Here is a 68,219-nt window from a genome sequence, read left to right as displayed (position 1 = left end):
TATATATAAAATAAAAAAAAGAATAAGAAATAAAATACTGCTGCAAAGTTCTCCACTTAATAAAATACTCTCAGTCTCAAACCAATATCACATAATAAATTTAATGAAAAATATAAATAAATAACTATGATTACAGTGCAGCATTACCAATCCCAGCTTGTAGGCCTGCTCATAATTAATATAATAATTAAACTTAGAATCACCTAATTAAATGAAACACCAGGGAAAAAAGGAACAGAAAATAGCCCTATATTAAAATAATATTAAACATATATATCAATGTATTATTCTTTTTCAATAATCAATCAACAATCAATTTAAGATTTTTTTCCCCATTTTTTTACTAATTATCAAAATAAAATATATTCCTACAAAGCTATTATTACCAGAGCATGTGATCAGAGCAGGTAATTTTACCATTGTTGCTAGCGTGACTATATCAGCTCAGCAAACAGAAGAAACTGAGAAACTACTACTAAGAAATTTCACCTTATTTGAGGGGACTTTGCTTTTCCAGTGCGTGATCGGTACATGATTGGAGTGTTTGGGCCGTTAACGACAGAGCAGAACGCGCAGCGCAAACACGGAGTCGAACATTGAGAAGAGAGCGCAGCGCGCAGACACACACACACACACACACACACACACACACACACGGAACGGAGAGTGCGGCGGCGCACACGGAGGCGGAGCGGAAAAGCTTTTTTTCGCCCTGCAGTCGATTTCATTGGTTTAGGTTACAGTGACGACGGGTAAAACTAAAACCAGACGGGCTCTGGTAAAACTTTAGAATCAGCTGCAGGGCGGAATTTGCGCTGAACGCGAAGGCTTCCGCCACTTAATAAGTTCGTGTGGAAACACGAAAATGTACCTATGTTCCGCACACAAAATATTGCATTCAGTCATTCGGTACACACGTGCACCGAACCGAAAGCCCTGTACCGAAACGGTCCGGTACGAATACACGTACCGTTACACCCCTAGTATATACCGTTGAATTTAGTTGATTTGACAGATTATTCATTTTCAGAAGTGTTATTCATATTTGAAAGACAAATTCCAACCATATAAACAGGAAAGATTTTGTTATTGAGACTCGATTGATCTGTGATTGAGTGGCTGTCTGTTTAACTTTTGCTGGTCCATATGAGCCAGATGACTCATTGTGTTTAAGTCTTGAGATTGTGCACTCAGGGTATATGTTAAGAAGGGTGTACATACGTTGATAGTTATTGATTGATTGCTATTACATTTTGTTCAAAATACATAATTCTAATGGTATCATTGATGTTTAAGGCATTTAGTTTCAGCTGATTTCTGCTTTGTTGACATGGAAAGATTGTCCATTTGGTCACCTGAATGTGCTGAAAAAGGCAGTGTATCATTTTCCAGAAGGTGCCATTTTGCATTCCAGTCAGCTTGTAAATGTTCTTGGGTACATGGTGTAACTTTCTCTTTCTTCCAGTTTTGCTCTTCCCTTTTCATACGATTTAAAGCCGATACAAAATCCTCATAGACATAGCAGGGCCACATGAGAGGCTTTAGGAGATATAAATCTGACTCTTTCATGGCTGTCTCTCTCAGGAAATGTGCATACCAGAGTGAAGAAAAGGCTGAAGGAAAAAAAGGTGTGAGAACAAAAGCTTCTAGTGATCCTTCGTTGTTATTTTTTTTTTTTTTGCCTCTTTCGGTGTAAACAATGAGACAAGGATGGCTTTTCAGAGCCACTCACGTCAGGAAGAGATCAAAAATATGTTGCTTTTTAAAAAATGTTCCCTTTTTAATGAAATGCAACATAGGAGGTTTAATTTACTACAATGAAGGTTGTCGTTAATTAAATGATGTAATCAAGATGCAATTATGAAATCATGTTCAAAATGACTACTGTGCATTGCAATTACAATCTATATAATGTAAAGGGCAACTCAAACATATTTTTGTGGATGTTACAATCTTTTCAAAAAGATAATTTGTAGTTCTACCAGTAAATGAAGTATTTTTTCAGCTTTCACCATTTTTTCACGAGACAGTGCCTCTGAAAGTTTGGAAACACTGTTAGCAAAGTCTGGTTTTGGATAATATCAGCTTAAATTCTTACCATTTTGTAATGCTTATTACATTGAGTGGCAACCCAAATAAAACAAATATAAAACAATATAAAACTGATTTCAGAACATGGAAACCCTGCTGAAAATAAAGCTGGTTTGAGACCATCGGTGCGTCCCAATTCGCATACTATCCGTCCTAAATAGTATTCGAAAATAGAATTACTACATCCCAAATCGTAGTATGTTGAAATGAGTGTTCCAAAGGTACCCGGATGGTCTACTATTTCCGGTCAGAATCCGAAGTGCAGATCGATGCGTGCTCTAACGGCTAATATTGCCCACAACCCATCGCGCGTTGGACGAGGATTCGGTTAGAACTACAAACACGAGTGAAAAGTGTTAAAAAAAACTACAGACATGGAGGACGCCCGAGTCCGGTGGTAGAGAGGTTTAGATAAAGGGGTTTGAGTGATTAATTATCAGTATCTAACCTGACAAAAATGTATTTATTCAATGTTGTCTAGCAGCATTGTGATCTTTTGTAAAGATACGTTTAGCCATTAACTTTTAAATGCATCATTATATTCAAATTGCAAACACATGATGAGTCTCCGCATGAAAGACCCACGACTGACAGATGAACGTGCAACTACATTTTTCTCCGAAACGGTAGGAAATTAAATTAGATTGAATGGAGGATTTTAACTGTGACAAGATGATTGACAGGGCAGTTTACGGTGATAGGATGCACGCGACAGATCTGTCCGTTAAGATGACGAAGTATTATGTCCCAAAGCTTGCCTACTCTTTTGCTACACACTCAAAAGTATGTACTTTTTCTTCACAAAAAGAGTACATACTTTTAGGGCGTAGTATAAGTAGGCGAATTGGGACGCAGCACATTTAGACACCAGTTTAGGCAGGCTGGAAGACAATCTCCAATCAACTTAAACCAGCTTAGATTAGTTGATGCATTATTTTCTTAGCTGGGAAGTACTAAAGGTAATTATAAACCGACTCTAACTGTATACTATGTATAGTCATGTTCTGTTGCGTAATAATCTAAGGTGTGCGGACCCAGTAATCTTCAAAAAAGAAACTGTATATATGTATTGAAAAAACATTATCGCTCCTCTTCAATCATAATTGCTAGTAATTTTAATGCATTTATCATTTGAGATTGTCTGAAATCTAGGGGGTGTTTCCAGACTTTTGAAGAGCAGTGCATGTCAACTGAGTGGATCTGTCGCCTCAAGGGAGTTCATGCTGCTCCAGAGGCCGAGTGCCTGGGGGGCCACTCTCATCATTAGAGCACTATGGGAACTCTCTAATGGATTAGGGTTAAAGGACAATCTATGGAAGTACAGCTATCCAGGCAGAGCTGTCAGCAGCAAGCATCTCACTCCCTGAGGATTCACTCACCTACAGTATGTGACTCTGGGTCTCTTCATATTCCCCTAGGTTTGGCATCGTTTTACCTGACCAGTTCATGCTTCATCCATGAAAACAGCACTCTGCGGAGATGGAGATTTCCATACTCCATCTCTGATTATAATTTCATGAGGACTGAATAGCATGTATACAGTACCTCATAACAGAAACACTTCCCGCTTTAAGCGAAAAACCAAACTTGCAGTTATTATCCCACAATAGAAGTTGAAAAACAAATGTTGGTGCAAAGAAAAGAAACAATCCCAATATATGCACATAATCAGTGAAACTGGTGCTTTAGGGAAATATGCACAACAATTTGCATAGTTTCATATTGAGCAGATATGAACTACAGTGTTGCATATTGACCTGAGTGGGAGTGGAAGAGACACTCTTCTGCACCCACACTCCTCATGTTTCAGATTTTCTCATCAACTTCAGCTGCTCTTTGAGATTGCTAGGAGGAGCCCTGAAGGTGTCTCTGAAAATGCTGTGTTGAGAGGCGGATCTGCTTTGAAACCCATCTGCCTTTTACCCCTGCCCAATATTCTCTTGGCACAATTGGTTATTCCTGTCATGCAGCCTCCTGTTGTAGCGAGCTCGAATTGGCAAAATGGGAAAAGGCAAATTGATACTTAGATATGAACATAATTAGACAGATGTTAGACGGCATGCTAATCTCTGCAGAAAAGTAAGAGTCTGGCGGTACAAAGGCAGAAAACTAAATAGTTTCCTGATATCCGAAGGCATCGTGGAATGCACCGTTCATTATTCATAGACCGCCGTGTCTCAGTCTGGAGGCCTCATGACACTGTGGATTATAAAAGTCTATCTTGTTTAAAGTTAAAATGTGAATTTAACTACTGGACCTGGAATATCTGTTTGTCTGACCATTGGCAGATGGGGAATTGTTGGGGAAACCTGAAAACTATCTTTATTTTAGCAATTCTGTTTGGTGACATTTAGAAATGAAACACTTCAGCTTTAACTTGCCCAGTTCATAAATGTATTCTACTATTTTGTTGAAGTATAAATTAAAGTGTGTTAGGACCCATTTACACCTGGTGTTTACATGCATCTCAAGTGCCAATCTCCTGTGACCAGTTGTGAATGTTTTTTGTGGCTGCTTATTTTAATACTTATTTTAATGTCAACACAAACATTTTTTAGAAGAATGCATATTTTAGTCAAGTACTTGTATTAACTGAACTTCAGGTGTGTGTGCTTTTACATGATCTGAGTCATTGGGTCGCCGTGATTTTGCCAAGCAAGTCATGTTCCTGGATCAACATATTTTGTTGATCCTGGAACAACATTCCTTTCTGAAAATGTGGTCCTAACCCTATCCCTACATCTAAACCAAACCCTACCCATAAGTTATCTCTAAAATCAGAGGGAAAATGATAGGTGAATAACACGTATGTAGAAGCACCTAACCCTGGTTCTAAGCCTTAACTTGACAAACTGTAAACTTGTCCCTCAAATCTGATAGGTTGATTAGAATGTTGTTCCAAGATCCACAAAGATGTTGATCTAGGAACGTTGTACTTGGTGAAATCATGTCGTTCACTGTAACACATGCACTCTCTTTAGAGAAATCGGAAATAAGTTGCAGTATATGTTTGCTAGTGAAACTAAAAGCATTGAACAAAAATAAAGCAACTGTTTATTTTTTTTAATGCGGCAGTATAAGTTTCTTTTTCGTAGCTCTACTGAAGCAGCATATAAAAGAATTTAGATAGTCACTGTCTTGATGGAAAAATCACTCATTTTTGTTAGAGATTACTTGTTTGTTTGTTTGTTTGTTTGTTTTATAATAATTTTACAGAAATGACAGGACGGATTTTCATTTTTCATATCACGATATAAGTCATCTCATATCCCGATAATGATATATATCACGAGTACCGTTTCTGTACAGACACACTTATTTGAAATGGCCATTAACCGGTTATTAACGTTATTTTATCGTTCTATTAAATATTTTAATTTGGCAGTCAACCAATCACGAATTCAAATAGTAGCCTACAGACTGTGCAAATGTGATATTGACGCATAGCCAATATGAACTTATTAAATGCCCGCGCTCAGCTGTCAAGTCATCATAGGTAAGTTGAATGGCAATGCGCTGGCATTAGTTTTCCCAAGGATATAGGCTACTGTAGCCTATATGTCACCAAATGTCAAACAATTAGGCCTACATTTCAGTGAAAATGAATAGCAGGTAATATGCAACTTTTTGTTTTTTGAAACCAGCGAAAATTGCAGGATAGTGTAGAACATTGATTCACACAACATCACATCACGCGCAAAGCGCTTCTGTGAACGGAGGAAACAGAATAAAACTAAATATATACAACTAGCCTATACGCAAAATATAGGCTATTTCCCTTAAATAATTACAGATTAACCAAACGAAAGAAAATATTTTGCTGACCTCGGTTCATGTGACGGGGTCCAAAGTTCACGGAAAGGAAACAGACGGCAGAAAACAGCATCGTGCTTGTATTCTGTAATTTACAAAAGCTTTACAGTTTTGAATACATTTTTTGCATCTATCCGTATGACCATAAATTACGGAGTAACAGATCCCTCCGAAGTCCGAAGGACAAAAATTCCTGTGATCGCGCCGACGCCTCACACGCGCACGTGTTCTAGCATTGCTAACTTGACATCGCAGCATGTTCATTATCAAAATAAAATAGTCAACCAAACATATAGAAAGTTAACCAAACCATGTCCATGCTACAGAGGTAGCCCCCTGTTTAGGAACGAGCTCCTCGGTTTGTCTTGGCTGGTTCTCCTGCTCGGAGCCACCTGGTTCTGTCTCCCCTTCACTAGCCATGTTATTCACGTTTCTGCCTGCATCCCCATGGTTTGCGTGTAAGATTGGAGTTATCCAAATGATGAAAAAGTTTTGTCGTAAACAATGTTTTTTTGCGACACCACGATATAAACAATAGAGCATAATATGAAACAATAGACTTTTTATATCGTCGTCATATCGCGCTGCCCTACTTATATACAGTACCTGCTGCTGCTTTCACCTCAAGCTATGAGTATGCTATCCCACCTACCACCTAAAATGTATTATAAATCTATAAATCATTAAAAAAAAAAAAAAAAAAAAAAAAAAATATATATATATATATATATATATATATATATATATATATATATATATATATATATATATATATATATATATATTTATTGCCGCAATGGTTACACATGCCCATACTTAGGCAGATGCGCAGTAGTGATAAAACTCTTCTACAACAAGAATAATGCAATTCATTTCTGGTTCCTCTTCAGAAGATGCATTTGATGTCACAGATAGAGAGTGCATGTGAGCTCAGTTGTGCCAGGCTCTGTTGCAGATAGATATTAATACCAGGTGTAAATGGGATACGAAATACATCTGGTGTAGTGTTGTGAGAGCTGCGGTACCAGGTATGAGAACTAATGATGTAGATCAATGACACTGATTTGGTGAACCATCACTTTCACTTCCATCATTAAAAATGTCAAAAAGACTTTCTTCAAAAAATGTTTTTCTCCAGCACATTTGATCAAGAATGCTATAAAGTAATCCCATTTGTCATAACAGCTCCTGTTTGGCTGATTGCATTTGTAATCAAACAATGAAATGCGTCTCTGCATGTAGTCTGTAGACGATACATCTCTTGAGGCGGACGATTCATTTAATAATCAATTCATCCAACTTTGTAAATGAATGTTGCTGTATTGCCTACAAAACCACAAGTGATTCAGAAAACAAACCTTTTGTATTTGTCAGACTGGCTTCCTGGTCTCTATACAATCGTTACCAATGCATTTAAGCAAATACAGTAATTCATATCAAACCAAATTGCGGTGTGGTGGGAGGGTGAAGCTCCATACTTACACCTCCATACACCCTCCACTGCTATGCTCAAATATGACTCATCCATCTGTTTAGTCTGACTAGTGTTTTGTTCCTGACAAGAAAGATTCACACATGATGACCACAGTGTATCAAAATTTCACAAGAGGCAAAAACACATCCAGCATTTGAATGATAGATACAAGATCATTTTTGTCTCAAATTATTTATTTTATATAGCTTGTTCTTGTCTTTCATTTGCAGTATTTACATCGTCACTGTCTTACAAGCACATTCTAATCATGAATGAGAAAAACTCAAATATCACAATATTAACAAAACACTAACAGCAAAACACTGCGAGCACTGGCATAAAATGAATGTTAGAAAACGACTAGTCACTATGGAAATGCAAATATGGGGGGGGGGGACCAGGCTGATACATAATCAAGGGAGGGCAGACACTGACACTGTTCATTTAGAAATTAATGACGCAAACACATGAGGAACAACGTGAACGGCTTGAGACCTTGACTGAAAGTGAAATCCATTTGCATTACAACCAATTTTAGTTTTTGCTCTTTTTTTTTTCACTTCAAAATAGCAAAGGTTTGCTTGGTCAAGCTTCAGTGGCTGCAAAGTAGCATAGAGTGTTATTTGTAAAAACAATTCTGTTTTGCTATTTCCAGCTATGCTCTGGAGACTAGACACTTCCTCAGAAAAAGCCATTATGGGAAGCTAATTGTGAACCGTAAATGTCAGGTATGACTAATGCATGACCTGCGCTGAGAGACTGCAAGTGTCCCATGTTGGCTTTCAACGCTCTGGGGGTTGCAGTGAAAATGCATTTGCCGAAGACCGCAACAAAACCAGCAGGGTCTTGAGTGTGTGCTGTGCATCATAGGCTCTGAGAAAGCAGCAGACGTTTGTGTTTAGCCATCCAAGCAGCATTCTTCCCTGTTGTGCATTCTGCTACATACTACTTCAAGTATGTGAATGTAGGGTGGTGTGTTTGCATAAAAAACCTAAAAACATAAAGTATGCAAATTCATTTTTATTATCAGGCGCTTAATTGCGGAGTGAAATCTCATTTTGGTGCCATATACTAAACATTAAGGGTAATTAGTTCTTACGGCACAGATATGAACAGTGAATTAACTGTAAAATCTTCATCCATACCCTCGCTTTTCATTTGAGCTCATTCTTGTCTAATAAAAGCTTGGTGATTCAGTGAATTCATTCTCACAAACGTTGTCTTTCCAATTACAGTGCTGGCAATGAGTAAATCTGCTAACCTTGACAAAAGCACCAAACCAATAGAAACTTATCCTCCTGGAAATTAAAAAAAAACTAATTTCTTGACTTTTATTTGAGATCATGTATTTTCAATTATTTGTGCCTGGTAACACTTTTTACACATTCATATAATTCATCAGTATAATAACAATAACACTAATGCGTAACTCCAGGCTTCTTCACAACAGAACTCCAAGTCAAACTTGTTCCTTAATGTAGCTCAGTACTTCCACAATATGTACTCACTCTTTAACATAAAGACATAAAGCATGACCTTTACCATTGTGCTTTTTTCACAATGAACAGTTCTCCACACACCTTTAAGTCCCTGTGAATTAGTTTCTCCAGAATTCAAAAAGCATCTGCAACCTGTAGGTACCATCATGTCAGCTATTATGTTTTGGGACAGGACTCATGGAAATCTACTTAAGAAAAAAGAAGTTTATTAGAATGCTTTAAGAATTTTCTCGAGCATATTAGTAAAATGTTGTCTGATTGTATCATGTTCATGAGGTTGCCTTGTCTAATGGAGGTTGAAGGTTATCCTAACTTAAAGATGCGTATGATGATTTACGATGAAAGAAGTTTTGTCCTATGAACAATCCTAAAGGGATAATTCACCCAAAAATGAAAATTGTCATTATTACTCACCCTATTACAACCCAAGTTGTTCCAAACCTGTATGAATTTCTTTCTTGTGCTGAACACAAAAGAAGATATTTTGAAGAATGTTAGTAACCAAACAGTTGATGGACCCCATTGACTTCCATAGCATAAAAAAAAAAAAAAAAAAAGTCAATAGTGTCCATCAACTGTTTGGTTACCAACATTCTTCAAAATATTTTCTTTTGTGTTCAACAGAAACAAGCAGAGACGGTCTCCAAAATGTATGCAGCACTTCACTCACGATTGAGGCTGGTGGAGATATATAATATATACTGTATGAGGTTTTGCCGACAGTGAGGATCCACTGGAGTTACGAGGTTACTCTAGTATAAAGCTATTTGGTATATAGTTGTATTGTTTTCGGAACTGCAATTTTACAGAAGGTACGCATGAACAGAAATGTTAAAATACTGACTCCGATTTATCCCTACATCAGATTCAGGCTCCATTGTTGTTGAAATGGACCAGTCGACCTTTAACTCAACATCCCCTGTGTTCGTTCTCATGCTTGTGAGCTTACAGACATCCAATACATTATTAATCGATTCAATCTGAGGCTCTTTCACCTGAAAACAAAGCCTGCCTTTTTGTTCAAACATCCGTCTTAGGATTTGAGGAAAGTATATTGTAATTTTTTTACCATCTGCCTTGAGTTTTGCCACCTCTGAATTTTTCCAATCATATGAGACTAGGGCTGTCACTTTACGTTCGAAAATCGATTGCACAGTCGATTGGACCAACCAACGCAAGTTTCGAAAACGAAAATAGGGAATCGATTTTAACAGTCTTTTCTCGGAGCGCGTCCAGCTCGTCACGATACGCCCGCAGCGAACGCGCGTCATACAGCAACTGCAGGCTCTGACAAACACGCATAACAGCAAATTATCCTTCTGCATAATGCGTCTCTTTTTACTACAAAACTGTGAATTCTGCCGGTATGCAGACAGTCTCATGCATTCAGATACAAATTCGGGCTACAATCGCCTACGTAGGCGAAATTTGTTTGACATTTCTAATCGTAAACACAGCCATGTTGAAGACTGAGGTAATGTTTTTCATTTATGCTATAGTTCACTCTGCTTATTGTTTTTCGAGAATGTTGCACTCCTGTTTGTCATTGTGTACGAAACTTCACGCCAATAAATCATCAGAAATATTGCAGACTTGTGCGCGTCTCAAGCGCCCTCTTTACGTTCGTCCTAATGCCTGTTCGTTGTCCGTGGATTTGCCCATATTTTGCGTTTAAAATGGAAACGTCTTTAGACATGGAAAATCGATTTTACAATCGATTCAATGAACACTTATGTCTCAAAAATCGAACAGGATTTTTTCACAAAAGTGACAGCCCTATATGAGACTTTAAGTGATGTATTTGGGGAATACGAGGACAGACCACCATATTATCCACGTGTACAGTTGTTTCATATATATTCAGTCCAGACATGTTGGTGTTAAAGACAATCTGTTAAAGTCAAGCAAATTATTAACAATATAAAATGAACGCTTGCTTGTTTTACTGTATATTCTCCGTCCACATAAACCTTGCATGAAGATTTAGACTTTGGACAAAACAAAAGAGAAAATTTACAACACAAAGCATAGAGCCCTAAAGAAGTGGGAACTACATAGAGGTTGTGTATAAGCTGAATTTCACAGATTAATTTCAATTCTTAGAGGTGAAATGTCTTTGATAGCTATTTATTGTCCTGTAGTTCTGTATCGTGATAAAAAGCATTTAGGTTCATGAACTCCACATTTGCTTATAACATACAAAGCTGTGTTATTTTTCCTTAATAGGGTGGACAACGTTCTATCCTTTTTAACAGAGCTCACAGACTGCAGTTGGTGTATTCAGCAGTGCTGGTTTAATTGGGCCACACACACATACAGGGTTTACCAGACTACGCAAGTAACGAGAGAGAAACGGACAGCAGCTTGACTTCTCTTTCAGGTTCCGAACGAAGCACAGTTATAAAGGGAAAAACAAATCCAAGGGCTCTTGGTCCTTTTGATCCTTACGTGTGTCCTTTGGAATAGCTTCCCTTTGGGTTCGGTTAATTGGATTGCGTATTTGTCTGTAGTTTATATTCTTCACCTGAACTGCTCTCAGACTTAGTTAAGTTTTATCCAGTGTGATGTGACACGAGGTGAAACTTACATTTATATATTATGACTGAGGTGAGAAAGTCCCCAGTTCTTCTGGTTCATCCTTTTCTGGTTCATCCCTTTCTCTGATTTGGGCGGACAGGCGGTCCACGGGGAGGGATGCGAATGAGACATTTAGAAAAAAGACGTTCAGAGGTGGCTTTGTAGTATCGTGGAGTTCTGTAGTCCTCTCCTGACCGTGCTAAATGTGGCCTGGTTTGGACAGATACGCGATGAGGGCCACCACCACGCCCACGTAGACCCCCGTCCCAATGGTGATGGAGAGAGCGGCCAAGAACAAGGCTCGTCTAGATGCAATGCTTGCCAATGGGAAGTCTCCCTTAGTCACAGCTTTGCTGGTCTGGAACAAAGAAAGGGAATGGTGAGAAAGATCAAGATCAAAGGACACACTGACCTGTTTTCCATTCAAGGATCAATTGCTTTGAACTATATAGTGCTTCCTTGATGATGCTGAGGGCTCAATGGAACATTAGATGTGTTCTAACGCACATCGGCAAGACATCTTACGCTTAGTCACATGACATTTTAAAAATCCATTTGACCCACTTTGCAGGGCAGTGTCACAAAGAATGGTACCTTTTTAAATGTATAAAAAATTCAAAAATTCCTTTTAGGTAGAAATGTGGAAGGCCACATTTGATGTGCTGAATGCATCTAGAACAGAAAATAAAATTCTGGACACATTCAGGAGGCAGGGTGTCCGTAGATCCTTAAAAAATAATTTAAATGTCTTCAATTCACATTTGTGAAAAAAATTCACAAAAAACGAAGGACATAAGTTTATCTGACAGGAAACAAAGGACGAATAAAGACATTTAAGGTTATGTTGTTCCATCTTTAGGTTAGTCTTTGTTGACGAAAGAAAGAATTAGCACCTTTTAATCTTTTAGTTGGTTTTGTTTTAATATTTGTCCATGAAAGTCAATTGTCAGCGTTTAAATATGTGATACACTGTGCTGTCCGTGTAAATGCACCACTTCTCGGTACACTGATTCAGATTCTGTATTGCCTTTTTAGCGTAAAGACGTTTATAGTCTAAATTTCAGCCATGCTGAAATGCAAACTGCCACTGAAAAAATAATCACCCTTTTAATTAATCTAAGAATACCACTGAAGGCTAAAAAAGACCTTTATTGTTTAGCCTTAATCGCCATTCATACATTTTTCTCTATTTTTGTTTTGTTGCAAAATCGTGTATCAAATCTTTTAAAAATTAGCATTTAAATAATACTAATTTATAAAAAAAAAATCAAATTTTTTATGCATGAATTGTGAGCAGTCAGTTATAAAGTGTTATCTATATACTGTATATAATTGTAACTTGCTTTGTCCCTATTGGATTTACCTTGTAAACCTTCCTAAAAAACACATTTGAGGTTTCAGTCACGATCAGTGATGCAACAGAGATACGAGGGAAAGCTAGCATTGCACAGGCGTTCTGTTTGTCAGCAATAACTTCTTGCATTGTTTCTTTATTGTTATAATGGCGTGTCAGGAGGGATGAGCCAAATGTGAAGCAGAGATCAGAAGAAAATACATTTTCAGCTGTTGTTCTCTCGACATTCTCTCAAACAAATCACAGCACGGTTGCTTGATGGAGTAAAACACCCAATCTTATACTATTACCCCCTGAGCATTTTAAAGAAATGACATGTGACTTGAAATGGCAATGGATGGCCCTATCTAATGTTTCACTTTCCATACAACCCCATGCTGGAAGTACGCTGTGCTGAGAGCTATTAGACTGAAAAAGGGAACATCACACTGCTTTAATTTCTTTAATAGCAAGCCCTATGGAGCCCCATGTGTAATCAATCCATTTCCTAGTTCAAATGAATAATTAAGTCCTACTATGATGCTCATTTACCAAGAACATGGCTCAAGGGCTGGGTGAATTTAACGGGGGGGGGGGGGGATTTTTGTAGAACGTGCATATAACTAAACCGACACAATTATGCACAACATTCTATTTCCCCACAGCGTGGTGTTCGCTATATGTAAGCAAGCAAACATACTTTGAACAATCGCTTTTTTTGACTCCTCAGAATCTGGTGTCTATTTTAGTATCCTCATGAGAAAGTGGAAAGAGTTGCCAGTCACACATGGCTGTCACTGTGGGAGGTGTCTTGCTCTCTTTGTCACTGCATCCAACCCGGTTGTCCAGGGAAAACACTATTGATTTTCACTCCAGCGCTTTGTGACAGTCGATAATGTGTTCCTTGGACACACCAGTGCTCGTGCACCAGCTGAGTTGCTATGTTAACATGTTTTTTTATTTTTTTTTATTTAAAGGCATCATCTTATACAAACATTTCCTGTAAGGCTGGGAGATATATTAAAGGGGTCATGAATTGAGAAATTACATTTTCCTTGATCTTTTGACATTTAAGAGGTCATTGTATAAAAATATCCTGTAAGTTTCAGAACTCAAAACATCTTCGTTAGTCTAAAAACACCTTTTATTGGAACCAAGCTCAAAAAACAACTCGTTTCGGATTACGTAATAGTGTGATAAAAGACAGCCTCTGCAGAAGAAGATCAACGCCTACTTCTACATTGCCTCTTTAGCCCGCCCACCGATTTGCGCATGTAATGTAGAAGTAAATATGAGACAGACACAAACACAGGATTACTCCAGCAACAAAACGATAGAGATGCCTCTAAGTATTTCAAGACATTTTGGAAAACACAGGCTACGTTCATACTGTCGATATTTGGGATTGACAACCGCATTTACTTCCAGGTGTGAGTCTTGAAATGTCCCGTTCAAACAGCAACTTACAGCAGCGTCTCGAATACTGTCTGTATAAACGTGCAACGGGAGTCAAGCCGGTATATTAAAATGATCATATTCTTTTAAGTTACCAGTAACCAAAGCGACAGTGACCAAAGTAATATCGAAGATGGAGACGTCCATAAAAGAGAAGTCTTTTCACTTTTGACACGGCAATAGTCCAATCGAGCCGGGACTCAAAATCATCAAATCTTCGTCAAATCTTTATAAATTGACAGCAGCTTTTATATCTGGGTGGAGAGTTGAGCATTTGAGTTGCACGTAGAACACAAAACTGACGGGAGAAGCTCCGGTGGAGAACAGTGACTGATCTAAAACCTTCAGATGACACACAGCTCATATCTCCGTCGCTGTAAGTTACCGAAACCACACGTGAAATGTTCTTTTTAGGCTTTAATTATAGTTAACATTAGACCTTTTTGAAGGATATTTGTTTACTTGTATCATTTTTGAGCACTTGAGCTTAACTGAAACTTGAGTGTCTGTAGATGTTAAAGAGGTTGTTCTGTCGATTGCAGCATTGAGCTGTTTTATTTCGACTTAAGAAAATGATTAAGAAACAAATCAACTGTTTCTTGTTTTTCACTGGCATGTCTCTTAGGCGTTGAGGACTTGTGCATCTTTGAGCCTACATTTAGTGTGAGTAAAATACTTAAGTACTGTTAAAATCAGATCCTATAAGACATTTACTTAGTCATTTTCGCTGTAAGGTATCTTAAATAAGTATCTTAAAAATAAAAACTTAAATATGATTTTCAGGTACACTTTACACCTCTATTATGTAGTTACCTAAACTAATAATTTAATAACACTTAAATGTAAGCACATCTAAAATTAATATCCATTTTTCATACTGTAAATTATAATGTTGTGATGCCTAAATTCACTTGTTGCAATCAAACTGTTTCAATTAATTGATTAATACAGGTATGTTTGTTTCCTCATTCAAAAATGCACTTGGACAACATACTGTATGAATGTAAATATTGCTTTTATTGTTATATTGATGATTTTAAATTAAAATGATTAAATGTGAAAAACTGATTAATTTGAACTAGATTGTAAAGTACTTTGATTGTAAAGTAGTACCTGCAAAATGATGGATCCCCTTTCAGTCATTTTGGAGCGAAAAAAATAATACCGCTGAAAAATATTGTTATATCGCCCAGCTCTATATCCATGGGCTCTGTATGTGTCATGGCCTGTGTAGAACTAATATTGATATTGATTTTAACATACAATCCAAAGTGCTTAATTAGTTATAAGTAAGACAGAGGTGGAAGCTGAGAGGAAGGAGTCTGAGGCAAATGGTTGGCGTCACTTCTCATGAACATTCAACCCTATGCCGCGGGGAAGGTGAGAAAATCCATTCAGGATGTTCTCCGAGGAATATTCCCAGCCAGGAGACAGGGCAAAAACATTCGCATTTTCACTAGATCTCATTTCCATACACACACACACACACACACACACTGAAGTTGCATTCTGGAGAACCTTTTCTGAACAACACCACCATCATCATAATTACTCTGGGAGAATTCACTTAGCTCCTGACAAAATAATTCACTCTGCCCGTGTCTGCCACAAACTAAACTATAGATAAGAATAAAAAGCCTCATTCTGAGGTAGAAAAATTGATGTGTTCTGTGCTGGATGAGAAATTGGAGCTGAAATCACGGCACATCATCATGGTCACACCCCATCTGATCAGTGCATTCATGTTTACACCATTTATATTAGAAGAGTGCCTGGTCATTTTTGCAGTCACGCAAGCAGAGCTGTTTGCGCGTATGATGGGTTTTATAATGAAGCTGTTCTGTATTATTAGAGGGAGCTGATAGAGATCACAAACACTTTTCTCTCAGGAGACTACAGGCTTGTTTGGAGGGCACGGATGAAAAAGTGTTGAAGCATTCATCTCTTCTTTCTCGTGTCATAGCAGATTTTTAGCAGGCTTAATGGTTAGGCTCTGGATTTGGTTGGTGGGCTCTGCACTTACCCCCTGAGAAAAGTAGAAAGCAGCAATGCCCAGAGGCCAGAAGCAACAGAGCATGGAGAAGATAGCGAGGCCTAGGTGATCACGAGGAGGGATGACGATAAAGTTGTCCTCGCTCTCACTGTCACTGGAGCAATCTGTCTATAGGGAGAGAGAAGATTGATTAAAATCACTGCAGTTTGTTAACAGGTGATGTATTTAAATAGAAAAAATAAATTCATGTAAATTATAATACAGAGACTAAGTAATATTGAGAAATATTAGTATCATTTTAAATAAGTATTTGAATATATTTTAAAATGTAAATTACTGCAGTCTTCAATGTCACATGATTCTTTGATAAAAAGAAGGTTCAAAAGACAGCGTTCATTTGAATATAGTTTTTGTAAGAATGTAAAGTCTTTACTGTCCATTTTAATCACTTTAATGCGTCCTTGCTGAATAAAAATATTAATTTCTGGAGAAAAAAGAAAAACAGGCCCCAAACCTTTGAATTGTAGTGTACATTAAAATTATGAAAAACTAAATACATAAGTAATAATCCATTATATATAATATATACTTATCTATTATGAACACATCTGAAACCCCACATAGTACACTGGTCCAGTTTACTTTCTTTTTTTTCTTTTTTTTTTGGGATGGCCAAGTCAAAATGATTTTCTGTGATAATTAACATTTAAGCATCACATACTGTTCATAGGGCTTATAATGACAACTTTTATTGAATCTGTGCAGCATTTCTACAACAATTTGTGAATTTTCCATTGTTTGTCAGTTCTCTCCTTTGATTCCAGTGATTCACTTGAGTTACTAAAAATAACTTTGCCTGTAGAGTGTGCCAAGAGGAAAGCTGTTAGGAAAATATTTCTGTACTGATTCCTGGCAATAAGCTGCAATCATCAGTGGTGAAGGATAGTTCTGTCACCGGGATTTTATCTGTGCAAATAATAGGCCTACCTCTCTATAAAATAGCATGAGATGTTAGATTGGATTTCTCTGTAAGGAGGGGGGTGAAGTGGCTTGTGCACATGGATATTGTCATGTTTCTGCTGTATGGTGAAGTACATCTCTTGGCAAAAACCAAAATACAGTTTACCTTGTCGTTAATGCTAAAGAAACCTGGCAAATTTCAGTCCATATAATGAATCGTCACACCTACACTCTTTCTCATTGCTTATATCTGAACAACTTGACGTTACATAAGAGGATATAAATAATTTCATTGGGTGTTTGTTAGCCATTCTGCTGTGTGCTGTGGACTAGCAGTTTAGTGCTTTAAACTGAAACACTTACAAATGAACTGCGCCAGTTGATGGCATCATTTGTATGCATAGTTTTCGCACCCGATTCACTTTGCAAGGCTAGTGGCATTATTGTGTAACTGTGCAAATGCGCACACAAAATCAGTGATGACACAAATGAGTGCTATAGGTTTTGGAGGATACGCTCTCTGCAGCATTAAATAAATGAAATGAGTGACTATGCACAATATATTATGACTATATCGGTTGATTTTTGGAGACTATTATTTGTTGTTTTTCATCTGTATTAATTAATATTGTGTTTATATTGGTTATATTGTTCAGGGGCGTCATGCACAATTTTTCAGGGGGCATATTTTTATTTCCATGACAATGCGTCATGCTTGTCACGTGACAAACCACGCTGTATGACTGATGTATTGGATTTATTAATTTTTTTCTGGTAATCTGATTCACAAATACGTGCAAGTAAATATATTTTGTCGGTAAATATCTTTATAATGATCATGTTTATCTATAACAGGTGATGGGTGCCACTGCAATTCAGAGAATCAGAGTTGTCTGATTTATAACATGTAAATTCATCCATTTCTCCCGAAAGAAGTAAGTGGCCGGTGAACTTGGAAAAGAATAGAATAAAATGTATAGTTAACTACACAATGTGTATCTGAGATATATATATATATATATATATATATATATATATATATATATATATATATATATATATATATATATATATATATATATATATATACAGCGGGGGAAATAAGTATTGAACACGTCATCATTTTTCTCAGTAAATATATTTCCAAAGGTGCTATTGACATGAAATTTTCACCAGATGTTGGTAACAACCCAAGTAAGCCATACATACAAACAAACAAAAATAAGTTCAGAAATTAAGTTATGTGTAATAATGTGAAATGACACAGGGAAAAAGTATTGAACACATGAAGAAAGGGAGGTGCAAAAAGGCATGGAAAGCCAAGACAACTGCTGAAAACTTACAGTAATTAAAAAGCAATCCAGCCCCCTGTCAGTGGAAATTACTAACAGCTGGTTCAGTCCCAAATGATGGCCTACAAAAAGGTCTCATTGCCAAGGTGTCACACAAGACACATCTCATGATGGGTAAAAGCAAAGAGCTGTCTCAAGACCTTCGCAACCTAATTGTTGCAAAACATAATGATGGCATTGGTTATAGGCGCCATTCTAAGCTTCTGAATGGTCCAGTGAGCACTTTTGGGGCCATAATACGGAAGTGGAAAGACAATAATTTCACCATAAATTTGCCTCGACCAGTGCTCCTCGCAAGATTTCTGATAGAGGAGTGAAAAGAATAATCAGAAGAGTTGTCCAAGAGCCAAGGATCACTTGTGGAGAGCTTCAAAAAGACCTGCAGATAGCAGGTACTGTTGTCTCAAAGAAAACAGTAAGTAATGCACTCCACCGCCATGGCCTGTATGCACGCTCACCACGCAAGACTCCATTACTAAAAAAAAAGCATGTTGAAGCTCATTTAAAGTTTGCTGCACAACATTTGGAAAAGCCACTGAAATACTGGGAGAATAGAGTGTGGTCACATGAGAGCAAAATTGAACTGTTTGGATGCCATAATACACACCGTATTTGGAGGAGAAATGGCAGTGCACATTACCCTAAAAACACCATACAACTTGGTGTTGGCTCTTGGACAACTCTTCTGATTATTCTTTTCACTCCTCTATCAGAAATCTTGCGAGGAGCACTGGTCGAGGCAAATTTATGGTGAAATTATTGTCTTTCCACTTCCGTATTATGGCCCCAAAAGTGCTCACTGGACCATTCAGAAGCTTAGAATGGCGCCTATAACCAATGCCATCATTATGTTTTGCAACAATTAGGTTGCGAAGGTCTTGAGACAGCTCTTCACTTTTACCCATCATGAGATCTGTCTTGTGTCTTGTGTGACACCTTGGCAATGAGACCTTTTTGTAGGCCATCATTTGGGACTGAACCAGCTGTTAGTAATTTCCACTGACAGGGGGCTGGATTGCTTTTTAATTACTGTAAGTTTTCAGCAGTTGTCTTGGCTTTCCATGCCTTTTTGCGCCTCCCTTTCTTCATGTGTTCAATACTTTTTCCCTGTGTCATTTCACATTATTACACATAACTTAATTTCTGAACTTATTTTTGTTTGTTTCTTTGTATGTATGGCTTACTTGGGTTGTTACCAACATCTGGTGAAAATTTCATGTCAATAGCACCTTTGGAAATATATTTACTGAGAAAAATGATGACGTGTTCAATACTTATTTCCCCCGCTGTATATATATATATATATATATATATATATATATATATATATATATATATATATATATATACATATATATATACATACAAGTTTAGGGATTATTATTACTGCTTCCATAGACATCAGTGTGTATTTTACAATCTATACATGTTTTTGTTTTTTTTCTAGTACAATGGATGTAAATTTAACCCTCATGTTATGTTCGAATTCTAAATGCAGTCTTGTTGGAGTAATCAAATGGAGCCCATTTGGATTCAATTCTGTACAATTTCCCAGAAATCACACTATGATAAAAAAAAAAGAAGAAAAAAAAGAGAATCAGGTGCAAACAATCAACTTTCAATATCAATACTTTTCACACATTGCAAAGAATAAAAATCTGAATTTAGGATTAATAAAAAAAATATAACGAGTATTTTTAAGACGGCCCCTCCCCCACACGTGGGACGTTTGAAAGCTGAACGCTTGAACTATATATCATTTGAAAGCTTTCAGACTCTAGTTTTCATATTTGGTGACTGATTTTTTAAAAGAAACGACAAAGCAATAGATGGATAGCAAAATATTCTCCATTTGTTATGCAGTGCCGAACTATAAAGCACGCCCTGTTGTTTTTCTGTATGTCTGGGTTTCAGAGGTTAAATTCAAATAAAATATTAACATTACTGCCCAAACCACCGTCTACTTCATAAATATTATGAAAATTATGGAAATATATGGTTTAGATTGCTCACCATATAGCCTACAGAACATTGGAAATGGGTGTGTCCTTATATTGTCACCAGTGGAGCCTGGATGTCATCTAGTGGAAAAGCTTGGTACTGCATACACAAAAATCTTACTGAAAGTACATTTTTTTAGATATCAACCTAAAATTTGGCACATAACTTGTTCAGATGTTTGGTTTTGATTTTCTTGTATTTTTAGTTGAAAATGTTTAGTAAAATATATATTTTACATAAAGTATATTTTTATATTTTAAGTTTTCATAAACTTAAATTTCACTTCATAAATTTTTTTTTACTTCTATAATAATCTGCAAAGTGTCCCCTTTTAAAAGACACCAAACTTAACTCTGTGCTCCAAAGTGTTCAAGATTTATAACAAATTAAATTAGGAAATGTCTTTTTCAGGTCTATGCTCAAAAAGTGGGACTGACAGTTAATCAGTTTTGTTTTCACAAACTTTTAAAATAAAAAGTTGCTAAACTCAGCAAGACACTGGTGCTAGAGTTGAAGAGCCCTGACATACAACAAATAAATGTTTCTATTTTGGGTCTGTACAGTTAGCTTTGAATAGCTTCCTATATGGGTCAAATTGACCCATGAATATCAAGATTGTATAAAAAGTTTGTATGCAAAATTCACAACACATCAGCCCACGAACATCACAAACGTAATAGAAAGTATGCGTGTACATGTCAAAACACATCAGCAAGTTGAAACTTGTCTTTGCATGCATGTTCATGACCCTAAATGAGAAAAAGTCACAAAATGTCAACAAAAAAGCCCAACTCAAACTCAAAAATCTAAATGGGTCAAATTGACCCACAACATAACATTATGGTTAAATGTCAGAAACATAAAGTAAACATTTTATGGTTGAAAACACTTAGGGCTGTGAAATGATTGATCGCGATTAATCGCATCCAAAATAAAAGTTTGTGTTTACATAATATATGTGTGTGTGTGTACTGAGTATAATTATTTGGATATATAAATACACACACATGCATGTATATATTTAAGAAACATTTGTTATTTTTTATATAAAATATTTACATTTATATATAATATTAATTATATATAAATATTTATACAGTATATACATGCAAATAATTCTTATATATATGCATGTGTGTGTATTTATACATACAAAATAATTATACACAGCACACACACGTTATGTTAACACAAACTTTTATTTTGGATGCGATTAATCGCGATTAATCGTTTCACAGCCCTAGTTCTGATACATGACAAGTGAGCACTTCCATCTCTTACTCAGCGCCAGCCAAAGCGTGAACACATATTTGAATTTAGCAGTTGATCATGTGATGCACTAATGTTCTAATCACCGGTGTGATCCTATCAAATGTAAAAAATAGTATTATTTTTTTGGTCTTTTGGAATCTGTAATCAAAATCCATTTCGCTCAAAAACCTGAGGGGGCATGTGCCCCGAATCAAATCGTGAGATACGTCGAGATTCCCACCCCTAGTACTGACTAAAGTAACTTTGCAACTACGTAAACTTATTTATACTAACCCGAACCCGAACCCTAACCCTAAACTAACAGTCTACTACAGATTACTCTGAGTGTTAGTTGACATGTAGTTGCAAAGATACTTGTAGTTAGTAAAGTGTCTAAAGTGGACTATCGAAATAAAGTGTAACCAAAAAAGTAGTAATTTATAAAAATATTTTAGATGATATTGAATATTTAATTGTGCATGCCCCCTTTGTCATCATAATGAACTTATAACAATTAAAACTATTGATTTTATTATTGTGTTTTTTATTAAAAATTTTACACAAAATAGTACTGAAGAATTTGGATATTGCACAATTTGAGAGTACCGGTCATAATAAATAAAAATAATTATTGTTGATCTTTGCATCCTTAATAGTGACTAAATTTGAATAAGTTGCAGCACTGTTTTATCAGATTTAGGTGTTTTTGCGAATTAAACTGAATTGGGGTAGTTAGTGAATAGTGTTAGTGACTTTCTAATTTGTCACCAATAAAAAAAAGTTAGTATAGCTAAAACTAATTTAGGGCAGATGGATCTGATGACTGATGAATGAATCTGTATTCCTGAATATTGTACAGAAGTAGTGGTACATGACTGTACTTTTTTTTTTTCCCCAACTTATTTAAAAATGACGTAGAAGCGTCATGCAACAGAAATTGTACAAACATCTTTCCGCCAATATCCTGCATGGATTCAAATGCCTAATGCATGAACTGTCCAAAAAATGGAATAAAACAGATAAGCCAAAAACAAACATCTTTCCGCCAATATCCTGCATGGATTCAAATGCCTAATGCATTGAACAGTCCAAAAATGGAATAAAAACAGATAAGCCAAAAACAATCTCATCATCTCCACATTTAGCTGAAAGGCATGACATTTTTGCATTATGTTATTACTGATCTAAGCTGTATGTGAATAATCTGCCAGCAGTGTCAAATAGTTAAGCCCCAGAGCCAGAGACCCACAGCTTGGCCCCCGATAAGCCCACCTACACCCCTGCTTCTGCTTCTCAGGTGCCTCTCCTGAAAGAGGGTGTGCGGGGGGTGGGGGGCGACGGCAGATGCTGTCACTGCCTGCCTGCCAGCTTCCTGACAGGTAATGACAGATTAATGGATGGTTTTATCCTTTCAGGGTGGCAGGAGGCACAGGAAGGAAAGCGTGTAATTTATGTTACCAAAATGCTTCCCCCAGCATGAGCACGATGAGCCCTGTCCTTCTTCCTTCTCCCCTTTCGGTCTTTTCTGTTCTTATGCGATCCATTGCTCAGCTAATAGAACTTCATCTCGATTTCAAGGTGATCGATGTCAACACTTTCAAACTTATTATGTATGTCATGTGTGAGGGCTCTGGATGAGTGCCCCCCCTTTGGCGGAGAGGAAATTGAATCCATATACATTTGTGATTAGCTGCTTTATCAAATTTATCAAAATTCCAGTTACTCTATCCGACATGATTTCATCACAATGCAACAGGAGTAAAATATGTTCATGTCAAACTGAAATTAGCCTCAGATGGCAATGCCCACAGACCTCCCAAAGTCTGTTCGCTGAACATCTGATGCAAACAAAAATGGCAAGCGCTGTTTTTCAAGCACTTAAGTCCTCAATTTCAGTCTGGTCGGGTCCGAACGGTGCAGGAAACCTGTTGTATTTGGACAGATTTTTCTATTATTTTATAATTATACGCTATCGTTCAAATGTTTTTGAAAGAAGCCTCTTATGTTCACCAAGGCTGCATTTATTTGATAAAAAATGCAATAAAAAATATTTAGAAATATATTAACAATTATAATAACTTTTCTATTTTAATATATGTTGTTAATGTTAAAAGTAAAAATGTTTCACATGATTCTTCAGAAATCATTCTAGTATGCTGATTTAGTGCTTAAGAAACATTTATAATTATTATCAATGTTAAAAGAAGAGAATATTTTTGTGGAAACTGTGATGCATATTTTTTTTAGGATTCTTTGATTAATAGAAAATACAAAAGAACACCATATATTCCAAACAGAAATCTTTAGAAATATTATAAACAGGGCTTGGCATGAACTTTTTTGCTCACCAGCCACGGTGGCAAGTGGTTTTCCAAAGTTACTGGCCACAATTTTGACATCGATACCATGGGGAACTACCATAGATATTTTCAATATTATCTCAGAATTTGTACACCTGTATTAGGCTGCTGTCACTTTAAGACCTGATGCACAGATCTATTATTTCTCAACTTTAGTCTCAAGTTTACGTTCACTTATAACATAACTGCCTGTTGACGTGCCAAGACCTGCATTTTGACATTATGTTGTGTGTATTTGACTGTTTACGTGCAATAAACAGTGAAAAAGAACTCAATTCGGTACTGAGAGTCGGCTTTATGTGCACGCTTTATGTCCGCACGCAATCTGTGGGAATGAGTAAAATTATGCGCAAATGAAACGAGTGTGTGTGAGGGGAGGCAGGTTTGTGTGTTAACTCGCTGTTTGAGAGATAAGAGAGCAAAAAAACGCAGCTGGTATCGTGCATCTATTTAACGGAAAACGATATATATCGAAAAATCTATATTTTTGACGCACTACATGGCACATTTAAGATGCCTTTTTAAAAGACTACATTTAGAAAATTATTTTTATTATATATAAAATTCAACCAAATTCAGCCAAAGTGGCTAGTAGGAGGGACTGAGTTACATGCCACTGCTGAAATCCACCCGCATTTGGCAGGTTGGCGGGTGGTAATGTCATTATAAATGTCTTTACAGTCTATAAAATTACATTCTTTCAAATTTGACAATTTAGTTACTTATCTCCATTTTTCTAAACTCCTTGAATTTAGATAATTGTTGTTTGTGGCTATTATGCGCTGGCTAATTATTTAGGAAACAAGGAGGTAGCGGGTTTGTATAACGGGTGCATTTGATGAATAAATAACTGTTGTATTTGTTGTATAGACTAGTAGCATCATAATTTAGTGTGAGGCATTTCATTTCAAATAAACTAGATAACCATGAACAAAGCAATGTATTCAGTTTTGTTTTCTGAGTTCAGGCAGTCTTTCCCTCGAGACTGCCTGACTTTTCGCCGCAAGACTAAACTGAAAGTAGTGCAGGCTTTGTTTTTGTCCCTTCATGAAGCTAAACGCAACTTGTGGGGTTTTATTCCGAGATGCATTTCAACTTGGACAAACATAGGATTTATGAATTCTTCCTTTGCCGCAGTCTCCCTCCACATCGTTCTGACTTTGAGCAGTCTGTAATGGAATTTGATGTTGAGGATGGAAAGCGAATGAGGCGATCTAAACAGCAACCAGTAAACTGATGGAGGGTGGTGGTGGGGGTCATGGAATAAAAGAGCTGTCAGGTGAAAAGCACTCCAAGGCAATTATATTCCTACAAAGGGGCAAGTAACTGCATCAGAGATGTCATTGTCCCGGCAGGTGTCATGGCGTTGCTAAAAACAGCCGCATACGTTTTTAATGGGACTGTTCAGAGATTATAAGCGGTAGTCTCATGGCAGAGAGTAGTTAAGTTAAGTTGTGTCCTGCCATGAGGATATAATTCATCAGGGGGTTTGATTAACGTCTAGCGCGCGCCAGACAAATAAAAAACACTGACTTACTGAGCTGTTAATAAGCCCGGCTGATTTATAGACCCCAGGACCACACTTGCGTATGGCATGACTCGTGTTCAAGGACCACAATGGGATTCTCAATCACTGAGCAAATAATCAGGATGACATGTGTGCATGATATTAGTGAAAAGAATAATAATTCTGTATTTTCAAATGCATTACTTTTCTGTTTCCAGAATCGGCTGTTTTACCTGCTGTTTGGTGGCAAATGCTTGTTGATAGAGGCTGTATTAGTAATTTATGGGTACTTGGGCTCGATTTGTTATTGAAGCTTGGGATAAACTCTTGTAATTGATATCTGCAACCTCCTAACAAAGATACATGAGTACAGTAATACATTTTGCGATGTTTACTCTTGCTTACCTATCCATCAGCAGTTATGATAAATTGATTTTCTGTGGAATACACAGCAAGCTCATTTATCTTCAATCTGTGTAAATAGCCTTTGATCACCTGGGAACTCGACGCACCCTCTCGCCCACAATGTAGCAGTAATGAGATTAAGAATGGGTTAGTGTTGACAGAGTTCTGTGGGTCTTAATAATTTAAAGACTAATTAATTGCCTGGTGCCAGAGCTTTTTATTTAGGCTAAAGAGCAGCATAAGAGAAACACCATTCAATGTAAACATTAGAACCAGTACAACCAGATTTTAATGATGATCAGATTTTTTTTCCACATAGCGAAACATGTTGGTTTCAGTAAATTAAAAAATGTTGTGTCAGATGCAGCCTTTATAATCCAGCTGTGATCTTTGAATTGTTTTGTAGAATAAAAATAACTGAGAGCAGTATTTTATTTTATAATTATTATTTTAGATTTTTTTAGCTGATACCCAGCTAAGTCTCGAAATCACAAAGTTATATTTGCATTATGTTTTTGAAATGAATTTAGTGAGGAATTTTTTGCTCCCTGAAGTGTGCTTTATCGTGTGTCTTTTAGGAGCTTTATATAAAACGATGGCTGATGTCTTGGCATGGCTCTGAGAAATTCATCTTAAGACTGACATCCGGCATGCTGGAAAGAAAGTGCAGGTGCATCACAGCTTCAGCGGAATATGATTAGTGGTTGAAGAACTTATTCGTCTTTCTTTCTGTCATAAAGGACATATTTATGAAGCCACATTTCAGCTGTGAGAGTTCGTTAGCAAGGGACAAAGAGAGAAATTAAGACAGTTTGACTGTATACAACTGTACACAGAAAAAACCCAGTGCCTTTTCTGCTTTTTCTTTTTTTCTTTGCAGTCAATCATCCAAGTAAAAGTTTTCTATGCCTAGTAAATTCAATTTAAACATCTCCACAACTGACAGAAATTTGTCCTTGTGGCACTTAGTGGTAAACAGCTCTCGGAAATTAAATGTTCCCGAATTTGAGAGAGAAACTATTTATTGGATGTTTTATAAGTTTGATCAATTGGACATATGGACATTCTCTGAAAACTTTGCCCATATATAATGCACTAACAGCTGGAAGAAAATTATCTATTTGACAGCACAGTAACACAGATGGTGTGTGATGACAGATGTTGTCAAATGGGTGGCGAAAGAAAACAAATTACCTTATTGACTATAAAATTCAACAGTACAGATTTCCAGTCATCAAGAGCCCTCTAGTTTTAGGCCATTTACAATTGATCATATTGAAAACATATACTAAATTGGAATAAAAAAGACCCAATGATGGAAATAAATCCACAGATACACATACCTTTTAATGGTACAAATAATTCTAAAATAAGGTATTTCCTCACTAGGGATGCACAATATATTGGTATAATATTAGTTATTGGCTGAGGTTTTTTTCAAATTATTGGTATGGCTGTTTTTATTGGACATTTCATTGTTCATGCTCATTTTCCCTATTTTTATATTTAGATTGCTGTCATCTAATGCTCACTTAAAGTTAAGAACACTGTTAAATGTATTCTTTAGCATATCTAATATAAATATCCATTATTATAATATTATTTATTATTATTTATCATACTATTATTTTCATACTGTACATTATAATGTTGTGATGCCTAAATTCACTTGTTTAATTTGAGTTTTAGTGTCATTTATCAGTTCATCCTTTAAATTTAAATAAATATTGGCCAGTATCAGACAGACAGAAGTTTAATATTGGAGTGTCTGTGTTTCTATTATATGTGAGTGACATTTTTCATCACAGCATTCCATTGGTCTCAGCATGTGGCTTAGTATGCAATTAAAGCCAATATAAAAACCAATATTAAAATTCTGCCCAACACTGATAAGCTGACAATTATTTTCATGTTATGGCCAATATTACATATTCAAAACACATTGTGCGAAAATGTATGAAATGTATGTGTATAATATCTAAAAAATGGATATTCATTTTGAGATTTCTAAAAGATTACATTTAGATAAAGATTCCTATACCATTTAAGTTCAGCTTATCAAAAACCAACAGGGATAATGAGCATGACAATCTCCATCAACATAATCATTGTCATCATCTTTTCGTTTAAAGGAGGCTCATTGAGGATTCTTAAGTTATTATCCACTGATGAGAATCTCTTAAAATCTCAATTAAGACATTTAGGCACTTTGCCATTAAAGGCGATCCAACAATTTCTTTTTTAATCCTTTCTGGATAATTTATCCTTTGCGCATTCTTTCTAACAGACGATTCAATCTGAGAAGGAACTAAATTGGCTTTAAAGCCATCAAATACTGCTTTCATGATATCTTGTGACTTCCAAACAAAAACACTAGGACCATTAGTGGCTCTTTTCTACTAGAGGATGTTGGCTAACCAAGATCTGCCGTCAATCCCCCTTCAAACGAGAAGCTCTGACAGATGTGTGCACTCTCCAAGAGTGGGAAGGCACAGTTCACACTTTTCTGTTACGCACAAAATATATTTCACAACACTCAGAATAAAGAACAAGAATGGGAACAACAGGGGTGTCTCTAGAGGCAAGCTCCCGCGTTCACTTTATCATTGCCACAGAGGAAGAACAGAGGGATCTTAAAGCTATAGAATACAAATGAGAAACACAAGTCTCAATGTCACAGGGATGTTACTAATGCACTGTAGAAATATCTCTCAAAGGATGCTCATGAATATCCTATTATCAGATATAAAGACTGTGTGAACCGGATGAATCATTAGCCATTCACATGAATCGTTCTGATTTCACACATGCTCACTGTAATGACTTTTACTTGACATAACTCAGGCCCAGATTGTTTATTTACATTCACGTCTGTGCTTTTTTAGGGAAAATCTGTATAATTTTGCAGATAATTTACTGGCATCAGTCGATACTTTATATTTAAGTGTGCATGCTCATTTATTGTATATCCATTTTTCATTCTGTATTGTTGCGATGTCTATACTTGTAGCATTTAAAAACAATGGATTTTTGTTTTTTAATATTGTATTTTTTTATTTATTTAGTCATTCAGTTTGGTTCTGTTCACATTATATGCAGATATAGGCGGCTGTTGCTTAGATTTTTGGGAGTTAATTAATTTGTAGGTTTTCTAATGTAGCCACAGAACATATCATGAAGACAGATCACACCATATGGGCCGCAGAGGTCCAGAGCCCCACACGCAGAGAATGTATTTAATATCATCAGACAACCGCAGTGAGTACCGGTGCTGCCCAGCATGAAGCTACATCCATTGTGAGACGCTGAAAGGCTCAGAATCCTGGACATGACCAGAATACGTATTCCTCTCACTGAGCTTCGAGGGTGACGGACCCCCATCCAGCACCATTACATCCTATCAGCAGCACTGATCATTGCCCAGCCCCTCTCATTAGCCCTTGCCTATCTGCTGAGAAATTGAAGTGGTAGTTGTCACACATGATCCAGTAGAGCCAGCAGATGTTGCTGGAGCATAAAGTGATGTTTTACAGCAATTTCAACCTCCAAATAGAAAATTAAACCTTTGGAGGACAGCTTTTTGAAATGTGAAGCCTTGCCAAAAAGGGTCTTATATTGTAGTGTAGGCTATAACTAGAAACTGGTGTTCCCTGAGAGAAGGGAACTGGTGTTCCCTTGAGCTGCGATGTTTTAAGGCCACCTGTCAATGGACCTGATGAATTAATCCAGCCATAAAAAAACACATGAGTTCGGCTCAGCGTCTTCAAAGAATTTTTTTTTAAATGCAAACTTACCTCATATTCAACATATTCCTCTTCCTCCACCTCATAAGACACAGTCTGGATTTTCACCTCGTTTTCATCCAGCAGTTTAGCCTGCGGGTCCTCCGTACTAGGGGTCTCCACCGCTACGTCCTTGTCTTTCTTCTCCATGAAGGTGGTCTCGCAGCACTCGTTTTTGTAATCCTTGCCCTTGCTGCCTACGTCGTCCTTGTAAAGGATGAAGTTAGGCTTATAAAAGGCCTCCACTGCCAGGTGAAGCGAGGTGGCGTCCAATAGCTGGGCTTTAGCCTTGCCGTTTCCTCCTGTGACCGCAACCCCACCTCCGCCGCCACCTCCTCCTCCACCTCCTCCACCAGTCACAAAGTAGTTTATAATGTTCTCCTGATACTGGTTGCTGTGGAAGTCGCCACCATAACCATAGTCGGCCATAACCATATGCTTGCTGTTTTTATCTAGAAGAGGGTTCTGAAGCTCACTTAGGCTCTCCATTGTTGAAGAGCAGAGCGCCGGGACTCTGTGTTTAACAGCCGGATGGAGAATGAAGGGAAGGAGAGATGACCTTGCCTGGACTGATGTGACAGGTGCTAATGTGTTCAATAGGCCGTGAGCTGTAGGAGGAGTGAGAGGAGAGAGAAGTGAGGGAGAGAGAGGAAAAGACATGGACTATTGAGCACATGCAGAGGAAAAGTTTAATAAGACCGAACTGTCGTGATGGACAGGTGCTGGCCAATGGAAAGGCATCCATGCAGATAACACAATGATGTCTGTGGCACCAAGAGTGGCTTAAGCTACAGTTGATCTGTGAAGACTCTTATTGGGGGCAATGTCTTATAAATTACAAATTGAAGAGTTTTGCAACTAAGTAGTGAGTGACTGTACATTGTCAGTCTTAAGAGAGAGCTTTTTTCTCTCTGATTACTAAAAAGTCATCATGTCCCATTCCTCTCCACCTAACTGATAGAATGTGGTTATCAGACAGATTTTAATTAACTTTATTCTGCTGCCCCATGACACTCACTGATAACCTTGCCGAATGGGCATGCCTGATAGTTCATATGCCCATGAAAGTAAAGTAGACATCTTTGTTACAAAGGCAAAACATGCCCAATGACCCATCCTAAATGCCTAACTGGCCATCCAGAATTGAATTGAAGGGGAAATATGTAGTTAGCCTTACATAGGCAGACCTTTGACTAAATGGCATTCTGGTCCACCACACTGTAGTTTTTCTTTTCTTTTGTCATTATCTTTTCTTTTATGTCATTTTGTGTCTTAAAATATTTATTTCACATTATTACATGGCTTGGTTGAATTCTAATGTAGAATGCGGTCTGTTATTTCTTGATAACAGACCGCTGCTAAGTATAACACACCGTTGCCATGAAAAACAGAGCGTTGCTATGGACGCAGGATTCTAACCGTAGAGACGGAACGGACTATTTTCTTTAGCGGAAACAATACAATCGTTTTTAAATCAATAAACTCCTTTTTAAATCAATATTTTGTGTCAAATTATTGATTTATTTGGTAGGTAGCCATGTAATAAGCGGGATAATGTAGAGCGAGGCGGTTGCGTCCGCTTCGCGTCGGGGTCCTGATCAGCCTGTCGGGGTTGTATTCGCTATTATCCCTTATCCCTCTATATTATCCCTTACTTAATAGATTGGCATGAAAAACTAATAATGGGACGGTGGTTGTACAGAAAACACTAATAAATCGAAACTATTTCACAGACATGTCTCAGAAAACTAGCATTATCAAATTTTATTATATTATATATTCGATTGCAATTAAATGGACTTTGAATTATGCATGATTGCTTCCACATTTAGCCTGTTATATGACAGGACAAAGCAATATTGATACAATCTACCAGTACCTTCACACTAAAATAAGTTTCTGAAACTACTAAAACATTATTTTTGTGGTAATATGTAGGCAGTCAGTGTGCATAGTCAATTATCTATAAATCAATTGTTAATAGTATTACCACAAAACAGACGTTTTTATTAGTTTCTTTAGTGGACGTTTGTGTCATGACATGCAACGTGCAAGCTGTGCTGGATTCTAGCTTCCAATGACTTTATTTATGATAAGGCAGTGTTTTCACCATCTGTTCCTGATTACTAAACACATTTGTGCTTAAATAGATTAATTTAATCAATAAATTATTAGTGACAATTAATCAGTCGTCAATTAATCGTAAATATCTTTACTACAAACCCAAGTGTTTGACCGAAATCTTGTTTAAACTGTTTCTTTCAAGTTTTGATGTCACTAATCATTGATTAGTTTTTCCTCAAAAGTGCTCATTGCATCATGACTTGGAATAATAACTGATTAAAACATACTTGCGTGTCCTTACTCCAGGAAGCTGTGTAAAGTCAGCCAATCAGATTAGCCCTTGCCAGATCTAGCAACTGCTTTCCAATTTTGTGTGCAGTGTGCATCAGACGATCAGTGGGTGGTCTGTAGGTGTGCTGTCTGAGCCTGAGACTAATATGTATCAGTTTCTTTAATGTGCGACTGATGTGAAGTTAAATAGTCTAGCAGGTTATTGATGCTCTTTAACTGAGCACATCAATTGTACTCAGATCTAAATCCTGTCAAAACTCTCTTTTGATTGGAGAAAATGACATGTGGCCACAGTGGTGGGTGTGCCCTCTCCTACCTTCTCCTCATTAATCTGTGATTAAAATAGCAACACAATCAGATAGAAAGCAGATTATTTCAGAGCTTTTGATTTGGTTGTGCCGATGCCTCCGGGGATCGTCAAATGCAGGATCATGCGTCAAGGAATGCTGACTTCATGCTTGACAGATTGTTTGAGCTCCCCCAATTCTCAATACACATTTCAACACAGTCAGCATCTACTGAGCGCATTCTCCCAGTGCAATAATACTACACTATCAGAGCTAACTAATGAAAAGATGCTGTCGAGATCAAATTATGAATTAGGGAATAGATTGATAATTAGTTATTCTAGGAGCCTTCCCAGTTTGAATGTCAATCAATCTCTCTCTCTTTCTCTCTCGCTGCATTGATTCGTGGACCGTTTCGACCTGCATCTTCAACAACGTGTCTGCTGCAGATCCATTCCTCACATTAGCTTCCTCTCCTATCATCATTTTTCAACCCGCCTATTTAAAACAAGGGTCTATTTGTGATGAAAGAGACTAGTGGTAGCGGATGAAGAGTGTGTGCATTAGTGGCTTATGTAAGGCTGGTCCTAACTATAGCAATTAAGTTGTATAATGTCAAAAAGAACGACAAAAAACAGCTACGGCTTTTATTTATTTTTACGTATATACAGTATATGTTCATATTATTTCATTTTGAAATATATTAAATAATCTTTAAATAAAATGTATTTAAAAATCAATGTTTTTATTATTTATGGTGTCTGTTTTCTAATTAAAATACAATGTTTTTTTTTGTTTTTTTAATTTTTTTTGTCATCAATCATCTGAAAGCATTAATTAGTGTGTTTTTTCATAATTAAAATGAGGCCATGCTAAAATTGCCTAAACTCCAAGTGCCAGTAGGATGTCACAGCAGACCTAATTTCCATTTCTGCTACTCTATGCTTGTAGGCTGCACCACCCTGGCAATTGAAAACAGAAAAGAAAAAATCCCCCAGGTTCTAACTGCCATTGGGATCTTGGAAATGTGAAATTTCACATGGCCTCAAAGCCTTTCTTGTCAAAAAGAGAAAGGCCTTGGCCTGTGAAACATGCAAGCATATGTTGTTTGTAGCTGAGAGGTCAGAAACTGTGTTTACAGATAGGACTCTTTTATTGGTGGAAAATCATTGTGGAATTTAAATTTTCATTCCATTCCTGTGCATGTGTTGGTTTTCTCTGTGGCACTCCCGGTGGGTTCAGAGAAACGTCCACTTGGAAGATGAGTAAGGTGAGGGAGTATTTTGAAAGCCTACACAAAACTTCATTTTCTCCCGTCATGTCAACTAGTATATAACAGTAAAGCTTGCTTATAGGCTTGTTATACTACTGGTTGGGAGGGGCAAAGTAAAGGAGAAACTTTATGAATGAAACTTACTTGACACTTGAACAGTTGCTATATCAACATCCTAACGAAGAGAATATGCTTAAATAATGTAGTTGTCAATACACTTGAAGGTTTTCTTGTGATTTTGCCATCCGTCATGTGTACAGATACTTTTCATACACGAGAATACACGGACACGCAAGTGGTTGCCATGGTAACTAACAGCAATACCTTAGGCTATTAGGTTTGAACTTATTGGTCTTGATTCAGTTGATTTGAATAAATATATCTATAATAACTAATGTTGCTTAAGTGAACGCTTAAGTTTAATATACAATGATCATAATGCAAAGCAAGCAAGCAAACTAGTCAGTTGCAAAATTTCCATTCAAACATTTATGAAATTAGTCGTTACGCACATCCCTAGTTAAGAGTGTTCACTTGTTTTTTGCTGAATTTTACAATGAATTGAAAGGACTGCTTGTAATGCAACTGACACAGCAATAAACTATTACACTTTGCAGAGCAAAGATGAAATAAAATAACAGATTCTGTTTTTAATGGTACTGTAGATGACATTTAGCATTTTAGTTTAGTTTATCTTTACATAATTTCACATGACAATATTATTGTAGACGATGTGATAGTTATGTCCATTCATTTGAGAGAGCTATCAGAGATATAATTAGTCAGAATTGCTATGTTGAAACAATTGAACAGTAGAATTGCTCATGATTCATTTCATCATTTAGGCGGAAGCAATTCAGCTTAGGATAAAAAGTGTCTTCTAAATGACAAATAACTGTCTGCTCAACTGTCAGTCCATCAAATCATACATTCACAATAAACTACTTAAGCTTTTACACCTGTGCATTTCTCTTCTATCTTCTTTTTTAGATCATTTAATGTGTTTTATGTGGAACCTTATCACAAGAAGTTGGAAATATTAATATTAAAGCCCCTTCCAGAAGAAATTCAAACTGGAAACATCGTTTTAAAATGGTGATCACAGCAAACACTGTTTAGCTATTCATTATGACTATGGTGTGTACAGTTGTGCATTTACATCTGTAGAAACACCTGTTAAGTGTTCAAATATCCTTTGTCAATGTCAGGTCTAAATGAGTCTAAATAGCATTCATATACCGTAGGCAGAGATAAACTATGATTATTATTTTTATTTTATTTATTTTTTATGTAAAGGCTGTTTACCTTCTAAGAACAAGCAAAACTGAAATGACTGTGGTTAAATAAAATATGCATCAGACCAACATACAGAAACACAGACCTTTTATCCATATAGGCAAGCATATAACTGGTAAATAAATACACAATAAAGCAGATTTCTTAGGTCTCCCATATTTAACAGGGTTCAACATGATTTTAAAAGTCGCTGATGAGGAGGGTCACAGCACCGTTTTCCTTAGTTATTAGTATGAATATGCAAATAATTATCTTTCATGCAAGACAAATATAACTAATGCATATGGGTGCAGTGACTCAGACTGACAGTGATTTTAGAACAAATGAAGAACCATTTCATAGACTTTTTGTGTTATACTTGAATCGATCTGTCCATTGCAGCAAAATTATTTCAAAGCAGCTTTACATTAGTAAATTTTCAGTCCTTAACAATTTGTGAATACCAATTCTCCTCCATTTCAATAACAGCAAGGCAACCAAAACAGAGAGAGGTGCAACATGCTTCCATTCCTCATTGATTATAGCACCTTTCTCCTTGTGCTAAGGTGCAGTCAAATCCCCCTGCCAGTGTCTTAGTCAATTAAGCCTTATGAGTCTCGGCCCTTCTGAATTCTAATAGGATAGAGGCTGAAAACACTTTAGCAGTGTTAATGTGTTGGGTAAAATGGATAATGGAAACTTTTGCTACTCATGTATGCACTTTAATCTCCCTGTGCACAATGCTGTTACAAGAGAGGGACAGAGGAACGAAGTAATGTGGACATGTAATATACAAAGAGGCTATTTGCACTCTAGTATTCATTTGATTTGCATGTTTAATTATCTGTTGATGTTGTTCACTCATAGTCAATCTGGTTGTGACTCATGCACCCTTGTGGATGAAGGGTACAGATCAGCAAAAAGAGAATGAGAGCTGAATATATATATATATATATATATATATATATATATATATATATATATATATATATATATATATATATATTCAGCTCTCATTCTCTTTATACACTACACTGTCCAGTAGTTTACAAGCATACAGATGTATTATGCAATCAGAGCAGTATATATAGCCTATATGTGTGTGTGTGTGTGTGTGTGTGTGTATATATATATATATATATATATATATATATATATATATATATATATAATATATATATATATATATATATATATATATATATATATATATATATATATATATATATATATATACACTGCTTTGATTGCATAATACATCTGTATGCTTGTAAACTACTGGACAGTGTAGTGTATACTGCACAGATTAGGTACTATACACTAAGTAACGTGCGTAAAACAAATTTGTCATATCCATGATGTCAACAACAATAATTAGCCCCATTATTGCAACATTAAATAAGTAAATGCGTATGGCATATCAGTACAGTGTACTTTTCACATAAGGGCTCAGACAAAAACATAAAATGCACTTTTATGTTTAAAGGTTTTCAAACTGTAATACGCTCTAGTAATTAAGACATTTGTAGGCTACAGTATAACTCATAGTAGCAATTAACCTAGGTATTTAGTGTAGCCTACAAATCAGAATCTGTTCTGAATCTGATCTGTTTATACCAGGATTCAGTTTATATGTAAGCACCTATATTTATGACAAATTTCAGCCTCATATTCGGAAATGACCATGTCTTACCTTGCGACTCAGTAGCCTAATCCAGGTGTCCGGCTCATTCGATTTGATTCAGTGACAATTTGGCATTCGACTGGCTTTCCACAGAAATGTCAAACGGTTTGAATCCTTGTCTCCATTCCAGAAGCCCGTGATGCGAACAACAATACCTCTGATTTCTAAGGATGAACACGAGCAACGAAACAATGAACCTGCTTAAACGTGAGTCATTTTTCGAGCAACAGATATCCAACTTGACTAATGCAGAATATATCTGATAAAAGCCGGTGAAAAGACTGACAGTAACACAGTACCGCTTTAAAACAGTCTTACTGTACACCGCACCTCATAGTAGTACGAGTCCGCGCGCATCTTTCAGTTAAATCATGAGCTGTTCAGGACCGCGCGAACTTTCTTGTCTGAATCTCCGCGCGCAGCTTTTAAGACACAATATCTGCTACAAAATCTTTCGCTGTCCCTTTGATTTTACTGTATGAATTTATAAAGTCACCTTAGATTATTGCTGTGTGAAGCTGTAATTTCCCGTTCAATAGAAGACAATATGTTTCGTTCTGAGAGAACAAGGTAAGAATGCTGTCAGTGGCAGAGTGAACGGACTTTCCGTTGTGCGTCTCTCCAAAAAGGACACGAAATATGTACCATTAGTCTTGTGTGCGTCGATGCGTTTCCGTCGACTCTCCTCTAGCCGAAATAAAAACAAAATACGGCAGGTTTGCGTGGGACGAGGATCTTAGAGCTATAAAGCGTATTGATTTCACATCTTGTGAGGGAATCTCTGCTGGTGATATTGACGATAAAATGTACAGCAAAGTATTTATCTATCTATTTATGTAGCCTATTTATTTCACTAGTTGGAGTGTGCATGAAAAATAAGTGTAGAGGAACAAAAAGGGACATGATTGGGTCATTCTGTGAAAAAGGAGCCTTCTGTCCCTCATGGACATGTGTAAACAACGACTTCAACAATGAGAAGCCTCCTTAAAAGTATATATTATAGAGAGATACATAGATAAACATGTTTTACTTCACATTTTAATGATGATGACACCATTCTTTCAAGATGTTATCTCTTTTTTGACTTTATTATATTTTTCATCATAGCCTATATTTTGTTAGGTTTGCAACCCTAAATGATTAACCTATAATTGCGTTTAGCAAATTTCTGACTATTTTTTAATTTCGCTTAAGATGGCAAAATGCAATTTACTAACATTCTTCATCTGATTGAATGTTTATCATTATAAAGAAATTTGCTTTAAAAATCACCTTTTAAAAACTGATACGACACCCATTTCTTGGAATGACCCATTGTGTAAGATAAGGCTGAAGACTACCAGTGCTCTTGTAATCTCACTAAAAAGGATCAATTCAAGATTTTGAAACTGCTTTTTATTCCTAGAATTCTAAAAGAGTTTCTGGTCTATTCTCAACTGTCTATATAATGTATATAATGCAATAGAAAATAGGAGGAGGTGGCGTTTCTATAAAAAGTAAGAGTCAGATGGGTATACAGCATGGAGGGAAATGCTCCGATGTGTCCGTGTCTGAGTGCAGAATTGATGTGCCTCAAAATCCCCTTTCATGTGCTCTGTCGGATCTGTAAAAGGGGGAGGGCAAAAAAGGGGTGACATGGAGATACCGGCTGAACAGCTAGTTGATGTCATAGCTCAGTAAATCATTTCTGGAGAAAACAAGAACAAGGGGAAAATAGATTGCAGAGAGGACAGTAATTAAAAGTGCAAAGGAGAATATGTCAATGTGCATTATAAAACATGACTTTTCTGATTCAGTGGTTAGAAGCAATAAGCTCTGGGTGAAAACATGCCATTTAATAGACTGCTCCCTTTTGTGGTGGCATGTGTCCACACTTTGCTTTTCTCTTCAAAAACAGGCTCAGAGCAAACAGCTGCTCCACACACTCTAAACCGAAATCCATCACAACGTCTCCCACAGCACATTCGACTTGCACAGAGTGAGGCAAAGCCTCATTTCACTTTTCCCTTCTGCCACGGTTTACGTTATCATTTATATGTGATTTCAGACCTTCTCTTTTTGTCCATTTTGCTCGTAAAGAGGAAGGCTGTTGTACCTGCGGGCTTAACTTAAGGTTCCGATGAGCTTTGAGATTCAATTTATTTCAGATGAAATTACTTCAGTCCTTTTGCCACAGAACATTAGAGCTGCAAATGAATATCCTTGGGGTACACTTCTTCGGGGTCCATCTGGAGACGGCTATCAGGCAGATAAAGAATCTTTGAGAAAAATGTACAGCTATGGTCAGTTGTGCCTCAACAGGAACTTGTGGACACAGCTGCGTCCCAATTCATAGTCTGCATCCTTCGAAGGCCGCATTTGAAGGCCGATTGCTTCACCCCGGCACGACGAAACCTGTCCCAATTCTGAGGCTCCTTCAAATGCATCCTTCGTTTCCTGTGAAATTAAGGATACAACAGGATATTTTACTCCCTAAATGAAACATTCTAAAGATAAACCTCAAAGAATTTAATCAAAAGAAACATACCAAGGAACTGAAAGTCAACAAATACCTTGGACTTCTGTCCTAGAATCCCTATTTGATGGTGGCAAACATGTGCATGTGCTAAAGGATAAAAAGACCTCATGGTTTAAGTAAGAGTGGTTTGAAGCTGTCACACCAGAAAGTGTTTTCCTGCATATCTCCAATTCCCAGCTGTGACCAAACTGTTTCTGGTTCAGTGGTAGACATGTGGTGCAGAAAAACAGGCACTTTTGCCATTTTACAAGCCCATAACATGTTCATTATTTTCATGTTGTTTAAAATGAAATTTAAAAGGGTAAAATGAAAATGATGTCATCATTTGCTGATTCGCTCCAAACCTGTATGATTTTCTTTATTCTGTGGAACATGAAAGAAAAAAAATTGTCGATAAAAGTCAATAGGGTCCAGAACAACACTGGACCTCACTGACTTTCATTGTATGGACAATTTTTTTTCTTTCATGTTCCACAGAATAAAGAAAATCATTAGAAAAAGGAGAAAGTAGGGTCAATAAATTATGACGCTTTTTCTTTTTGGGGGTGAAATATCCCTTTAAGATCAACAAACTAATCCAGTAATACTTTGTTTTCAAGCCCATGGAAATATTCAGATATTTAAAAGAATAGAAAGTAATTTTTACCTGTGATGATAAATTATTTGTTTCCCTTTTGATAAACAGCAACTTAGTCTGCCCTCATATTGCTGTGTTTAGATTTTTATCCTGATACCTATTTGTATGAAAAGTCTTGGAAAAACATTCAATTATTCACTTCTCATTCACATGCACTTGGGAGGATGTGCTATATATACAACATAAGCAGATTAAATTAATTGTTTTACAACTTTGATTTTGTATAAAATGAAGAGACAGTAGGCCTCTCTGAGATCTTGTGTGAAATATGACAGTTCACATCAGATTACTAGGTGTTATCACCAACTCCTGTTCCTCGTTTGCTCCCTAAAATCTTTCATATTCATAGCGTGGCTAAAAATACATGTAGCATCTCTGCCGCTCACCCTGCCCCCTGCTCCATGGAGGCTCCCAGCAGAAGAGGTGGTATGAGGTGGAATTTGACACGGGTCACCCTACAGGTGAACCCACAGTGGTGAGGGCTTTCAGGCATAGTAGGAACTTTTCTTCTAAACAGATGTGTTGGTGAGGCAGATTAGAGGTTGTTCTCTGTGGATGAGGTGATGGACAGTACCGGCTCAAAGGCAAGTTTCTGCTGGATGCATTTGAGTGCGCCACATGGGAAAGAGAGCCCTGTGCTTCCATTGTGTTGCTGCTTTAACAAGAGTCCAAGCACCTCAAATGCACTTAAATACTGGCTTTGAAACTATGATACTGCATTGTCAAGTCAAGTCACCTTTATTTATATAGCGCTTTATACAATACAGATAGTATTGATACTCAGTATCGCTATTGCTCCTATACTGCCAATTTTTTGCCGGAAATATTGGCCAGAGAGACCGATCCAAATCCGATATTGTGCATACATGCATGTTATTGTTATACCACACAAAAGGCACAAAAACATTATAAAGCACCATAATGTTTTCGTGCACTATATTCCAAGTTTTCTGAAGCTATTCTATAGCTTAATGTGAGGTAGGCCTACAGATGAATATTTAAGTTGTTCACAAGTTCACGTAAGTGCTTCCCTCCGCTGCTGCTGTCAGTCATTCAGCATTCAAACAGTGCTCGGTTATGACAGTCAACATGATGAAACTCTCTCTAAGATGATTCAATGTTCCCATTATTATACTGTAGATCTGTAGATAATTCTATGGTTTTGTCTTGGAGTCAGCCTGACTCCTGTTTATTTTGAATTTCTACCAAGCTAGTGAAGCTATTGGTTTATTTACAGTTGCTGCACTGGTGCACAGTTATTTAATAAAAAATGGGAAATAATGTTTAAGTCAAGCCTGATGCCTTTCACAAAAGAATAATCAGTCTCTTCCCCACTGTGAGGCATACAGATACAGTTTATTAGGTAATTCAGCACAGTTTTTATATATATATATATATATATATATATATATATATATATATATATATATATATATATATATATATATATATATATATAATTTTAGTATCGATCGGTAGGCTACTCGATATCGGCCAATACTGAATCCCAGGTTTCGGAATCAGTATCGGAGGCAAAAAAGGCGGATCGTGCCACCCCTAGTTTCAAAGCAAGTTTTCAGTGATAACAGGAAAATGATGCATTTTGGCTGTTGTTCAACTGTAGTTAGTTCAGTGCTGACTCAGATGTGTTGTAAGCAACAATTATTAAATTAGTTCATTTAATCTATAAAGCAGTTCTGCAAAACATGTCATCATCCAGCTCAGTTTGGTTCTCATACAACAGCGTCAGTACAGTCAGACCATTAATATTTTTGAATATTAAGTGTGCCCATCTAAGCAAGCCAGATGTGACAGTGGGAAGGAACCCAAACTCCATCAGTTGACAGAATGAAAAAAAAGAAAAAAAAAAAAAAGAAAAGAAAAACCTTGGGCTCAGTCAGAGGGCCAGTTCTCCTCTGGCCAACGAACGAACATGATGTAATTATGGACTATAATGCATTAATGGTGCTTTTCCACTGCATGGTACGGCTCGGTACGGTTCGACTCGGCGCGGAACGGTTCGGCTCGCTTCGCTTTTCCACTGCGTGGTACGACTCGACTCGGTACGGCACGGTTCGGTTCGCTTTAGCTCGGTTGCTTTTCCACTGCAGTTAGTACCGCTTCAAAGTGGGTGGGACTGATCGTTATAGTTGCCGTCTCTACTGCCATGACATCATCATATTAAATGCGAATTTTTCATTCCGTGTTTCCCCATCCACTCCTCGGCAACCAACGAGAAGAACGTCTGCACCTCATCCACTGACCACGATTCAGCCATTTCTTTTTTGAAGTTTATACTTTTGAAGTATATATGCACCATAAGTGAGCCGTACCGTACCATGCAGTGGAAAAGCGCCAAAGCATGCCGTACCAAACCGAGCCGTACCGTACCATGCAGTGGAAAAGCACCACAAGAGCTTGTTCAAGTACTGAGGAGCTAAACCATTTAGTACTTTGTAAGTAATTAGCAAGATTTTAAAATGTGTGTGATGTTTAATAGGGAGCCAATGCAGTGTTGACAGAACCGGGCTAATACTTCCTGGTTTTAGTAAGAACCGCTGCCTTTTGGACCAGCTGGAGTTTGTTTATTAAGCGTTCAGGGCAACCACCAATAATAGCATTACAATAATCTAGCCTTGAGGTCATGAATGCATAAACTAACTTTTATGCGTTTGTCATTGAGCGCATATGTCGTAATTTAGATATATTTTTAAGATGAAAAAATGTGGTTTTACAGATGCTAGAAATGTGGCTTTCAAATTAAAGATTTGTATCAAAGAGCACACCCATGTTCATAACTGACTACGAAGACTTGACAGAGCAGCCATCAAATGTTAGACAGTGTTCTAGGTTATTACGTACAGAGGCTTTTGGTCCAATAATTAGAATCTCTGGTTTTTTTTTTTTTCAGAATTAAGTTTTAAGAAATTACTAGTAGTCATCCAATTTTTTTATATCAACTATGCATTCTGTTAATTTTGTGAATTGGTATGTTTCTTCAGGGCACAAAGAAAAATAGAGATGAGTATCATGAGCATAACAGTGAAAACTAACACCATGCTTCCTAATGATATCTCCCAATGGTATCAACGGTCCTAGTACACTGAAATAAATACATATACTGTTCTAGCAATAAAAGTGAAACTTAAAGGCCCTGGGTTGGGTTTCCTGAAACCTTCTTAACGCTACGTCGTTCTTAAGTTACACCTTTAGCTGTACCTTATCGTTAATACGTGTTTCCCGAAACGTTCTTAGTTAAGTATACCTTCTGTAAGTCATGCGTTCGGAAGGTTGGTCTGGACCACTCTTAGCTTTAACTTATCACTGTTGCAGGTCTATACGAATAAAATTCTGAAGTTTTAATACACCCAGACAGTATTCAATTAGGCTAATTCAAGTGTTTTCATGCAAAGGATAAAATTGTCATTACACTGATTGTTGTTAGATTTTTAATTATATTATTATACAATATTATTAATTTAATTAAAAGGCGCTTTTAAAGGCCAGTGAAAGCATAGGCTACTGTCAGTTAAGTCCTATTCGGACACTAATATTGTTTCTCATGGGCTCGTACGGTATTTTAAACATTTACAGGGGTAAGTCGGTGATTTTAGTGCCGTCCGAATCCATAATATCAGTGTTTTTTCTCACCCAACCCGCGTAAAAATCCCTGGCCAAATTAGTAGGCTACCTACTGTTTTTTTGACAAACAGGTCATGTGGTATTTTAATTGCCGTCTGAATCCACATCTCTGACTTTACAAGAAGAGATTCAAAATCCACTGTTTAAATCCTTTTTGATCACTGCGGAGCACCGTACGTACACTTTTATTACTGAAATGCTGGAAAGTATTTCCAAGCGCAGTTCCACCTCAGTGAACAAAAATGGGAAAGAGAAGAAAGCAGGTAAAAATTTGAAATGGTTATTGTGGCAGCAATATATGATACAATTTTAAATATGTAGGCTAGGCTATTATAGTTTGGATTATTTTTTTTATAATATCCCATGAGTCCTAATAAATGCAACTTCAACTATTTCTGAAGTGCTTCTTTTATAAAGAACACCGCTTTCTCACATAAATAGCCCCTGCACAAGAGAATAATTGATTCTCGAGCCATCAATATCAACCAATTCAGCAGCATCGTCACGGACAGCACCGGGTAACGTCGCACGTAAGAAGGTATATCTTAAGCGGCTTCCTAAGGTATGGTTCGGGGAACACGCCTAGAAATGGTATACCTTCAGTTAAGTTATACCTTAAGAGTCTTCGTAGCGCGCTAAGAGACAACGTTATCGGGAAACCCAGCCCAGATCATTTTGAGGTACAGCTCTAGCACAACAGACTTATGTGTGCAGTTCCCCCTTTTTGTGCACAATTTTCTAATTAGTATCTTAAATATTGTGGAATGTATACCTACAGTAGTAGCTTCAAGTTTAAGTTGTATTTCCTTGCACTACAAATAATTTGATCAATTATAGCATTGTTAATTATGGAATACTCTTAACATGCTGATTAATAATGCTAAATGTCTTGTCACAAAGGTTTGAACAGTCAAGAGTCATACCGATCAAAATAACTATATACAAGCGTTTTGCGAATCCCGTGTTGAACGTCGAGATTTGAGAAGCAGTCTTCAGTAAAATGATGTTTGAGGGTGGGCCAAGTTGTTTGCAGGCGGACAACATAGGCATATGCAAATGTATTTTCTAGTGATGTAGAACCGTCGCACAGTGGGATTCGATTATTCGTGGGATTACAAACGACTCGTAAAGGCGTTTTCTTTTGGGAGACAATAACTTTATTTATCATGCACTTTTGACTTTACAACTTTGCAGAACGTTTACATTTACAACAGCTATATTACACACTGCATGAAAGGGAATATAAAAAAAAACTAAATAGAGGCACTTTAATTAATAATTAAATAGTTTTTTGTTGTAAATTATCCTGTCAGTGAATTACCAAAGGAAATAGAGAGCTCCTGATGAAAAAGTAGCTGTTAAGATAATCAGTGAGCAATTAAATTTTCCAATTGCAGAAATCTTTCTGACAAGGGTGGGTGGTTAAGACTTTTCCATTTCAGTAAAATAAAAATAAAATTGAAGTTAGAATTAGAATAGTTTAGATCTGAGTAGAGATGGAAACTAGATAAAAAATAATAATAATTATAAGCTGTAGAAATGGTTGCTTTAATAATTCATAAACTCAATCTAAAATGAAAGGAACATGATTATTACAAAGTGCATATTGCCGATAGGGAGGATTGTCATCAGTATACCTAAATTGTTTCTATATCTACAGTGACAATAGAACAATTGGAATTGAGGTTGGCCAAAAAACATAGAGATAAGCACAAGGAAAGAATGGAAAAGAGAAACATGAAAGGACTACAGTACAAAGACCACCATATTCGTCAAGTTACAAAACAAGAAGTTAGACATAACGGAATCATCCAGCTTAACATGTCTGTGTACTTAAAGTCCAAGTTTTTTTAATTAGAAAAAAAAAATACAAATGTTTAATGCAGAGAGCGAATGTGTAGAACAAAGTGTTTTATTATAATGAATGGCCTTTTAAATGCCTGTCTTTTTCAAAGTTAATGCTTTGACTGCAGCATTAACTCTAAGCAGGAATTAGACTTGAAAGCCAATTCACACACCCACTGAGCTTTATAAAGCCAAAACACAAATGAAGTCTCTTTGCTTTTATCGACCTTTTAAAAAGTGAACTTTACAGAGATATTGAAATTACAGAAGTCAATTAACATCTCTCTGTTGTCAGTCTTCGTTTTGTGATGATCAGAGCTTCAAGCCACTGAATCACAGTAAGATTACTAATAAAGTAATCTTGTAATGTCTTACAGCCTTGTAATATTGCATGGAAAAAAATCCTTGTGAATGGAGATAAGTTCAGTGTCACACATGAAGGTCTAAATCAATATTTTAGCTTTGACAGCACTAGACATACTGGTGGTGTTATGTGGTTTGACCTGCTCAGACCTGCTGTCTTGTTCAGCTTTATTTATTTCTGTCTGGTAAATCAAGTTTATCAATAGGAAGCAGAAAATGATTCCCATCTTTTGTTGTTAACATCAAAAGCAGTGCATCCAATCAGACTCTGTATTTTAGTGTAAATCCATCAATAAGTTCAATAAGCCAAACTAGCCTTACTCATCCTTGAAAACCATGAAACGATTATAACCCAGACTGCTTTAAATGCTTGTTTACTTGCAATGAAGATATGCATGGTTTGTGCAGACCACATTTCTGTAATTTGTGTTATTGGCTTATTATTACAATTAATACTATTTTAAATATTCAGTTGATTATGTATACGTACTGTATACAGTCCGGGCCACTTTATTAGGTACACCTTGCTAGTACTGGGTTGGACTCGCTTTTGCCTTCAGAGCTGCCTTAATTCTTCATGGCATAGATTCAACAAGGTGTTGGAAATATTCCTCAGAGATTTTGTCCATATTGACATGATAGCATTATGCAGTTGTTGCATATTTGTTGGCTGCACCCCCTTAACTCTTCTTTTTTCTGTGGCATCTTTTTGAACAATTGTTATTGGACTGACCTTAATCATATTCTCTCAAAGTTAAGTTGAACTCTGATGTTCGGATGCTGCTGAATATTAAATAAGGGTCTGTCTGTATGTTTTTTTTTTTTCAAAGAGAAACGAGAAATCAAGGCCAGAAGCAATGACCTGGGAGTGTATAAACTCACGGTGGTTGTCAGGACATTGAGTTTGGGTTACTGCCAAAGTCTTTGTCAAGGCCATCATAAAGGATTTTACTTCTCCAATGTTCCACCGACATACAAAGGGAGATGACTTCAGGCTTGCTTTACATTATGAGTATTGTTGTTTTGTGAATGTTGTAAGGTACACAGTATATTTTATATTTTATTATATTTCAGACAGTATATTTTAAATAATCATGGTATCATACATTTATATATTTTTGTAGACCTTGTATTTATTACACAGCTCGCTTGAATGCTTGATTATAGCCTATACGTTGATCAATAGCAATACCTGTATATCATTGCCTGTATATTATTATCTTTCTTGTTCTTAATTTCTTGATCTTTAATGATAGTATCTCAGTGTAAAAACTAAGATTTCTGCCTGAGCAAAGTCAAATTAAATGTAAAAAAAAATCTAGTTATTGAGTTGCACTTGACTGAATCGCTTGATTATGTACTTGTTTTAGACCCTTTGAACTTTGAAATTACTTTTGAGATACAGTTCCATTTGAGTGGTTATATCACAATGTGAAAAAGTGACATCTATTGTGATTAAAAGCAAAATGTGAGTAGGTTTTCCTGTAAAGATGTCTGTGTTGTTTTAAGATAGGAGGTATTTTATTGGAGACCTGTTTGAGTTCAAAAGATATCATCAAGGTTTCTCTCAATAACACACAAGGGCAAAAAACACTTGCAAGCTTTTTAGAACAGATCTGAGCTGACATAAGACTGACAATCTCTTCTTTAATTTCTTTATTTTACCTCATGCATCTGGCCTCTGGAAGTTTAGCAAATTCAAAGACTCAGGTTTGATGTTGCATGTCCACACATTTCAAGGTACTTGAGTCTAGTGTTTCAGAGTGTCTTAATGTAATTTGAAGTAGGCGACTTTCTAGTTGCCTGCTAACCATTATAGGCCAAAGACTCACTGTACTCCAAAGGGTTAGGATCATATAGTTATTATTATTATTTTATTTTTTCAATCAATTCAAGAAGAATTTAATGGGCCAGACATTGATGGAATAGCCTGAGGTCTCACTATACCGTTAAAGTCTAAAATACAAGAGGAGGCAATGTCCTGTCCTGTATTATTATACTTCTAAAACATCACAATAAATAAGTGTGTGTTGCAGAAGGGAGTGGTATGCACACTAGCCGAGCCGAATCAATAGTCATTTCCTTCATATTACACAATCTTCTCTTTGGGATTCAAATAACTCACAGTAGCTGGGAGTTATGGATTTCTGCCCCATGGATTCATCCAGCATTGATGAGTTTGGTTGTTGCCTCATTACAGCTGTCAAAGAGTAATGTTTGCTCATAGCTTTCTCAGCTCCGTTTCTAAAAAAATAAATACACTGGGTAATCTGTTTCCCTGAGACTTCTTGCAACCCAGCTCATGCCAGGAGCAAATGCTGATGTGACATGATGGTGAAACGTACTTCTTAGACACCTGCTCTCCAAACTCTAAGGCTCCGTTTACACTAGTGCGTTTTCGTTTTAAAATGCATAACTTTTGCTGCGGTTATACCTGTCGCCTTGCACTACTCCGGCATGTTCAAACCTCGAACCTCGCTTCAGACCCCGTTTTAGTTTGAAAACTCTGAGGTTGTGTTTCAGACCAAACGGAGACTTTTGAAAACGAAGGCATGGCTACCCACATTACGCTACCGGAACACAACAATAATAGACCAAGCAGTGCGTTTCCCAGAAAACATCATAAGCATAAGCTGATCGTAGAGACCGTTGGTGGCTATTGTTCTGCAATCATTAATTTTGGGAAATACAGATCAGAGCCGTCTCTCTTAACGGCTCTGTAAATACCAGCCTCGACAACCGTGTAAACAATAACATGGAGACGGAACGGCAAGCTTTGCTGACTTTGTGGTCCTTTTAAGCAGCCATTGTGCAGTTAAACTCTGCATTTTATAATAATGCAACTGCCTACATACACAAGAGGCAACTGTTTACACTTGTACGCACAATGTGTGCATGAGCAGTCATGTGACATGCGTTTTCGGTAGTGTAGTGTAGTGTGGACGGAGAGCGTTTCTGAAATGCAGTGGAAATGCCAGTATAGACGAGGATCGTTTTCATTTTAAAACGGCGTTTTAGTTAAACAGGGCCAAAGATTATTAATGACTTTTCCAATTGGCGGTTGGCTCTTTTTTTTTTAGAAGGTGGGACTTATTCCGCAATATTTCGTGTTGCACTTTCTCCCATTCATAGTAATGAGCGGATCATCTTGGTATATCTAAAGTCTTTGATTAACATGATTTTAGTGTGAAAAAAATCACTTACTACTACTTACTAACTAAACTTACCACTAACTTTACTAACCTAAGTTATATCTAATTTTACAACATTGTTGTGAAACACCTGTAAATCGTAAAACGACTGTACAAGTTGGGAACAACGTTAAAGCTCAAATAAAACCCACATTTTTTAATAATATTAACAACTTCAACAACTTTTTTTTTTTCTTTTTTTTTAACAAGGGATGAGTTTTTTGTTAATCAATGCTATACCACAAATCCTCTCTAATAATTCTAACTTTTATAATAATTTTCTAACCTGGAAGGCTGTATGTGATTTGAATGGAAGTATCAGCTTTAAATAGAAAACACTTTATGGTTCAACGTCTTGATCTCTTGAAGGTTTTTGTGGACCTAGACTCATGAGAACTCAGATTCAGGTGTTCCACCTAGTTTCTATGGAGCCCAATTCAGTTTATTTTTTATCACCAATAGATGTGACTGTTAAAGAATTTACTGAAGTGCAAAAAGAGAATGACTGTCAGCTTTGATATCTGAGTGCTTTCTATCAAGTTTCACTTGTCCCTTCGTCTTCCCTCGATCACTTCCTTCTCTTTATTGTTATATTTCAGAGAGCCTGTAATCCATAAAGGAGCAGTAAGCGATTTTTGAAAAACACTGTTGAAAAATGGTTCGGACTGAGCACCAAAACACACTTGTAGCCAATCGGCATGAAGGTGCGTATACACTCATGATGGGGAGGAGAGAGAGAGAGAGCTCAGTGCACAAGACAGACATTAGCAGAACAACTATAGAAAGAGAGAGATGGCAGAGAAAATATATAAGAGGAAAATTAGGAAAATGCCATTGGAATATAACTTTAAAAGAAGGGTTACGATCAGGCAAGAGGCAAGAGAGGCTTTCCAGCGCTGGAGAGGCAGGAAGGCCTGAAAACGGATGCAGAGGTTGCTTTATTTCTTCTCGATACATGAGTAACTTTGGTTTTGCTGTGTTTTACAGAACTAAGATATTCTGTCTTTTGCTTGAATATACTCATGTCATCTTAACTTGTTTGTTTATTATTATTATTATTATTATTATTATTATTATAAGCCTGGAACGTCTAAACCTCCTCCACCGCCCGTTTCAACCATCAGCTCCGATAGTGTCCGAAACATGAGATAACATACTCCTAATATATGTTTTTTCTTTTGGTTCTTTAAGCTACCCCTTAATCTTTTCACTTATATTAGTTACTTGGACTGTCTTATGTAGGGAGCTGTTCATCATGCAAACTGTTTATTTTTTGGGATGGAAGGGATGACTTTGCCATCGAAGGAGTAGAGGAGCTAAATGATAATTGGATATTCGACCTGAATTATCATAGTAACACAAATTGCTTTCACTTATTGATGATGAGATTCCGCCATAGTCGTTGCCTGTGTTGCATAGCGTGTGCGTGAATGTGGGGATGGAGGCATCAAAATAGGTTTTGGTAATTTCAAATATCAACAGTGTTTACCAGAAATTGCTTACTGCACCTTTAAATGCAAAGGTTAAAAATAACCTTACCATTTACCTGTTTTAATCAAAAGGATATGTGAAGAGGTTCTGGTAGGGACATTTGAAGCAGAATATTATCTTCAAATTTCTCATTTAATTGTACGCAGAGGTTGTTTCCCTAGTAAGTTGTGACAAAAGCACGATAGAAAGCGGTCCAGTCCTCTCTTTTTCACTCGGGAAGTGTCCTGCTTATTTGCTTTGCAGGCTGCCCCTATAAATCTGCAAATGATACATATGACTTTGTGCTGGGAATTCAAGTAGAATGGAAAAAGTTATATATTCAAACTATGAGACCAAAGAACAAAACAAAAGGGCTGTCCGTCCTCACTCCTCACCAAAAATAGCTATTTGTTCCTTGTAAAATAAAATAAGAAGAAATAGATTAATTCACATTGGTTTCTTCTCTATTGTATGACCTTTTCAGACGATGATCTTCTGTATCTTTTGTGTACTTTTATCTAAAAGCGCATGCTAAGAATGACAAAAAATTATCAAAGTAAATATCCTTCAGTTCTCCATAATTTTTTCATTTTATTTTGGTGATCAGCAAGCAATTCAATGTGGCATTTAGAGAACATATAAATAACCTCCCTTAATAGTCCCAAATATTTGATCAAATCATAAGCTATTACCCTGTAGCTAAAGACTGGTTGCCCACTGAAGCTAAGCAGGGTTGAGCCTGATCAGTATCTGGATGGGAGACTTCCTGGGAAAACTAGCTTGCTACTGGAAGAGGTGTTAGTGAGGCCAGTAGGGGTGCTCACCCTGTGGTCTGTGTCGGTCTTAACGCCCCAGTATAGTGATTGGGACACTTTACTGTCAAAAAGCACTGTCTTTCAGATGAGACGTTAAATCTAAGTCCTGACTGTGGTCATAAAAAATCCAAGGATGTCCATCGAAAAAAGATGGTTTAGTGAAAAATAAAAAAAATAGAGGTTTAACCCTGGCATCCTGGCCAAATTTGCCCATTGGTCTCTGTCCATAATCATGGCCTCCTAATCATCCCCATATATACTGATTGGCTCAATCACCCTGTCTCTTCTCCACCAGTAAGCTGGTGTGTGGTGGGCGTTCTGGCGCAATATGGCTGCCATCACGGCATCCAGGTGGATGCTGCACATTGGTGGTGTTGGAGGAGATTCCCCCCCTTCCATTTGTAAAGCGATTTGAGTACTGAGAAAAGTGCTATATAAATGTAACAAATTATTATTATTATTAATCAGAGAAAATCGAGGACTGACTGAAATGTGTGTGGCTTAGAGTAAGATGGTCAATTCTTTCTCCCAATTCCAGTTGTCATGGTGGTCACAGTGATCCTGCATATTTACTTCTAAGCTGTTAGTGCTGTTTTTCTCTTCTCCTCTCAGTCTGTTAACAGCTCTGTATTGATCCGCTCCTTTAATCCATTTTGAGAAGAAGCAAACACAAGGAGATTAAGGCTATGACCACAGCGCACAGCTACAGAGTGTTGAGGGATATACACTGCATCTATTTCCGTAAGGCCGAAAAGAAACGAGCGAATACACTGTCACTTTTTTCTGACCAACTAAATCCTAAATAAATAATAACGCTATCAGTTGCAATATGCAGGGCCATAGTTTATATGATATACAAAGATTTATAAATGGGATCACTGTGCATTCTGGAAGCAACAACAACCACCTGTTGAGATTATTAAATCAGTGGAGCACTCGTTTATTCGATATCATACATTCAGTGAATAATGCAAATGAAAGAAATAAAGAACACATAGCTCATAAACTCTGTCATCTTGTATTCCATGCTAAAGGGAGAATATTTTCATGAGGGAATTTGTCATCAGAGCCATGGAAGCACAGTACATTTGGATGAAAATGGAGATTCATCTAATATAAGGGATCATTTCCCTAAATGAGACTGCAAAAACTCAAAGCCCATTTCAGAATGTACTACTTCATTTAATGTTTCTACTTTTTCATCCCCTCTACTTTGAGTATGGGAGATTGGTTGGTTGGTTGTAACAATTTTTGCTTTAACATCTCTAACTCTAACTCATTTTTTAATGCTGTTTATCTTAAAAGGATAGTTCATTAAATATATTTTGCAGAAGAAAGAAAGTTTTGGAAAAACACGAGGGTGGGTAAATGACAGAATTTTAATTTTTGGGTGAACAGATATAATGTCCCCACATTTATACAAATTGAAGGTTTATTTATTTATTTACAGTACCTGTCAAAAGTTTGAAAACATTCAAATGTATTAATGTTTTTAAAAAGGTATCTTATACGCACCAGCGCTAAATTTATTTAATCAAAAATACAGAAAAATATTGTGAAATATTATTACAATTTAAAATAATTGTTTTCTATTTGAATACATTTAAAAATGTAATTTATTCCTGTGATGGCAAAGCTGAATTTTCAGCATCATTAGTCCAGTCTTCAGTGTCACATGATCCTTCAGAAATCATTCTAATATGCTGATTTGCTGCTCAAGAAACAGTATTATTATTATTATTATTATAACTTCTACAGTCACCTTTGAGGATGCTGGTCATATATAGTGATTTTACTTAAGTGGTTAAACCGATGTTGTTACAACTTAACCCATATTGCAACCACCCCAATCCCCTATTCGAAACACATTTGTTTTACTCATTGTATCTGCAGATTGTGTTGTGAGCAACAGGCTTTAGCTTGTTTCCAGCTCACCCAAAAACCTGAAACCTGACCTGGAGAGAGACAAAGAAGCTCTCATTCTCACCTTCTGCTCATGGTGACCACAAATTTCAAACCAATCAATTGAAATCCATTGATTCACTCAGACAGGTACTTCAGGCACAAAGCTCAGGTTGTGTTGCTCTGCACCGCGTGTAGGAGAAACCCGAAGCTCAGCTGCTAAATTTGGGACCTTAAATGTCAGCTCAAATAAAGTGTCTGCTGTTCCACTCCACTGTTAGTTTTAGAGGTTGAGAGGAGATGAGAAAATGAAGGGCCGGTGGCAGGAACAGAGTCCTTAACCATCATTCAGACAGATGGATGTGAGTGACCTGCCTCGAGAAGCCAGGGCACAGTAACACCCCGACACTAAAGCTCAAATCAGTCAGAACCATGTCTGAAGTTACTGAGGGCCAATTGAGATTGTTCTAACTGCTGTTGATGTTTGAAGACAGGGTGTTTTAGAAAGGTGACATGCCATCATTTGGTAAACACTTCAGATGCCACAGCTGGGGTTATTTGTGAGGTTACTTAAACAATTTTGCATGGTTTGAAAATTCAAGTTGTCTTTTTGGGTTGTGAATTTGAGGCCCTGTAAGCTGAAGTGCCATTAATAGACATTTTAGGAGGTGTGTAAATTTGTCTGTCCAATTCAAGCAGTTTTTTTTGTGTGGCACTTGAGTGACGTCAAGTATGTAGGCTATTTTACTACTTCCACCATGTGTTTGTAAAGATTTGTCCTTGAAGAGCTGAATACATTGTAAATCTTGTTCAGAAACTGTATTAGTTTAATAATTTTCAAACGTGCTATTCTTATGACTTCCATCTGAGTCCAGCTTTACAATTTTGGAACAAGAACTTAGCAAGTTCCATTGAGGTTACTTAAAGGAATAGTCTTCATTTCATTTCAGTTCAGTGCAAGTTCTAGTTCATCCAGCAGCAATTGTGACAATGTTAGCAGAAATGTGAGGCTTATAAATTAATTTGAGCTGTTTTTAAGCTGTTGTATTAGGGCTTAGTCAATATGTTGTAGTGTCAACAAAGTTAATTTGGATATAATTTTACACAGAAATTATTTGTAAGCATTTGTTTTTACCTTAAAGTCGTGTTAACATTGTTTATGTGGTGCTTTACTATTAATATGGTATCGTTTAGGAATTGGCCCCATTCACTTCCATTGTAAGTGCCTCATTATAACTCAGATTTGGTTCTTCTTAAATAAAATGGAAATTCATATTTGTGGTAATCAACATTATACCATAAATGCTCACAATAAACCTTAACTTGTACTAAACCCAGAATATTCCTTCCAAAGGAAAGCATTTTTTACAAAAAAATTATATAAAGAACATTATATTAACAAGATTGGCGAAAACACTTAAGCATGGCAAAGCTGCTCACGCACATATAAACATCATTTTGCAGTATATGCCTCTGGTTTATTTTAAGGGATCTACCTCAAACAAGATCCCATCAAGGATAAAGCATATATACTTTGGGACCCCCTTTACCTTTCTGTATCACAGCCATTCTCATTCAGTACATCAGCACCATCTTCAGTTTGGCTGCAACATCCCCAATGTCCTATATGCTGCCAGAGCGAAATTTGAAATTTGACTTCAACCACAAATCATTTTTAATGAATCCCACCGCTCCTCTTACAAAAGACTATCCTGCTTTCAGCCTCAGTTACTTGCAAGAGATGAAAGGGGATAAAATAGAGCTGTGCTGCTTCTGTGCTTTGTGCTACAACCTATTTTTGGTCACAAAGAAATAGTCTTTAAGAGAAACCGTCTCCTAGGAAGTGCCACATTTGGGTGCCTGTAACGGTGAAAACGAAACCAAAAACACATGTTGATTTATGCCCCCCCACACCCCAGGGAAGGTGTGTCCTCACGCCATAAACAGTCCAATTGAGTAGGGGGGATGGGGCCTCTGGAGGAGGATGAGGGGCTGACGAAGAGCAGAAAATAAGAAGAGATGGTGGTGGGAGAAAACAAGACTAACGATGATGGTGGGAGGAGCCAGGAGCAGGAGGAACACGGTGGGGACCCAGACCACAGCCTGGACGAAGGCCCACGGCAGAGTCAATGGAGGGAGGAGCCGTGGTGGAGACTTGACTGATGACACCAGGGGGACGACTAATGAAGATTGAGCCGATGCAAGAGGAAACCAGGGTGCAGACGGAGAGCCAGCAAGACCGGCACCACTGATGGTCCTGGAGGCCAAAGCAGATCCGCAGTGATGAACGTCCAAGGTGGAACCAGGGTGCCAGATGACTGAGGAGGAGCCGGTGGGACTGAGGACCAAGATGGTGCCGGAGGCAAGGCAGAGCCCGACGCAGCCGAAGGGGTGGAGGGACGTAGCTGAAGGCCTGTAACTCTGTGGCACAGGCAAGGTGACATCTGACCAAGGCGGAGCCAGAGGGATGAGGGAGCAATAAGCCAAAGCTGAGCCGACAGGTTGATGGGCCGAGGTGGAGTAATGGGATCAACGGATGGAGGTGGAGCCAAGGGATCCTCTTTACTAGGCGGAGCTGGAGACAATCTACACAATCGAGTGGTATAAGAGGAGTCGAGGGGCTGATGGAAACTAGTGGAGGTAGGGCCGAGGATGTGGGAGACTTCAAGCTGGGCAGAACCAGCGGGGAGACAGGAGACTTCATGCTGGACGGGACCAATGGGGATTAGGGCTGCACAATTAATCACAAAGAAACCGCACGTGATTTGGCAAAGGCTGCGATTATTCTATGCACAGCTTGTCAGTGCAGTGCGGCTGATCGGTAGTAAATGCTGCTCCTTCTGAACGCCAGAGGGCGCTCTCACGCAGACATGCCAAATATGCCCCGCCGCAGAAGTACGATAACGCGCATCATTCCAGAAAATCCCTATCAGGCATCATCGCTGTAGCTGAATAAACAGAAGATTTAAACGCTTTGATTTGATTAAACATGACTAATAAACACACAAATGCCTTTTTCTGTGTAAGAAGCCACATCATCTCTCAGAAGGATGCTCAACTGTCATTATGAAGTGAGTTTGGAGAAAAAGCATGTTATTAAATGTTGTCTTTTATTTGGACAAGAGTTTCATAAATTTTTCTCATGTTTAAAAAAAGATGTTTGATGCGTGTTGCTTTTTCAAATGCACGTTATAAGTGACTCAAACTCACAGTGCTTACAGATGGAGCAGTGTTTACAGAACCGTACATCAATGACAAGCTGCGCATAAAAAACAATCGCAGCCTTTGCGATTTCAAAATCGCGATAAACCAAATCGGTCTAGGTCCAGAGTGGGGCTGGTGATGTTCTCCGCAGGGCAGATAGTGAAAGCCGATCCATTGTTCACCAGCATCCACTCCACAAACGCGGCAAAATCCGTTCACTGGAAGGCATGCCTTGGATGCAGAGCGAGCGGTCCAGATAATGACACGCCAGATCTAAAAAGTCCCTTGTATGGTCATCAAGTGAACAGTCCTTCTGCTCCAGGCAGAGCAGTTGGACGCCATTGTGAGGGGGGAGAGGGAAAACCGAAAGAAAAACACAGCAAAGAAATCTACTCGAGGTCCAGTATTCTGTCACGATTGGGTACCTGTAATGCTGGGCACGATGAAGGAGATAATCTAACAACAGTCTTTAATAATAACTCTCTTCAAGATACAGGAAAACACAACAGATAATATAAACACAACCATGTAGAACAAAGACAAATGAAATGGGAAAAATCAGGACTTAAATACATACAGGAATAGTTAACATTTACCAGGAACACATATGAACTCAATCAAAAACCATGGAGACAAACTAGCAAAGGGAACACAGACAAACAGGAACAGAACACAGTGAAAACGAAACCAAAACTGAACACAAACGTTACAGTATGAACGTGCAGCATTTGACTAAGTTGTTTAATTGTCAGAATTTGAATTGATCTGCTCAAGTAAAATGAGGGAGTTCTGGGAATGTCATTTTATTGTTTTCACCATGATATGGTAATACATAGCTTTGCCTTTTACTTTAAAAAAACGAGATTGGACCGTAAAATTCTATAAAGTATAATGAAACGTTTAACTATTTTACAATTTTTCATTGTATTTTGTAAGGTAACGGTTTACAGGGTTTTTTCTGTAAAATTATTTAAAAAAATTACTGTACCTGACTATTCATTTTCTATTATTATCAATATTGTTATTATTAATTATTAAAATACGACAACAATACAATACAATAATACTTGATGCAGTACCAATATCATAATACATACTATATATATATATATGAAATTGGATCATCATTCAGGAGTCATCATTCAGGCATGAAATATTTGAAATTCAAGTATAAGGCACCCATTGGAGTGGAACATTTTCCACCATTTTATTACCCTACTTTGGTGCTTCAAGCGCATAAACCTTCCTCATAGCCATGCAAAGCACTCTTCTGCAAATTTGGAGCAAATAAGAGCACAAACCATCCGTGAAAGGGTGAGAGAATAAGAAAGACACCGAAAACATCCTGTATTTGGGAGATCTCACAATGATGGATAAGGGATTCATTTAAAAGTCATTTTGAAGTCTTCATCATGCACAATGGGTCTTTGCGGTGCTTTGCAGCTTGTTATTAATTCTAAACGTAGGCTAAGGCACATTCATCTTCAGGTGCGGAGAGGGAGGGCCACTCATTTACAGGGGAAGAAGTTAAGCATAGTCTCCACTGGGAGATGAAACGCCTACATGCTCTGATGTCATCATTCACCAATGCCTAATAGCTCAGAAACGGGGTCATTAATAATCAGGGATGACCTTTCATCTTGGTTCTCTTCATGATGTATTGCATGAATGTAGACACTGCCTGCTTAATAAGAGCTTATGCATAATAAGTTCATCTTTTTTTTTTTTTTCTATAGACACAATTTAACACAATACATCTATAAATACACAGATACATAAGAGAGAAGATATCTATAGTTTGATAATTGTTGATGAATGATTTAAAGACCCTGACCTTCATCTAAACTCCACCATCATCTACATATGTGTTGCGGATAGGTCAGTTATTCCCCCTTTAGACGATGCAGCACTCTCACTTTTCTTCCTTGTATTAAGCGTCTAGTATAAGCCTTACTGTAAATCATGTAGTCGACACATTACAAGGGAAAATGATCTCTTCTTCACCGTATTCTCCACTCTCTCTCCTCACATTGGCTTGATCTGAGCAGAATTCTTTATTATTGTTGTATTAGGGCAGAAAAGATGGGAGTTGGTGAGATGGGTTTTTCTGGTCGTCTTCTGCACATCGCAGTGTAATGTGCTAATGGATTCTACAGCAGCTCAGACTGTACTGTGAGTGGGCAGGAACTCTGTTACTACAGTATAAATACATTGCCTGCAAGCCTTTGATCTCCCACCAGTGCATGAAACACTTTTGAATTACAGTATATTCTGTCTGCACAACTGTGTGGCATCAACAAGTCTCATTTGATCTACACTTTCAGAGCATTATATGAATATCATACTGAAATGCAATATAAATCTGTAAAAAATAGTTTTTATCTTTCACAATACCCTTGAAAACATCTCTGCAGAATGTAAGCAGTACCTTGAATGTTTAAATGTGAGGAGAAATGCGTAACAGAAATTGACACTGTTTGGTCATATAAAATGCCAAACAATATTCAGTGTTCAAAAACATGTTGTTGAGAAATCCAAGGATTTGTGTATTTTAAGAAGCTTTTAAAGTTTCGTATAACTCTAATTATCTATATTAAATTAATACTTTAAGACGTGTATAACAAGCACTATCTAAAATTGAAAAACAGGCACATTTAATCTCCAGTCGTTGTAATCCTCTGATAACACAGAAGAGACAAAGTAGGCATCCTATTGTCATGGAAATGAGAACATGAAGTGCTTCCACTGAGGTACTGTATAAAATCAAGTGTTTGTTTTTCCTCAAAGGTGGGCTGCTATTGAAAAAAAGAAAAGAAAAAAAAAAACACTTTACCACCACACACTAGAGGTGATAAATAGAGGTAAATGTTGTATTCAAGTTCTAATTGTAGCTGTAAACCTTTTTTTGTAAAAATAACTAAAAACTGAAAAACATTCATCAGCCTCTCCTCTTCTTAGGATGTTTGTCTCTGCATAATCTCTCCTTTATTAGTCTTTATCCTATGAACTCATTAGAACAAGCCCTGTTTTTCCCCCCATCTTATTGTGTTTCTTCTATGGTGTTGGAGATAGAGATCCTGTTTGTTCCTTTTACAAAGCATCTATCCTTTTAGCTGGTCAACTGCAGCATGATAAATGAAGGGCATCAGCTGGTCTGCCAGAGCTTTGATTAGCTCTCTTTTGTTCCGCAGACATATCCACAGATACTATTTGTTTACCACACTTTGCATTTTGATCAATACCCTCAACAGCTAATGTGTAATGTAAAGAATCAGATAAATCAAGCGCATATCATATATTGATGGATTGTGGATTCCTCATATTGAGTCTGTGCTTCAAAGTGGCAGATCCAACCAGAGATTGACTCTTCAATGTCGAATCACGATATGTCAAAGCGTATTGATTCAGACACATACAGCAAATCTCACTGCGCACTTCAATCGCTGCCCCAGGGGCGAAAACAGAAGGTGCAAATGATCCATCATAAGATCTCAAATGAACCATGTCAGATAAATGAAAAGCTGTAAATCTCTCATTCTCTGTGCTTCTCTCTGCTCGACTTTCTCTTTTTGAATGAGACCGTATCACTTATTTGACACTCATTTTGAGGAGACTCGTGAAGTACATCTTGACCCACTGCCGCCCCTTCAGAAGGTTTCTGCTCAACCCTTATGTCCCTCCTCTCCACAAAACCATATGCATGTTTACCAGCACAACCCACAAGGACTCTCCTTAACACATGTCAGAGTGTGTTACTTCATTTGAAGTTAGAATGGCAATACAAATATCTAAGCATGAGGAAAAACTAGATGAGTTGTGATTGCAATCAAATCCATCCTTGACCCCTGCCGATGAGGTGGCCACTCACATTATGATCTCCTCTTTTCGCTTGATATATTGAAATCCCTTTAAATACTTTACAATCTCAATATTATCATTAGTTATAGAATAATCTGCAACCAAAATTACATAGTTTAAAGTTTTAATAACTCCAAAAAGGTTTAAAAAGTTAATTTACCCTGCTTTTTATATAATTTTTTGTATTTATTTATTATAATGACTTTTTGTTTGCATGATTTTGCCTTAATTATGATACCAAATGGTACCAGATGGTATTTGAACTTATCCTGTAGTTGTTTAAAGAAAAAGAAAAAAATGAAATGAAATGGTTTAATGGTTAATTACATTTTTTTTTTTTTTTTTTTTATGTATCTCTCATTCAATACCACAACATTCTTGTTTGTGTGATTTTGCTTTAATTATAAACAACAGGAGGTTTCAAAATGATATTTGCAATTTTCCTGTGGCTATATATATATGGTGTTGGTGTTGACTGATCATTTGGAGCAGCGTTTTTCCCCGTGGTCACATTTGTGCCCACATACTGTCTGTTTTCCTCTGAATCCTCTCCCGTCTCTCTGACGTTCTCCTGTCTTTCTCCTTCTGCTGACAGAGTTCATCAGTACAATGTCTTACTCCGGAGCAGTCCAGATGGGATAGGAATGGGAGGACGCTTCTCTGCACCTTATAGGTTGTGATAATTGAAGCGACAGCAGGGGCCTCTGGGATGTTTCATGACAGCTGCATAGTTTCGAAAGGAATGTAAATTGCCTCTGAACATGGCAGGCGGAGCGTCATTTGCACAGGTCAGTCCTGATGCCAAGAGCCCCTTACCTCTTCCTCCTCAGTGGGTTAGTGGTTTTAATTAACCCCCTGGCACCCTTTGCGTCCCTAACACATGGACTGGAACGCTTTACACACCTAATTTCCCCCGCAATGCTGTTCCAGCACAACAGATTGTTAGGGAAGCTGTAGCTTGTACTGTAAATCTACAAGCTACTGACAATTTAACAAGATCAACTACTGTCAAAAAGAGACTCAAGCTAATTCAGTAGAAAATATATTTAATTATATCATTCAATCGTTCAAATGTTGGGGGTCAGTAAGATTTTATTTTTAAGACATTTATATTAATAATAATACGTTTTATTTATAAAGCGCCTTTTCCAAGCTCAAGGTCGCTGTACAAGAAGATAAAAACACAGCATCAAGCATTATGCATCACATAGTACATACATATACAAATGCAGAAGGGTTGGTTTTTAGTTGAGATTTGAATGAGGATATAGTAGAAGTGTCACGAAGAGTTAGAGGAAGAGAATTCCAGAGCTTCGGAGCCACAGCACTGAATGATCTACCACCCATTGTTGATAGACGAAAACGAAGTACAGGAAGCAGTTATAAGTCAGATGACCGGAGAGAGCGAGGAGGTGAATAATAATGCAGAAGTTCAGATAAATAATTGGTATAAATAAATAAGTAAACAAGTACATGAAGACATTTAAAAGTTAACAAAAGAATTTTAGCAATTTAGGACAAATAAAATAGATTAAAAATGACAGTAAAGACATTTTTATAATGTTTCTCATTAAAATCTATTTCAAATAAATGCTGTTCTTTAAAAACTTTCTATTCATCAAAAAAATCTTGAAAAATAAATTACAGTTTTAGTAAAAAATAGATCCAGACTCCAGACTCTAGATCCGCTCTGAAAGTTACTTTGTGAATCGTGAGCATATAACCGCTTCATTTGAGAAAAACTATCATGTCATAAACGCAGAAACTCCAAGGTCTTCATGGCAACCCGTCAAAATAAAAGTTTATTACTGTTGTACAGTAGAATTTAGATACGTCTCAATGTAATAATAATACTAACACTAATACAAATAAATTATGATCAAAAATTATTATTTTTTAAGGAATAATCTATTTTTCTTCCATGGTTTAATTTTAACAGTAAAGCTCATTGTGCAGCACGTTGTTTGACAAAACAAACATTGTTGTTTTTATGTCTTCATTTGATTACCAGAAAGAAAAAAAAAATCCTAGGGGAAACACCGATATGAATAGCTTTTATTGAATAACCTTTTTTTTTTTTTTTTTTTTGTCATTGTATAGGTTTTACTGGAGATGCTACACTATTTTGAAAACAGCTGAACTACTGTCACGTATCTAAGTTATCTTTTAGTTATTCCCCAATAGCCAATTCTCAATATTTCTACCATTGTAGCCATTTCTACTGTAAGATATTTGGTGTTGCACCAACTCAGCAAAACTTCAGCCTCCAGGCTGTTATCCGCTCTATGTGGAGGCTCATTTGCATGATGCTGTCATACTTCTGCATATTCACAGTGTAGCCCTTGACATTGCTGAGGATGATTTAGTCAAAGAGGTAGTTGAAGGGGGCTTGTTGTGATTTCATTGTAAGGCAATGCCTCTTCACGGAGCAGATTTAGGTCAGTTCACCTCAAGCACCTGCTGGAGAAGTCAAATTTATCCTCCGCACAATGCCCTCCCCCTAAGCTAGAGCTGAGTAAATAATCAGGCCAATGCTATAAATGTGATCACTAGCTACTGGCTGCAGGGTGACAGTTTTAGTGTCTTTGTTCCACACATGTGTCAAACTAGCATACTAGACCCAAACACAAATCTGACATTTTGAAATGCGCCACTGTCATAGAGTTGCTGAAGAGTCAGCTGTTCTGTTGGCGGAAGAAGGCAGATGGAGCAGAAATAGCCAGCGGGTTTGCTACATGATGGGGGTGTGAACCATGATGATGTGCTAAACGGAAGCATTTGGTGAAGTACAGCAATGCTGCCTGGTGGCTGTAAAGAGATGTAGGGGACAGCCACATTATGAAGATGATGACAGACTTGCCTGAGACTGGTTGACTGACCCTTGCCTCCATTACTGCCATCATGACGAATGTGACTGCATGGGGATCCATCAATCTCAAGATGAATCAGATCAGATGAGTTTGAACCACCACATAATCAGCATAGAGATCATAATACATTTGCATAACATAATAAATGCACATTTATACATATCCTAACAATAGTTTATAGTTTGGTTTAATTCATTCGCAACAGTTTGAATGTGCTTCATCTGTGACCTCAGTCATTATGAAGGTATTGTATGATAAATGGAGGCTCATCAGCAAACCTCTAATAAAACTGACAAAGGCTTATTCAAGAGCCTTTGAAATTAAAGGAACTGATTGCTTGAGTAATATAGACAAAAGGTCATGCGGAAATCTGTGAGGTCCTATCGTTTTCAAACTATAGAATGAACAGTCCACAAAAAGGGATTTTTGACAAACTCCCACTTTTATTTGTTATATCTATTGTGAGTTTTTGTTCACAGCATGTATATTTTGTCTTATTATATTTGATGAAAACAAGAAAAAACCTGTTTGTATACAGTATGTAGGCTGTTTGCAGTGAAAGGCTTTTTGTATAAGGGTCTGACAACAGCATGGTTTGCAGATATGTTGGCCAACACTATAAATATCATGTAAATACATCATAGGGAAAGAGGAAAAACATGCAGTGAAAATATAGTGCTTTTGGTTGCTAGGAAACTGACAAACGGAGCTCTTTTACACTAATGCCAAGCACAGCTGCATATTATCAGGGGCTTTCAGATTGGACTATTTTCAATTGTAATGGGGAGACGATATTAATTCAGTCAATTTCTGGCAAATGTTCATGATGCTGCACTGCACCTAATTTTTTTTTTAAAAGTTGGATAAGGGCAAACCAGCCATTATGGCTCATTTCAGATGTAACAATATGAAAAATGCTAGGCCATCTATGTGTTTAAAACCAATTATTGCATTAGGGATGGTAATTTGCTCATTATCAATTTATTAATAGCACACCTCATGAAGGAAAGTACATGATTGCAATATTACCAAACAAAAAACACATTCTTGACCGTCAAAGTCAGAGAAGCTCTTTTCTGTTTTAACTCCTGTGTCCTTCAAGTGAGATACTGTATGTATAATTATGAGTTCCAAGCAAATTAATGACAGTGGATAACTCCGTTTTAGCGGTAGCTCTGTATATTTCTTGTAGAGAGAGATTATTTCACAATTTGATTCATTTTTGTTGTTTAGGTTACTTCTATGTTATGTTTCCAACTTCAAGGCAACATTAGTCACATGACTGATTCTGTATGGTGAAACATTAAGGGGAAAAACACCCTTATAGTGCAAAATGAGGCATGCTTGGATAATTCATGTCAGGCTCTTCCAGTTGTCAGGTCATGGTTTTAGCCTTTTAAATTAACTTCTAAGTTCGTACTGAATCAACATCTATAGATTTTCAGAATGTTCCGCCATTTGCTGCTTTGTTTTGGGTGTAATCTGTTTTTGTTTTTATTAAATATTGACAGCTGCAGTGAGTCAGGGTGTCCCTAAGGCACTGTGGCCCAGTGTCACCACTCATCTGCTCCACACATGCTTACACTAATGTAGAGAAGCTCTTAGCACCATCTAAAGTGCTTTTGCTTTGACTATCAAAAGAGTGCTGGAAAATCACTGCTTTGAAAATTACAACAACAAAAAAAACAGCAGACGAAAAAGAAAAAAAACCCCAGCAGACATTAAAGTGCTTTTGCAAAGTTTTACGAATAGGCTACAAATTATTTTATAGTTCTAGTTTATTTTGTATAGCTTCCTAAAGACTGGTCAGAAAGAGAACCTTCAATAACACTTTGTATTTGTGTTGTATCTTGGGAGCTACATTGTGCATTGAGGGGTTGTAAGGCAATATTCTCTGTAAATATGCACCAGAACAATATTTATTGTGAAATGTATTGTCTTAATCAGGGTTCCCGCGGATCCTTTAAAAGTCTTAAATAAGATTCTTAAAATTTAAGGCCATAAAAAATCAAATTTTAACTTATGAAAGGTCTTAAATTTTAGATGACACTTAGACGTATCTAAATGCTTTCCCAGTTAAAACTATCTAATTAGCGTATATTATTTTTTATTAATCTATCCTTGTGGATTTGCTTGTTCACGTGACAATTCACGTCATTCGCGGCAGCATATTACGTCTGTCTCCTGCATGCGAAAGAATGAGAGAAGGAGAAGAAAGTTGGTAAGTGTCAGTTAAATTGTAAGTTCATTCTTTATGTGCTATGGGGTGTGCGATATGTATTGTCTATGATGATATTGCAATCATTGTTTTAATGATTGCCGCTTCTGTCTCACCTCTGCACTGCAAAGATGGATTTTGATTTAATGATTTAATTTGACTGGTAACAGTGGTACTGTGTTATTATTCTAATATAATTTAATTTGAATGTTAGAATTTGACATAAAAGGTTATGCATACCTCTAAATAAGTTTAGAAAAAATCTCCATATATAGGTGAAAATGCCCCTGGAAATCAATTTAAGGTGGCAAATATTGCCCCTTAATACAAATTAAAATGTCTGTCACTGCTGTGAACTGACCACTGCATAAAATATGAAAAATATGGGTAACACTTTATAATAACTGCACGCTATTAATCATTAGTTAAGCATTAGTAAACAGTTAATTAATCATTTATAAAGCATTAATAGACATTAACAAGTGTTAATAAGGTATAAATGCTTTATTCTTGATTTATAACCATAAATCTGCTCAGTCTGTTGTGATTGGTCTACCGCGTACAGCGCGTGTCAAAAACAAAAACGCCCATTGCCAGCTGTGTCATGAGGCTTCCTACAGCTCAGCGGTTGTACACCGTAAACTAAAGACAGTAACGAACAATGACGTAGATTTTACCATATCAATCCGAGCGCGAGTCTGATGATGAAACACTGGAATAACTAGTTATTCAACCAGAACCTCCATCGCAAGGACATCCCCCCAGTTTGTTAAAGATAGCATTGGGGACAATAAACCAAAAGGAGTGGCTATTTTGAATGAAGGATTTTAACCATTTAAATTTCAAAACACCATTCATAATGTCAAAATCGATTGCATTCACGCCACCGTCTTCATATTTTATATTATAATACGCGGTTTACATTTAGATATCCTGGTTTCTCTCACACCAGCAATAACGGCACATTTGTTAAAAACAAATCAAGGAGCATAGACTTTTCAGGATGTTTAGGATTTGGCCTAGTAGGCGAGTCTATAATTTGGGTCAGATTCGCTGAGTCACAAAAACCTTTAATTTGATCAGATGCAGAATCAGTATGAAATAAATTACACCCCTCCATATAAATATAACTATCAGGAGTGGATCTACCCAACCAAGTCTCAGATAACACCATAATATCAACATTTGTCGATTTGGCCCAAATTTTGACCATATAAATTTTTGGTAATAGACTTCTCACATTTATGTGCACGAAACCAATACCTGACCTCTTTAAAAAAATCAGCAGGAGTTTGCAGCGATATCATATCGGTCACAGGACCTAGGTTAGGTTGCACATTTCCTGACATCAGCAACATACGTGTAATTATACATTTCAACTTGCGTGTATTAAGACAGTGCTTTTTGCAACTTTTTGAGTCCCCACTCATTGTGATTTTGGGCTCACTCAAAGAGTTTTAAAGAGTCACTTAAAAGGAGCAGGCTTGAAAGATGTTTCAAGTTTCCATGTTGTGAAACCAGGCTCATGCCATACATCCAGCTCCCCTGACTGCCGACCAGATCCTGTGCATAGCCAGTCACCTTTGATCGTGATAACATATAAAGTGCATTTAAGGAAACATTATAGTTACTCACTAGGACCTCCCGGTGCACTTCATACTCTGAGATTTTAGGCAGACAGAGCAAAGACAGAAAGCCAAGAATCATACTCGCCATGATGGAATTCATCCATTCACACCACAGAGCAGGAGATCCGGAGTGTAGTTTGTAGAGACCCAAGGTTATAGCTGATATAGTGGAGACCCAGGCTGTAGCTGGTAGCTGGTGGAATGGAGGCCAGGCAGTAGATAAAACCAGGTTTTAGCTAGTGGAGACCCAGGCTGTAGCTGCTGGAGACCCAGACTTTAGCTGGAACAGGAGGCCTGGCTGTAGTTAGTGTAGACCCAGGCTGTAACTGGTGCAGTTAGAGTGATGCAGGTTTAACCGAATGTAGGTGAACACAGAGATCCAGGCAAACGCCACACTTCCCACAGCAGCAGATGGTTTGTAGTTAAAGGGCCAGACTGATTAGGCACAGCACAAGGAATAGTTCTCCAACTCTGGTAAAAATTGTTCATATGTTGTGGGGTAAACCACAACTTTTCAATTGGGTTGCACCAAACTTTAAGGCTAAATCATTTTGTTAGAGAGGATGTTAAAATCCATTTAAAATACAAGTTAAAACAAACAAACACTAAACAGAACAAAGGATAGGCTGCCATCTTGGAAAGTGGGCGGGGAAAAATGTTAAGATCCGTCTGCAGCCATCTATTTAGTATGGACTTACATTTATCTATGTTTTTCAACACATTTTTATTCTCCATAACATCTTTATCTTTAGAAATAATAATCCCCAAATATTTAACTTCCCTTTTAATTTGTATATTAGATAATGACTGTAAAGGTAACATCTCCGGTTACTATTGTAACCTCGGTTCTCTGAAGTGGAGTCCGTGAAGGCCGCCTCTGCGTGGGCGAGGCCCAGACAGGCGACGCAGAACTCATGTTCGTCGGGCGGGTCGATGGGGCCCGCACAAATCTGGCAAGTTAAAGCCATCGGATGCTTAGAGAAAAAGATTAGTAGTCATCCTGGTGCAGCTTCCACAATGGCAGCGTGAAGAAAGAGATTCTGACGCAATTGGCGCGTCTGTGTATTTTATACTGCCCACGAGCCTGTCAGTATTTGCATACTTTGCGACAATTGGCCAGCTGTTCCAAGCTAGCGTTAGCCCATAAACGTTGCTACACAATGTAGAGTTACCGCTCTTGAAAGGGAACTCATGTAATGTTAACATTACACTTTTGTTTAGGTTTAAATGTAGCCCCGAAGCTTTAGAAAACTGTTTAGCCAGCAGGAGACCTACACAATATAAAACTCAAAACTAAGTATTTTGAACACCAGTAGAAAATATATACATCA

At 37.2% G+C, this 68,219-nt stretch overlaps 1 protein-coding gene across 2 annotated transcripts; it reads right to left on the bottom strand.

The window, feature by feature from the left end:
• Positions 1–7,554: 7,554 nt before the first annotated feature.
• On the bottom strand, positions 7,555–37,330 carry syndig1l (synapse differentiation inducing 1-like). 2 transcript variants are annotated; one of them, XM_084090575.1, is made up of 4 exons: positions 36,737–37,330; positions 29,866–30,461; positions 16,266–16,403; positions 7,555–11,812 (listed from the first exon to the last, which is right to left on the bottom strand). In XM_084090575.1, the coding sequence occupies exons 2-4, from the start codon at positions 30,340–30,342 to the stop codon at positions 11,654–11,656; spliced, it is 774 nt and encodes a 257-aa protein (XP_083946701.1). In that variant the 5' UTR covers positions 30,343–30,461; positions 36,737–37,330; the 3' UTR covers positions 7,555–11,653. The 2 variants fall into 2 exon arrangements, with proteins under 2 accessions (XP_083946701.1, XP_083946702.1); XM_084090576.1 differs by lacking the exon at positions 36,737–37,330 and adding an exon at positions 32,205–32,288.
• Positions 37,331–68,219: the final 30,889 nt, after the last annotated feature.

The sequence above is a fragment of the Abramis brama genome, assembly GCF_963993115.1.
Source record: "Abramis brama genome assembly, chromosome: 18".
NCBI lineage: Eukaryota > Metazoa > Chordata > Actinopteri > Cypriniformes > Leuciscidae > Abramis > Abramis brama.
This window is presented reverse-complemented; position numbering and strand designations above follow the sequence as displayed.

Excerpts from the sequence above, each read along its gene's own strand:
- syndig1l (XM_084090575.1), bottom strand. The coding sequence starts at position 30,342 with ATGGAGAGCCTAAGTGAGCTTCAGAACCCTCTTCTAGATAAAAACAGC. Across the intron at positions 16,404-29,865 it reads AGGAATATGTTGAATATGAG|ACAGATTGCTCCAGTGACAG; the intron begins GTAAGTTTGCAT and ends CTCTCCCTATAG. Across the intron at positions 11,813-16,265 it reads CTTTCTACTTTTCTCAGGGG|ACCAGCAAAGCTGTGACTAA; the intron begins GTAAGTGCAGAG and ends TCTTTGTTCCAG.